General features: G+C 40.3%; 2 protein-coding genes across 2 annotated transcripts; both read right to left on the bottom strand.

The window, feature by feature from the left end:
- Positions 1 to 231: 231 nt before the first annotated feature.
- On the bottom strand, positions 232 to 16,028 carry LOC124291806 (heterogeneous nuclear ribonucleoprotein U-like). Its single transcript, XM_046728879.1, is given in 12 exon segments — positions 232 to 5,440; positions 7,332 to 7,401; positions 8,123 to 8,255; positions 8,923 to 8,951; positions 8,953 to 9,085; positions 9,907 to 10,123; positions 10,578 to 10,701; positions 11,260 to 11,509; positions 12,135 to 12,343; positions 12,845 to 12,976; positions 13,718 to 14,030; positions 15,977 to 16,028. Coding segments are annotated over 11 exon segments (2,808 nt in total). The 5' UTR covers positions 13,996 to 14,030; positions 15,977 to 16,028; the 3' UTR covers positions 232 to 4,207.
- A 3,627-nt stretch (positions 16,029 to 19,655) lies between these two features.
- LOC124291720 (calpain-A-like) lies at positions 19,656 to 70,036 on the bottom strand. The gene is made up of 20 exons (XM_046728791.1): positions 69,512 to 70,036; positions 61,674 to 61,743; positions 54,530 to 54,634; positions 52,317 to 52,470; positions 51,322 to 51,499; positions 50,590 to 50,676; positions 49,872 to 49,957; positions 49,546 to 49,623; positions 48,978 to 49,071; positions 48,491 to 48,578; positions 47,583 to 47,725; positions 26,266 to 26,486; positions 26,006 to 26,036; positions 24,619 to 24,736; positions 24,065 to 24,126; positions 22,642 to 22,710; positions 22,128 to 22,206; positions 21,541 to 21,657; positions 21,253 to 21,305; positions 19,656 to 20,798 (listed from the first exon to the last, which is right to left on the bottom strand). The coding sequence occupies exons 1-20, from the start codon at positions 69,647 to 69,649 to the stop codon at positions 20,772 to 20,774; spliced, it is 1,998 nt and encodes a 665-aa protein (XP_046584747.1). The 5' UTR covers positions 69,650 to 70,036; the 3' UTR covers positions 19,656 to 20,771.
- Positions 70,037 to 72,089: the final 2,053 nt, after the last annotated feature.

The raw sequence follows: 72,089 nt of genomic DNA, 5'->3' as shown, positions 1-72,089 counted from the left end.
TTGGTGTATTCATCAAAAGCTTTAACCATGAGATCCCGTTCCAATATTAACTCAGATTGGTATTAAGAGTTTGTTTAGTTACCATGGTTTCAGTCGGTTTCTCATGATGCTTGAATGTATATGCAACACAGCGGAGGAGGAATGACATAAGACTTCCTTGTATCACCACCAGAGGACAAGGCTGTGGATCCTTCACAGTGGTCTATCACGTACACAGAGACAAACTGCACGTCACTTTACATGGTTTATTACATCAAGATCCAAAATTATTTTCATCTCCTGTGCAAAACTGTATGAACAAGCAACACATGACTGGTACCTCTCTGTACAATGTGGCCAAGTGATGAGACAGTGCAACGTGTACATTCTTTGGTTCTCAACATTGGCCTAAGTCAGCTCACACTACCATTGCATGGTTAGTAACAGAACAATAAGGAGCATGTTGCTGAAAAAGTACTTATGCATAGTGAATGCCATGTTCAGAGATTCGTCAAGTTCACATCATCATGTTTATTTGTACAATCAGGCATGCTGTATATACTATTAAAGTTAAAGAACACTTGATTCTTTCTTTAATGTTTTACAGCTGGTCGGTCATGGCATGAAAGACTTACTAGTGTAATATGAAAGAAATCAAGGTTCCTTAACTTCTTTTGAACAGTGTAATTTGTCAGTAAAAACTACTTATTGATGTCTTCTTTTCAGTGAGAATTTTAATACATAGATATCAATCTACTTCCTGTAAGGAAAGCTATGTCATTCAACACCATGTCCTCTCCCCACCCTTCTCTCCAGGCTTATTGATCAGTGTTAAGTACTCCAGAATTTCAATCAATACATATGGCACAATACATGTCATGTCATTGTAATGGGACTTTTCATGATTTCTTCAATCATGCAAGTCAAAAGATGTGTTTGCAGAGTGTTGGATGTCTCAAAGCTATTGAGAAAATAGATTACAACTTTGTGTCCCATGTTGTGTTTGCACTTGTGTCTCCCATACACTTTTGATGATGTACGCTACTACCTGGCGTGGATGTCTCATGTTGTGCATCTTGTCTTCATCCCAAGAAAGTGTGCAAGGGACATGCTGCATGTAGTTGTCTCCCTTCAGATACATAATGGTCCTACACACATGTTGAGTCATAGAGAAGCATTCTACACACTTCATTCAGAAAATATTATCTCTGAGGTGACTACATCAGAAGAAAATAATCTTGAGAATATTTACAATTCTTTTTAAAGGTGGCACAAATCAATCATTAGATAATCATCCATTTTGTTTTCAAACTGGTAATTTTATTCCTCATTTACTCCAAAAAAATGAACCAAAAGGAATAAATAAAAAAATAAATGAGGTATGATTGTTTGTTTCTCAAAGGGAAGATAACTGGGATGACATCTAATGATAAATCAATGTTTTCTATTAGTTTGTTAGTACTGTTCATACTTGTTTGGGTCATCGTAACTTTCATCTCACATCTGGAATCATACATGCATTCACATTAAAACATACTATGCAATATGTATTTATTGTTCAAACAGAATTCTGACTAAGATGTAAAGTGAAGGTGTACAGATAACAACAGATGAACTAACCTAACCTTATGGACTAGTGCATACTGCCTTTAGTTACTTAGCACCCAACGCAATCCTTCAACTGATAAATATTGTCATATTCAATCCCTTTGCAAAATATACAAACATGCAGGGCAATGTTCTGTCAAACATTTTTACATGAGGTCTGTTTCAAACTTCTTGTAACTGTTAACTTTAAACATTTTTCAGCTCAAATTCAACCATCTATCATTCTGAAAGAAGACAGACAAAGGAGTACAATAAATGTAAACTCACTCTTAAACCTTGAAATATCTATGTACTCTCAACCGGGCATCATATGGATAAATACAGACATATAGCAACCTGTGGCTGCAGATTATTTTGCGGAAAATGTCAAAATCACTCATACTGAGGCAATTTGGTTTGATCTGTTGAGATTTTAGTGAAATCCAATATATTATTATTATCTGGCCAAACGAAATCCTTGGTTCTGAACACATTCCTGGATGACAGCATGTCCTTTCTGGCCCCCCCAAATAATCACACTGGCCACTATACAGAACATAAAGGAAACCGATTTCCATGTCATCCCCAAGAATCTCTGGATCATCTAGCAAGCAGCAAATTGAGCAAGTAAGCCTCCTTCCTTACTAATACTGTTTATGAAATACTTATCATTAAAACCACAGGTTGAATTATTAGGATTATATTAGGATTCTTCATTTGAAGAAACATGTAGAACAACACACAGTGTGGAGCGGACATAGCCGAAGATCCACACCCTGGAGAACAGACGAGTGTTCCTTTGTTACCTTACCAGTTGTCAGTACTTGTAACGTCACTACAGTTCACTTAGGGACTGGTCATTTATTATAGGGATGGTGGGGGCAGTGAGATTAGTGAGGGGGATCCAGACAAACATTACAGAAAAAGGAGGGGATTTGGGAGAGCAAAATATTTTCAAGCATAAAATAATGACATGGGACTAGTATTTATTATGTGGAAATAATATGAAACTATATAAAAAATGTTACCTGGTACATGTATTGGGAGCAGGATGGCGGTCGGGAGACGGCATGAACAAATGTTCCATCTCACAATATTTTAGCATTATTCCAGCAATATTACGGCAGGGGACACCAGAAATGGGCTTCACACATTGTAATCATGTGGGGAATCGATCCTGGGTCTTCAGCGTGACACGACAATACGGCTACCCCACCATTTAGAAGGGAATGTCAGCAAAATATGATACAGTCACCACTACTTCCAAATAACATATCACCAGTCCCTTGGACTCTATTTTAATGAAACTGCTGCAAGTGTTTTCAGCATCTTGAAAGGGAATAGCCCTCCTGAATACTTCCTCAGTTATCTCCCTTCACGAATAATTCAAACCTTTACATTTTCACATTTTTACGTTTTCGCTGGCAAATCCCTATAGGAAGATTTATCAGTCCTATTAAAACAACAGTGATACTGATTCTACCAAAAACCGATTCAACAAATATTTAAAAAGCAACATTAATTAACAGTTCATGTTGTTTATGCTTTCAATGGTTTTATGAAGATTTCATATAAAGCTATGAAAAAAAATAACTTCAGATATCAGCTCCTATAGATAAAATATGTTTTTGTACATCCTCATGAATTAGGCAACTTAAAAACAAGTCAATCACAAAAAGCTTCATCTGAACATGGAACAATGAATTTGTACATATGCAAAATGTCTGGCAGCAGTACGATTCATTTCCTTGGTGTTTTCACGACATTAAAATGACTGCACTGTAAAACATTTGGATGAATATTCTACAAGTAAAATGTTATGGGATGTATTGAGGTGTCACTTCTCAAGGTCGCTGAAACCTTGGCTGACCAGGCGGACGGGGAAATCGCTGACCTCCATCGGGACCAAATCTGGGGTTGAATGGAGGACGGGAACAAGGACCGCGAGGACCGAACCGGGGACGATTCTGATTCCAGCCACCTGGAGGACCACCAAAATCTTGTGGATTTCTAGGCCTAAATGATCTGGGACCACCTTGGCCTAAGTTAGGCGGAGGGCCTCTATTTCCTCCCTGGGGAAATCTTGGTCCTCCTTGCTGGTGACGAGGCTCAAAGGGATGACGCATACCTTGGTTCCCATGGGAACCTGGCCCACCATGCTGATTTGAAGGATGGCCTCGACTTTGAGCTTCACCACCATAGTGATTGTCAGATCCGTACTGATTACTAGAGGATGTGCTCTCTCCTCTCATTTTGGGTCTCTCTCTCTCAAATTTGGAACTTTGGTTTGGAAACTGGTCTTGTTCGTATTGGCTGTTCTTCCATGAACTGTTAGGAGGTGGTCTATTAAAGTCCATTTGTGCAAATTTATTTGGAGAGTCATTAGCACTAGGGATGTTATTAATATGTTGCTCAATTTTCTCTTCTGAATACTGTTGCTGATCACTCAGATCACTACCTGGCTCAAGTTTGACCTCTGCTGAAAGGATATCAGGAGTTTCTATAAGAGAAGGTGTATCTGTGTTACCAGGAGGATCTATGCTTGGCGTATCCCATTTGCTCTTTCTCCGCCTGACTCTTTCTCCGTTTGCTCCACTCTTTGAGCCATCTTTACTTCTACCACCAGCTGCATCATATGGCTTCATTCCTGTAGCTGCCTTGTCTGAGGAGAAATCGTCAGGTCGGAAAGGCTGACCCCTCTCAAATCTGTCCCTCTCTGGTTCCTGAGGTGGTGGAGGTGGAGGGCCACTGAAGTGTTTGAAGTTTTCCCGACCCGAATCCCTACGAGAATCAGCACTATTTCCTCTATTGTATGAAGAACTATCTGATCGACTATCTCGATTTCTGTCTCCGGAGCCTGGGCCACCATATGAAGGAGGTCCGCCGAATCCACCAATTCTACCAAAATTATCTGAAGAACCTTCTTGCTGCCTACCAAAGCTGGATCCAGCATAGCCGCCTGAGTGTCCTGAATGGCCATAGTTCCTGTCCTGACCTGACTGGCCCTGCTGACTATAGTTCCTGGAATTCTGTTGGCTAAAGTTCTTTGACTCTTGGTGACTCTTTCGGGACTCATTTTGTCCACTCTGTCTTGATTCATGACTGCCATAGTTTCTGGACTCCTGTTGCCCTCCATAGCCTCCTTGGTGACTTCCATAACTACTCTGATGACCACCCAAGCCACTTTGTTGACCACCAAAACCTCCTGGTGCATTTTGCTGATTACCAAAACTTCTTCCACTTCCAGAACCACCAAATCCCCTTGCACTGTCTTGTGCATTGTTGCTTCTTGTCCGTACTGATCATCACCACTGTGTTGCCAAGGTTTCCTGTCAGCTGGTTCTCTATTCGGCCAGTTCTGTTGTCCATCACTGCCATACGGCGGCCAACCCTGAGAACCTCCTCTCCCTTCTGGTGGATAAGCACTGTTCTGACGTGGCTGATCTCCAGAAGGTGGGAACATCTCATTCAAGTCCTGAGGAGGCAATGTTGGTGTTCCTCTGGAGTCCCCAAACTGCTGCTGGGACCAGCCGTACTGTCCAGGGTCCCACTTGATTTCTTCTTTCACTGGAAGTTTGTCTGCCCAAGCTCCTGCTCCAACCCCTGCAGCAGCTGCTGCTGCTGCTGCTTGTGCAGTAGGATCCTCCTCTCCTCCTCCATACTGCTTAATGAAATCAAGGGCACTGCCAGATTCCTGCTTGCTTCTCTTGTTGGGGGGTTCATCAAAGCCTCTCTGGTACCCTCCCCGTGACTTGTATGACCTGTCCTGTCTCCCACTGTCATACCCTTGGTGCTGCTGGTCTTGGTATCTGCCCTGTCCTTGCCGGGGTGAATGGTTTCGAGGGGGGGGATTATCTCCTGATCTGAAGTTGTGCTGCAAAAGATACATAATGCAAAATTCGAAATATGAAAGATGACTCATCATCAAATAGAGGAGTACAAAGTAAGGATAAGAGATATATGGTTGAACAATTACATTATTTACAATGAGGAGCGACAATACGATGAGCATTATCCTTACTCAGTACTGTAACTTTTAAAAGCCTCTGAAAGAAGTCATTCAAATAAAGACGTAATTTTACATTCATTCAAATAAGAATTCTAGCACGACATTGTGTGATACTCGATTCTGATTGGCTGAGAGCTCATCAAAGACCGTACTTAAATGGCAATTTAAGACTGCTAATTAAAGTGACCGATCCACCGCGGATGAATACAATGAACTCGTTGACCCTATTGTTTGTAAACATACATGTCGGACATCGGCAATTCTACTTTGGCAGCATCTTTGGTATTTTTGAAGTAAAAAGCGAATGGTTTGAAGAAGAATTTCTTGACCCTAATCCCAGTGAAGAAACTACGAAGCTGGATAATCTGTCAACAGTGCAAAAGCGGCGGTATATTCAAACCACGTCCTGATCTAGTGGGCATGACGTCGGCCCACACGTCCTAACCTGACCGCTTCTGTCCCGGCCGTAATGCCCAGTCCTTCCAGTCTTTTCCAAATTGGGAATAGTAGGGTGGTTATCAACAATTATTTCCGTGAATAAAACTAGCGGCGACTAAACTAAACGAGTTCACGGCTTGAATTGGGGCATGTCGATTGTCATACAGTGGGGGAGATCAATAATTCGCTTGAGAAAAATCAAATAATTGTACTTGCTCAAAGTATAAACTGTATTTTTTTTAAATATCTATGCTACTTGTTACAAATACAAGCATACTGGTTCCTGAAATAAAGCATTTATGTTGTTGAAAATGTCTATCTTGTTCATTATACAACCTGTCCCTCAACGGGACAATTCCAAGCGATTTCCAGGAAAAAGGCCAACTCATGCCTTGTGTTCTTGCGCGCCAAACAGTTCGGTTTTAAAACGCTTATAAGTCGTGCTAGAATGAAGATAAAGGTACTCTGTTTTCAATTTTGTTGCACTTTATCGTTGATTTAAGACAGCTAAATGTTTCATTTAAACCCTCACGCGTTAAGTCAACCATAAATTGAAAACAGAGTACCTTTATCTTCTAAGTATCATCAGGGAACATATCACTGACTGACTGAGTTTGGTTTTACACCGCTTTTAGCAATATTCCAGCAATATCACGGTGCGGGACACCAGAAATGGGCTTCACTCATTGTACCCACGTGGGGATTCGAACCCGGGTCTTCGGCGTGACGAGCCAACGCTTTAACCACTAGACTACCCCACCGCCCCCGGGAACATATCAAATATGTACTGTGCTCATTACTGCAGACCGAATCTGGCTCTCAGCATACTTTTCAGTAGATTTTAGGGTTATTGGGTGAACTATTTTTCTATACAAAGAGATCTTAATAGACTGAGGCTCTGGACTGGTGTTTTAACTGGTCTAAAGTGTGGGGACTCTGGGGTATACATGGCTGTATGATCCATAGTTTATCATAAGAGCCTACTAAACAGAATCAGTCATAATATGGGCCCAGGCTGGTGCATTGCACTTTTCCAGAATGAGGGGTTATTTTTCAAGCTAAAATCTGGTTTCTCTAGCTCAGGTTTTATGGCAGGTGGTGTCAGTTCCTGATCTGTATAATGATACACGATGTCAAAGAATGATGGCACCAGTGAGCTCAGCTGATCCTCATCCCATGCAAATGGGCCTACGCAGCAGTGATAGTAAACCCAATATATACACAACAATAACAACAAGCATGGATAAAAATCGTCCATGAAACAAGCCCTATCTTTGTTATCACCTAATGATCTGCTGTAGAAAGTCCATATGCCTACCTGATTCCTGCTGTCATGTCTGAATACAGCCTCTCTGGGTGGACGCTTCTCCTGCCCCTCCTTGTTATACCTAGAAATGAATTACAAAATTGAAAACAATATTCAGAAGTAAGTTCGCCAGACATTTTTATCATCCTGTTGTGGGAGTCAATTAGTGCTGGTTATCACTCAATATGCAGATCAATAGTCCGAGCTCAGAAATAGATCAATAATCAATTGTAATTGTAAACCCCACCCCAAGACTCATTGGAATAACGGGACACAATCATAACATTGTACAAACGAAACAGGCACTGATTAAAACTATGATCAAGACGGTCGAGGATACTTCCTGTCGAGATGCATGCCAGTATGTTGTTTACATTGCATTTTCACGAGTCGGGAAACTGCATCAGTTGTTTATGTCTTGATTTAACAAACATAACAAAAAGAAACATACTTCCTAAAGTTTAATTTGCTGTTTAACTTTTTAAGAAGATCGACAAGACTCACGAGCCCATTGATAATTGCTGACTCAAGCCAATTTGATAGACTGACCAATTATTCTATCAACTGCTCCAGTACTAGAGTCAATTAACTTCAGGACAGGAACAGACAGTTTGACGGTAAAGGCATCATAATTGATGGCATTTGCAAGGAACAAGTTCACAAAGAGATCACAACTCTACTACTTTCGTAACTCTTGATAGTTTAACAATGACAGAGAACCATACAATAGATTCATGAATTCACAGTTGTCTGCCCTTTATATTGTTATCTAATGTTGTTGAATCTAAAAATATACTACTCACTGGTGAACGAGATTCACTATCTGGTCCTTGTTCAACTCCACAAAGTCAATCCTGTCAAACAGATTATCTCTGTCTTCAGGCAAGGTGAAGTTGGCTTTCATCTCCAGAACTGCCTCCTCAGGGACCACTTTGCCTGCAACCCAAGAGTGAGTGATTGAGTGAGTGGTTGAATGAGTAAGTGAAGGAGGGAGCAAACGAGTGAGACTTTTCTGTGTCTCATTGGGAATTATGAGAATTCTGAGAAATACTTCATTAAGGTCTCAGGCATGAATCAAGCCTATAGACAAGCAATCGCCTGTACCAATAGAAAGGGTTGCAAATTTTCAAAACACTGTGAATTGGTATATTTCTCTTATTCCATACTTATCCTGACAAACATTATGCCATACTATTTCTTGGTTATATCGTCAAATAGTGAAGAACATGTAGAAACACCCACCCACGTGTTCCGGTTACCCGTCATCTTTTCTTACAATCAATAGCTGGGCTAATACAGGCTACTGAATCAAGGTGGATGTTCTAAGTGGATGGTGGATGATGCTCCATCAGATACATTTTGAATTAACTCTGCAATCTCTGTGTATATAACTGAGCATCTTTCACTTCCATGATTTCACAAAGAAGAGTCAGAAATGATTTCACAATTTATGAAGTTCCTTGGTGACTTGAAGAAATGACTTCACACAACAGAGCCATGTAAGTCAAAGCATGGCTACAAAAACTCTGATTAACTGATCAATGATTAAACCTCAATATGGGAATAAAATGACAACATGGTCAGGATATAAACATAATATTACCATCTTCCACAGTCCTCTTGTGCGACCTGCAACAGTTCTGCATCATCTGGCTGAAGGACTGCAGATATTCTGTAGAATCCATTGAAATTTCTCATCTTCTTTTTCCTGGCAGATGGATACACATTTGTCTGGTCTAAGATGTAGTTCCTCTTTCTCTTCCCAGCTGAAAGAGCAGAAGCAAAACTGTAAGCAACACTCAGTTATCAAAGTGAGAACCTTTCAACATGATTTTAGCTGTAGCAATGATTGATGCCAGGTGAGTTACTGAGTCTCAAAACCTGATCAATATAGTCGCCTCACACGACCAGAGTAGGCTGCTCTATCTATCTATGAACGAATAAACAGACAACTGGAGCTGCATCAAGCCCAGACAACAGAAACGAACATCTGATTGTCTGAACAAGCCATCCTAGTACAGGTATGATGGCCAGATGACAATACATTACAGTTGATGTAAGTTATTATTGCAATTCTCTCCAAGCTCTGTGTCCCTATTGTGGTCACAGACTTGAAAGCACGGCATATATGCCATATACTAGACTAAAATAAGACTGAGGTGAGGTGAGGTGAAATTGGGTTTAACGTCATGCTTGCGAATATTTCGCTCATATGACGACGTGCATGTGTGTGTGTGTATGTGTAGCTGCTTGTACTAGCCCAGACTTAAGCGTGTTTTATAGTGCTAACCCACTGAGATACCATGCCGCAGTGAAGCATGAATACCCCACTCAGACACATTATACTGACTCCGAGCCGACCAGTCCTTGTTGTACCCATTAATGCCGAGCGCCAGGCAGGGACCAACAAGTACCATATTTTAACGTCTTTTGGTATGACACAGTCGGGGAGCAAACACACGACCTTCCGCTCTCCGGGCGGACGCTCTAACCACTACACCACAGAGGCAGTCCAATAAGACTGAGCATCAGTGACAGTAACCTAATGTCTGCTGATACTTTAAATCCAAGTCAATGTAAACCTCACCTATGGTGAAGAGTTTGTTGAGACATTGCGAGGCCTTGTTGATGAGGACTTCCCAGCGTCCATGATAGTTCCGCTTCCTTGGCAGGCCCATGACTCTCATCTTCTCTATCAGGGTATCTGTACCAATAATGTTGTATCGCTTCTCAGGATGGTTCTTGTACATGTTCAAGCCCCATGTTGTCTTCCCTGCACCTGGCAGTCCCACAATCATTATCATCTGAAAACAAACCATTTATAATCTGATTACAAGAATGTTCACATATATACATCACTGACATTTTACAACAGTTTCTGGAAACGCAGACAAACAATGTGCATTACATACAACTCCTATTGCAGTTCTGGATTATTTCAAATGGTTGCAAAGAACAAAGACACCATCATCAATAGCTGAACTTGTTGAAAAGCACTGTCTAAATCCAGCACTCATTTACACTGTATATTGTGACTTTTGTTATGTATCATTGTTTCCACTGATGAGCACTGAACCTACCAGAGCAAATCCTGCATGTCCAATATGCATCTCATTATTAATGAGAGCAAGAGACACTGATTTTGTTTTGCATAATTTCATGCTCACCTTAATTTCACTATTTACAGTATCACAGTATAAATTTATACATGTGCCTGAAGGATGTCTTGTATCTAGAAATGACTTTGTTGACCCTCACCTCACAATCAGAGATTTTCTCTGGTTCTTTCATACCCCTAACTCTATCAGCAATCTGCCCCATGTATTGATACAATGGAGGTGGTGGAAACCAAGGGTCAATCTGACCTAGATTCACTCGGAATCTGAAATAAAAGGGCATAAGAAACTAAGACATTACACACATCATATGGTTAACTTCTCATGATCAAGTTAAAGGATATTGCAGGTAGTTTGATGCTTAACACCACACACAGAACTATTCCAGCAACTAATATAGGTGTATGAAGTATGTAGTAATGAAGTCTAAACATGTTGTACCCATGCAAGGATTCGAACCCGAGTTGTCGGCATGACGAGCAAACACCTTACACACAAGGCTAGCCCATCGCCCTGACATGTAATTTGTAAACAATGAGGTCAGCAAGCCTCACCATCAGGTCCTTTAAGTTGCCTCTTAAATGCACAAAGATTTTCTAGGGATCTATTCTCAACATAGTAGCCATTGGGTGAACAAAGCAGGTAAATGTTTAAAATCACTGTTTTCTACCCAATGATTCCCCATATTAATAGTACATACTGAGTTATCTGAGGATTCAGATCTATGCAATTATTCAATCATATTGACATTACTCTTCTGGTGAAATGAATCCTGTATACACCAATTCTGAGAATAATGAATAAGGAAATATTTTGGTACTTACCGACAGTTTTTGGACAGAATGTGCGGGAACAGTGCCATGTCCTTATTGCCCACTGGATAGCTGTGAAGTGGGATAGCTACCCCAAAATATCGGCCATTCTTCATGTAGGAGATTTTTGCGGGACGATCATCTAAATCCAACATGGCACCAAGGACATCTCCAACCTCAAACTTTTCCCCATAATTTGAGAATTTATTATTTGTAGAAAATTTGCCAGTACCACCATAACCATATGACCAAGGTTCTTCTCCTAAAACAAACATATTAAAAATCATTGACATTGACAGTGAGTGAGTGAGTGAGTATGGTTTTACACTGTTTTTGCAGTATTTCAGCAACATCACAGCGGGGGACACCAGAAATGGGCGTCACATATTAAACTCATGAGGTGAATCGAACCTAGGTCTTCGGCGTGACGAGCAAATGCTTAAACCACTAGGCTAATCCACCGCCCCAACATGACTAACAAGGAAAGCACAGGCACATTAAGGTGTGACAGCCTTCAAATGTTGATTGTGAGCAATTATAACAGTAAGTTATTATTAAATTATGAACATTGTACTACATGAAAGTATATGGCTTTCATTGTTTCATGCCACAGTCAGTACAACCAGTAGTTAACATGTGCAATGATCCACGCTGTGGAGTACAATGACACACAATCAGTAAGGTCTCATATTGTAAACACTGAGTCTTCACCAGAGAACAAGCATGAAGTACATTGGGTCTGTTCTGACAAGGATGCCCAGAAGATCAGCAATGTCGGTAACATATTTAAACAGATGCATCATCACCCAAGGAGTGTAACCGGGGGTCATACCAAGTGGGCATAAACACTAAACACTGAATTGATATGTAACATCAGTTGAACTTACCTAACTGGAATGATGATGAATCTATTGACCAGCCAACTCGGACAATGTGAGGGTCAGTTTCATTGTGTTCTTCACCGAAGTCCACTGGCAGGTGCTCTGTAATGTGGACCTCAAAGAAACCTTTCCCCTTGCAGATACCGTGTGTTGCTCTTACCCCTGCCCAAGTGAAGCAAAAGCCACTGGGCTGGTTCAGTGTGTGGGCACCGTATCTGCAGACAAATGTTTTAAAAGATGAAGAATTCATGACTGGGACCATGCACCATTGGCTGATTTCCTAGCTTTAGAAGTTATTACAGGACTGTGTTTATGCGGCATGAAAGGTCCTTGCTTTGAGTGCCATTTGCCTGAGCAAATGCCAATAAAACGTTTTTCCTACATTCAGCACTTGTTCAGCCAATAATTTATTAAAAATATTCAAGTTAATATGGTCACAAACATTTTTATATCTAATTGCAATGCCAAAAAAATATTCCAGAAAGGATATCAGAGAATTTATGAATTCCCAAACTAGTAACCTCATCATTGCTTGTTATACCCACTTATTAAAACAGCAAATGAAATTGGGACACCTCACAAAGGAGGCCTTAGCAACAGATGATTACTGATGAACAGCTGCTCACACCTTTTCGTTACACTATTTAGTTAACATGCTTAGAGCCAATCAGGCTTAATGAGTTGTTCCAGGTTGTGCCATACAGAGCAATTCTTACCCATCATTGTCCATGACTATGTTGAGATCTGAGTTGAAGTCATCCAACACTGTGACAGATTCTGCTGAGACGGGTTGCTCCTCCTCTACAATGTCCTCAACAGGCATCGCAGGAACTGCCAGACCAGGGAAACTGTAACCATGGATACATTTAATAAGGTTATAGCAATGCAGGCTAAACCAAATCCATGAGACCTCTGCTGTGTAAATAAAGGTAAATGATTGCTATGTCGAAATTTGTGTGTGATTTTTTTTTTTTTGTGTGGGGTTTTTCATGGCATAAGTAACTTCCTATGAATGTACACGCTCCAACCAACAAACTTGACAGAACACTGACAGACAAACCTACAATGAACATGGTAACACAAGGGAATAGTATATTAACATGATTTTAAGTATGATCATGTTGATGCTTAGTATGACAAAATGAAGCTGGTAATGAGACTTGACGTCACATGTTATATTACTCTTCAGCAAAACATCTTCAAGAGGAAATAGCCTCCCCTGAGGTAATGTGACTTACAGAAGCATGAGGATTAATATAAATCCTAACAAAATAATGTTGCAGTTTCTATTAAACTTTAATTTCAAAATGGGGTATGTAGGCTATCATTCCCTTTTCTGTTTTCAAAAACATGAAAATATGTTAAAGAACAACAACATACTGTGAACTTAGTACTGATTGGCATATATATTCAGGTGCACTTTGTCTTTTGTCACAATATAGGGAGTACAACTGATACATTTTTCAAGAGCTAGAAGTAGAATGCTTTAATTACCATTGGTGAGACTAACAGATCCACCCCACTTCTTTTTGGCCTATAGAATTCATTCGCAGTTAGTAATACATGGTTTATTTCTTCTTGATTCTTACCCATGGTTAGCTCTGGCATCAACAAACTGTCTCTGGTCTGGTAAGGCAGCGAGAGCATTGAGACCTGGTGGTGCTTGTCTGGCTGCAAGGGGGATGCCCTGAGCCATGGTAGTAGACACTGGCGCCATGCCCCCTGCATGGGCGACAGCAACACCAGGAGGTATCATCTGTGGGATACCAGGATGTGGGGTCTGGATACCCTGGAGGGGCATCCCTGGCATCGCCACCATGAAGTGCTGAGGCATCATCATGGGGACAAACCCAGGATACTGATTCATACTTAAGTATCTGCTTCTTCTACAACATCACTACACTGAAAAAAAGTAGAATATCATTAACATTGAACCATCAATTAGTCTAAATTGGTCATTTCATTTACAAAATGAAAAACGTCCATGTGTAAATATATTAAGTTTAAATTAAACAGGTTTGAGAGACAAGATAATTAAAAATTTTAATATAAATTGTGTATTTATATACTTATCCTATCTCATGCGAGATAGTTTAAAAATAATTTCATTTGCCTCTTTTGATTTTAAATTAGTAAAATTGTCAGGTGTTTTTTTTATACAGACTGGTTGTATATTGATTCATAATCCTAATCACTGTTGTGAATGCAAAGTGGAATTCGTCTTATTCTTACTATTTATGAAAATAACTAGATCCAACAAAGCACATTCTTTAGTCATGTACTTGACTAAAGAAAAACCTAAGACGTAGCCAGGTCTTGCTTTGTATACCAGTCTATGAATAAAGTGAAGTCAATAATATGTGGGAACTAATGAAATAAATATGACAAATGCATCACTAAATTTATATGAGCATCGACCAACATCTTACACATGACACTGCATTACTACATTTATGCAATTATTGACATGATGCATAACAAAGGTAGAGTAGGCACCTTCTCTGGAAAGCAATATAACTGTGCCAGGGTTTTACATGACGTGTGATTCCTGCGTATTTGATGCACCAATTTTGTAAAAGACTCTCAAAATATTATCATACGAGTCAAGCTTGACGCAAGTTTTATGAGTTACCCTCACAATTCAGTTCAGAGTCAATAAAATCGATCTGATATGCAAACAATGATAGTTTTCGTGAGGTCTTCATTAATTTAGATATTTCTTTCAATTCATGTTAATAACTATGTTACAGTGAATATATCACAAGCCTGATTATTTGTTCAGTATAATGGAGTTTGTTATGACTGAACTGAACAGTGAAAAATATACTGTTTATTAACTAACATATGAATGAAAATACAACACAAAACAATAAAATCTTTGCCTTTTGATATACACACATAAATATTACGCAAAAATTTTAATGACTCCCAAATATTGAAACATGACTCCCAAAAATAAATACTGTGGGTCACCATGACTCTCTTTTTTCAAAGTAAAACCCTGACTGCTGGAGTTTGTAGAGAGAGCAATTTCTCTTGTTACTTTAAGTGCTGAATTTTTGCTTTGATCAAGTGTCAAGAAGTGAATTATAATCCAATGTTTGCTGTATGTAAACTACATTCATACACATTTCCATTCTGCATGACGACAAACTGTAAGCTCACACGATGCAGTGGTTAATCTAACATTCCAAACAATTAACACTTCGACTTTTATAGGGTCTTCCAGTTTGTTTTAGGTACATACGCGAGAAAAAGAGACAGAGCACTTATTACCTTGTGACACTGGGTAAATTTAATGGCACAATCCCTGATTTGGGATAAGTAAGATGAGTACATTTGGGAAGTAAACACTTTGCATTTAACGTTTATATGTGCAGATAGTTAAAGGAAATGGACATGATCTCAAAGTATGTATTTTGACCTTCCCAAAATAGGTTATACCGAGTAATAATGTTTATATGCAGAACAAAACCCATGTTAGTGATTCCGATCGAACAATTCTTAGTGAATAACATTCATCTTGTACCAGTTTCTCTCAAACTTGTGGCATTTTCCTTTCCGTAAGATGCAAGTAAAAGTTTTGTTTCTTCAAGCAATATATATCTTACGTTGCCCTGTCCGAATGGGATATCGGTTTCACATGCCGCATGGTCACAATGATTTTTTTGTAATTTCCATGTAATTGCAGAATGTAAGTATAAAAATACAACGTATTTCGCTATGCCCTTATTTAAGATATCGTTATTTTGTAAGGACAAAACAGGCTGGTTTTTAGGCATGGTGCGTATGAAACAAAACATCAACAGAAATAGAAAAATACATCAATAATCTCGAAAACATCTCACTAGTTTGAACAGGTTCCCCGTCAACAAAATGGCGTATGTACTTATTCTTACCGTTTCAGACTAGAGAGTTGGAAAGAACGATAACTCTGGTTTCGAGCGTCGTCTTCTTTTTCAAAGAAATTCAATCAGCGTTACGGTTCAAGCCCATTCTATTTCAAAAGCATGGCGTAAATAAATCTGAACACGAAATCATATTGTTTACGCGAGTTTTACTGGATATTTACATTATTTCATATTTCACATGTCTAAATCCATTGTCCTTTGCAGGGTGAAGAATGAGACTATCACGCCCTAATTGTCATCTACTTACGACCTAGGCTCTCTTCAGTTCCACCCTATTTGGAATCTGACATACTTGTAATAAAATACGGAAAATCTTTTGTTTGAAATTGTTGAGTTTTCTTTTACGCTTCACACATTCAGTCACATAACAACACAGTAGATTGCACAGTATAATCGAAATTCCTTTTTGTGTCAATACTATAATTGGTGCTTAATGAGAGTCTTCTGACATAATTACTAAGACCAATCTCATGGCGATGACTCAAAAACACAAGAATGTTGTTATTGTCTGTTTCTGTGTTTTAACTCGTTTTCTTAACGTTGTCAACAACTTATATCCAGACTATCAAGTGACTGATAACATGAGCAAAGATCTACAGTTCTAGTCTAGGATGTAATCCTTGAATACCATGTATGGTTTCTCCGCGGCAACATTGCTAGAAATACTGCTAAACATGGGCATAAAACACTACTCATTCTCAACATAGTGAAGGTCGTGGGTTCGATCCCCGACCGCGTCATAACAAAAGAAGTTAAAATATGGTACTTGTTGGTTCCTGCCTGGCGCTCGGCATTAATGGGTACAACAAGGACTGGTCGGCTCGGAGTCAGTATAAAGTGTCTGAGTGGGGTATTCATGCTTCACTGTGGCATGGTATCTCACTGAGCTAGCACTATAAAACCAGCTTAAGTCTGGGCTAGTACAAGCAGCCGCACATACACATACACACGCATGCACGTCGTCATATGAGCGAAATATTCTCAAGCACGACGTTAAACCCAATTTCACCTCACCTCACCTCAACATAGTGATGCTGCAATTCACAATAATGAGGACTTTGTAGAACATGTTATAACAAAAATAATTTGTATATACTTATAATGTACATAATACTCTTTAATTAGTGCTCGAATATTAGTCAGTATATTTGAAAATAACACTTAACGGCAAAATGTACGCAAACACAGAGAGCTGATGCGTTGTCGACGCATTCAGATACAACAGTTCTTTTAACAATGGATGTTTTGGTCAGATCAGGGTTTTTTCAAAGTAGCCGATATATAATGTTAAAAAATATGTTGTTTTTTAAATAAATGACCAGAATAGACCTGGTGTGTACATTTTTTTGCACGACAGTTTATATGAAGTACAATAACCTGTTTCCCTAAGTAAGACCTTATATGAAACCAGGGAGACTATATGTAGAGTATCCCTGATGAAACGTATGTATCAACATCTAAGTGAGCTAAGTACAAAGCGTGAGCTTTTGCATGATTTCACAATACTTGTGTAACCAAATTTCAGGTACCTATAATAGAATATGTGCAATTCTAACAGGCAAGCACGATATGAAATTATTCGTCTTGAATAATTTGTAAATTTTCATATTTGCTTAGATGCTTGTAGAGCTACTTGTTGGACATAGACCACACTAATCTGTTGGAACAAACAATCCTAGATAGACTGACGCAGACAAGAAAATATAGTTTGGCATGAAATGCATGTGGACCCGTTTTTTGTAAATATCTCTTCATCCAATGACCCAATCGATCTCAAACTGTGCAAGTGGATGTTTTGTCAGACAACCTAATCACATTGTAAATCACCGATTTTATGCATTTGTATTAAAGAATCTGTCTATGTAACTGTCAACAAAATCAACAGCAGAACGCAGAATGCTTGCAGAGGGAGGGAGCCAATGACCTGTAACAGCGGCAGTGTTGGGTCATAAAGGTCAACGTTCGTCAATGTAGGTCAGCTATGCACGTGACAGGTATGAAGAGGTGTTCATTTCTAGAAAATAGCCGGCGAATGACATCTCTGATGACCCTGATGTCAAAAGAATCTAACTTTGGATGCCTACCTTTTTGTACAAGGTTTTGTTTATTGGTTGTTGGTTTATTTTTCACAATTTTTAGCACGATGTTCTTTTTCATGCCAAGAGCAAAAGTTGTACGTTTCATGTAATCCGACACCTTATAAATCGGTTTGCTACGTTTGCTCTCTTTTTTAACAAAATTCAACACATTTCTAATTAAACGTTTAGCATCATCTGAATAAGCTTTCATGATGACAGCTAGAAGTAGTCAATGTGAATGATCCAAACGGTCTATCACTGTGCAGTGCACAGGTAACTATCATGAACTGCACGTGCATTGACCTTTATGACCCAACACTGCCGCTGTTACAGGTCATTGGCTCCCTCCCTCTGCAAGCATTCTGCGTTCTGCTGTTGATTTTGTTGACAGTTACATAGACAGATTCTTTAATACAAATGCATAAAATCGGTGATTTACAATGTGATTAGGTTGTCTGACAAAACATCCACTTGCACAGTTTGAGATCGATTGGGTCATTGGATGAAGAGATATTTACAAAAAACCGGGTCCACATGCATTTCATGCCAAACTATACATTCACTAAACTAAATCCACACCATCAGAGTTCGAACCAATAACAAAGCCAGGCTGACTCCAGCACATCTAACTCTCCCAGCTGCTTCCAGCCTGACGGCACACCTGACACAGGTATTTCATACTTAGGTCGCGATCCATAAAGCGTTCGTAACGTTGCGACCTGTCGTAATTCTATACGTTTATGGATGTCGTCGCGCTACGAACGCTTTGTGGATCGGGTCCCAGGTCTTACATGTCGACTGTTATCATTGTTTAAAAAAAACAAACAACACGTTTCAACTCAAATTTTACATGTTCTTGACTATCTAACTAAAATGAATACATCTTACAGATGGCGTCCTAGTTTAAAAATATCTGGTATTTGAATGTAGTCTGTTTGATAGTTGAGTGCGTGTTCTACGCCACTATTAGCCATATTCCAGCAACATACGGCAGGGGCCACTGAAATGGGCTTCACCTATTGTACCCGGTGGAATCCCATTAGACAAGCTCAGACCTAATATTTATCTGCTACATGCACAATATACCGATTTTGTAATGAAACCTGTTTTGCTCTTCATTAATGGAATGGTTATATGATAGTAAAAACATTACAAGTTGTTGTACTCCTGATGATCCTGGTTAGAATTTCTTTTCAGCAACCCATGCTTGTCGTAAGAAGCGACTAACGGGATCTGGTGGTCAGGCTCGCTGATTTGGTTGGCACATGGCATTGTATCTCAGTTGTGTAGATCGATGCTCATGTTGTTGATCACTGGATTGTCTCGTCCAGAGTTGATTATTTCCAGGTCGCAGCCATATAGCTGGGATATTGCTGAGAACGCCGATAAACAACAGCTAAACAAGTTGTGGCAGGTCGCCATAGCCTGAATCGGCTCATACAGTAACTCCATCAAAGGTGTCACGACACAGTTCGACATCTATAAACCATACTTCAATCCTTGGTTGACATCTTGTGGAAAGGATAACATAGTAAGCGTTTTGTGGAAAATAGATTTTATTTTGTATAGAAAATACAAACATACATTTAAACTTTCAAAATTAACACGATTCTTAAAGACAGCGGTGGCTTTTGGATTTCAGGAGTCAGTTTTCTTCTTCCATACTGCAGCTTCTAGAACACTACTTAATTATAACCCCAATATTGGTAGGCCGAATCACTGCACTGACGTTCTTTTTAACACACGAATATACAATATTTACTGTACATATGTTGCACAGTAAGTTCATTTTCAGTTGATTTAGCGGTTCCATTTGAGGCTGACTTGTGAAAACATTCATTGCTTGACACACATGTTTTAGGTACATGCCAGCTGCCCAACAAATACATGTTAAAATGCATGACAAAGAGACGGACGAAATATATGTCAATATATTACGCACTCAAAAATAATTAAATGCATTATTATTCAAAGTGTATAGTGCTATATATAAAGTATTTAAGCTAAAAAGGTGACATCTAACATTATGACAGAAAGTGACACCACCCATTTGTACACAATCATACTGATATGTTTTTAAGAGAGGCATGCATATTTGATACTTTGATATACATGTATAATCATACGGGGCACTTGGAATGGTAAAAGAATATGGTGGCTTTACAGAGACAGATTTAGTGTTAAGTAACCCACTTGCCGTGCACCGAGCAGTGAACATTTCCATCCCTAGATTTTGATATTATTACACTATCACTAAACTCAACTATTTAACAGATTTACTCTGAAATTAGCAACGTTGTAAGTTTTTTTATACAAAAATAACCATAAACCAAAACGTCTAGTTCATGCTCAGCAGTGTTACACAAGGGATCTTTCCCCTTGAATTCAATACCAATAATAACAAGTACCACAGCCATGTCCCCTATATTAGGAATGGAAATAAAAACGTGATTTATTGCTAGATATAATGAAAGACAACCGTTTAGAAATACTGAGGAAATAAAGCAGAATTAATATTGGAAATGAAAAGGAAATGAATTATGCAACTGACATTTTCATAAAACCATTGAAGAGAACATACACTCTGCATCTACATGTCACACAAAGCACTTGTTGACGGCGTTAGTACCCCTGTGACCAACCGCACTTTGAAGTTAGGTGTACAGTGTGCTCGTCAGCCACTGAAATGCAGAAATAAAGAAACATGTAAAGAAATAAACTACACATTAGTAGCTATATATAATTCATTTAATAGTCCGATATGTTGCTCTCTGGGCCATGTGGCCTTTGCCTTCAATAATAAATATAATTTCTGATGGGTTTTTGTTCCACAAACCTCTGTTATGGGTTATATTATTGGCTGCCACCTTAAGGACGATGTACTCTTGCCTGGAACTGATGCATACACATATCATGATGTCTCTATTCATAATGTGGTAAGGGGCGGTGGGGTAGCCTAATGGTTAAAGCGTTGGCTCGTCACGCCGAAGACCCGGGTTCGAATCCCCACATGGGCACAATGTGTGAAGCCCATTTCTGGTGTCCCCCGCCGTGATGTTGCTGGAATATTGCTGAAAGTGGCGTAAAACCAAACTCAGGCAGTCAGTCAGTCATAATGTGGTAATCTCACAGTACCTGGTTTAAGTCCATTGTAACTTTCTGATCCTTTGCATTGTCCTTGAATATATCTGAAAACAAATCACACAATATGTGAAGTTTTTACAAAATGCATCAGCATGTAATATCTTGATTCGAAAGAAGTTTTGAAGCCATCTTTCAGTTAAATATAATATAAAAACAGCAATACGTGATTTTGCATATGAAGCTATTCACAGTATAGTGGCAAGGTTTGTGGTGTATGTATATAGGAGGTAACTCAAAGAACAGTGACATAAACGTGACCACGTATAGCATGCTACTCACAGTACAGTGTCATGATTTTACAGAGGCTCTGGATGAAGTCATCCTCCCTGATAAGGCCATCACGCCCTCCGTATCTCCGCACCACCGCCTTCAGCACCTCAGACCGCACAACGAACCCTGGTGATACAAGAATCTCCTCAGACCACTGACCAAACACAATTAGATGAACATACAGAAACAACATCTGGATGATTACCCATCGTTAAAAACACAATACGCCAAATATCTGTTATTTAAAAGACAATAGATAGTTTAAAAGCAAAAGACGTTTATTCGATAATTAACTAAGTAACGACAAAAGAAAACAAAATTTCAAAAATAGACAACGGCTGTGCTAGATAAGAGTGCATGCTTCAATGTTACAACTTTCACGTACAAGAAACCCAAACTCCTACCACGAAAGATGCCAAACAAGCATAATAAACATCCAACAGTAACGCATCAGGAATTCAAATGATAAAAGGACACTAGGATATCAAGAAAGTAAACGAATTTGAAGTGAGTACCTACTAATTAAGTAAGAAACATTTATGTTCTCGTTACAAGGGCTTTCTTGTTCAGCATTTACTGATATGTTTTCTACTTACCGACTTTCTTGTAAAGCTCTCCCAACTCGTAAGAGTCTATTGACTTCGTGTTATCCACATCAAAGGATTTAAAGGCTCTCTGAAATGGAGGTGACAGTATCTTCATCAAACGTAATAGCTTCCAGCCTGCATTTAAATAAACTGTTATAACAATATACACTGACTAGGTGATATGAAACGCCGTTTGTAATATTTACTGACATTATTACATAGTCAATAATTCAGATACTATTGCTACTTGATAGTTTGTGGGTAGAGTTGAATTATATGAATCATATTCTAAAATACTTATCGTCTAACAGATACAGTATATCATGTACAATGAATCCCCATGAACTTTAAAGTACACATGATTAAACAGAATTCTTCTCGGCAAGCCGCAACTGTGGTCAGTTATCGACAATAGACTCGAACTCTACAGACCTTCATATACATGTATTTTCAATCGCCTTCGGAACTTCGAGTTCGGGTTTCAATGTTTCAGTTTCAAAAGTTTTGTTACACATCGACTTACCGTCCATAGTTTGACAGTGTCCCAGGACTTTCTTGCCTTTGCCAGATCCAACATCCCCTCAACTTCAAACTGACCACGTTAAGGAAAAGTGAAACGTTCAGTCTTATAGAATAATACTCTAATGCCTTTTCAGGAGAGTGTACCATAAATGTACATCGTGGTAAGGTCTTGGCTGTTATAGTGTGAAAATTACAACTGAAATGCTGGTAGTTACAAATAGTGGTTTATCAAGCAAACAAGAAACCAGTGTCTGCAACCTGTGTACATTAAACTGCTTCATGGTGCAGTGTTTGCATGATAGTAAACAGTAGTGTTGGGAATTGGTTGGAATTTCACAATTGATGATTGCTTTATTACCAACGAACAATCATCGGATAAAATTGGTTAGTGTCATTTTTCTGATTTTCCTATCCAGGTTGTTATTGTAGATATGCTACTTTAAAGTGATGACTAATGTATCATGAACATAAACTTCCCGGAGTCTTCAAGAAATATTCAGTCATGATATATATTTCAGTTAGTGAAGTGAGTTTGCGAAGAATTAAACAGGTTTTCAGGCTCTGACAACTTCGAAGATATGTTACATAGTCAAGTATTTTAAAGACTAAAACAGTAGTTCCAAAATCGTTTGTGTTCGATTATGAGAAAATGTGATCGATTCTTGGTCGTTTGGTCACTGCGACCAATCTTCGATTATTTCAATTAATCGGAACACCACTAGTAAACAGTCAGTGCAGGGAAGGGTGGGCACGACCCCAGTTTTCCAATGAACCATATATGCAAGTGTTTATCCAAAACAGGAAACTGAGTTTAGGAACAACCAATGGAATGTAACAGGACAAATAAAGATGTTATGTTGCGTACATTGGCGTGCCTACAGTTAGATCAGGTGTACATTCAGACAATTCCAACGAATCTGTGTTTGTTAAACTTAATATGATTATGTTAACAACTTCCGCCACATTCGGTAGAGCCATTTCTTCAGAGTATTATCTGTTTCACAGTGACCAACGTTGAGTGTCGTCTAAAATTAATCTTACAAAGAAAATGCAGAAAATGATGTTTGGAGAAATTGAAAGTTAAGGAACGTAGCAAGCAAGATTTGTAACCCCTGTTTCATTTCTACAGTATTAGTTGCGATGTATTTATTGTATCGGTGCAAACGTAATTGGAAACCAACCTAAATGAGTTTTACATTTTCAAAGAAGTCACTTTAAACCATTGGTCATTCGTTTTAGACAGAAGCATTACTTGAGACCGCCAGTCCTTACATTCAGCGTGTGTATTCAATATGAATTTAATATGGGCTGTTTAATATAAGTTAAGAATAGCAATATTTAAACTAGTGTATCTGTTTCACGCAAAAATACCTAAACCCATCTTCAGTCATAGTCAAAGCTTTATCGTTTGTTCACAAGGATACATCGTGTAAGGCGATGAGGCAGCGACATGTCTCTAGGCTGTAGCCGTCGCTGGCTCCATACTCTGAAATATAACAAGCGTTCATTCATATAGTCTGTCTCACAGTACCTCAAATACCTCAAACACATCTTTACCCTTAACATAAAAAATTTCTGCAACGTAAAAAAACGCAAAAACAAAACAAATGAAGCAAATCTAGGTTTCCTCGGGTGCGGAATCTCTTACTTCACCGAGATTCCTTTTTAAATTAAATGGAGTTAACTGTTTGCATCGAGATTATAATATTTTCAGTGACTAAGCGTTAGTCTGACAATCATTCTGCATGGCATTAAGTGAGGGTTGGCATTCCCCACGCCGTCCTATGGAACGAGCCGTGCTGCCAAAACATACACTACTTTCTTGTTCAAATTGTCTGAGTGATGGGCGCTACAGGTAGGATGTGACATACTTCACCTTTTCTCTAACACCTGGTGTCATCATTGATTTTCAGTGACCCATTCATACAAACGTTCACCATTATATTACCAGTGGAGTTTGTTGACGCTACATATTTACCGTCTTTCCTTGTGTCACTGAGGATGTTCCGGAGTGAAGAAGCATCTACTCTCCCATCAGATCCGGCGTGTTTCTTGAAGGACGTCTCCATTGTGTCTGCCGTCAAGTCATGGTCATCCTGTCGCCCAACATACAGAGATACTACAGGCTCCAAATGTTTATGATGAAAATATATTACCACCTTCCTGGACAAAAATAGATTCACTGCAATCTACTGCATGTCATAAGAAAGGACTCGACGTTGATCTGGTCGTCAGGCTCCATGACTATGAATGACTACAATGAATTATATAACACCAATGCCACTATTTCTGGTCTTCTGTGTATTACGAACTGTGCAGTATGTGAAATGCAAGCTGCCAACAAACGAAACTATATTAATCCAGAGCTACAGATAACGTTTTGGGTCATTGAGTTATGTACGCGCTTGTGTTCATCTCAATTGGGTACTAGTATACTGATTTTTCTTTGAGTAACCAAATAAATTGTACCCACCTCACTCAAACTCAGTTGGGTGTTTTGTCATTTTACATTAATCGTAAAAATATAACATAGTTTAAATGTTGGTTTAAGTGTTTGTTGTTTATATTTGATCAGTAATATGAGAAACGATAAGAAAGACTGCAAGTTGCCGAGTTCAAGTGCTGAAATAGAACCTCTCAATATACCTTAACATTTTTGTGTGTACGCATGTAAGATCAAATATATTGAGTATTTACAAAAAATCAAGCGTACATGTACGCAATAGACGTAATAGGAATTGAGTTTTCACATGAATTTTTGCGTAATTTACGCAGATACGCAGCTTATCTGTTCCTCTGTAATCTAAATATTCCATCATCTCGAGCAATAAAGTAATGCTATTTTTTGCTTTGGCCAGAGCAGGTGCCAAGTAAATATTGTGACAAACCATATATTCTACCGGACCATGTAAACACCTGATCCTCTCTCATGCAATGGCAGATTAAGCTATAGTAATATGAAACATGTATGGTATAGTAATATACACGATTTAGTTGTTCCTTAACCTCATTTGTGTAGTGTACTTACAGATACCAGCTAAGGGCTTAGGCGGGCAGTTTACTATAACGGCTGGGGTATTACAAATGGGGGCCAAACTAATTGGTACGTACCAGTTTAATTCTTTGATGCTGAACAGAAGCTGGATTATCAACACCATTTATTATTTATTTTTAGTAACGAAATAAGGGTATTTGTTCAGTATTCAAAGCACCTGCTTCTTTATTCGTTGTCATGTGCAGAATTGTCACAACTATACATGATGATGTACTACACTGTACTGTAGTGTACTGTACACTGTACTACATGTACTGTGCGCCAGTCTGAAAAACTGTAAAATTTAACGATTTAGAAACTGAATACTTACTCCAATTGGACCAGTAGGTTCTTCTATTGGACTGAAACAAAAAGATTGTTCGTTTATTGACTAATCGTAGTGGATGTCGTACATTTAAGAATGATCACTAACCGCGATTATATAGTCATCTACATCAATAGTCATCAACACCGAAGATAGACTCATTTGAATGATGATGATATATTTTCGTTGATTACATTATAAAGCTAAAATTTCATTCTTCTGAAAATTTGTGAGTATTTAATGTATTGGCTTTTCCAAAGACTCGCCTTGCATTCGGGGCAACTTCCGCCATGACCCTGAGATAGAACTTGGCTTCACTAGACGACTTGAAGGTAGATGGAACAATGACGTATGTTGCTGGTTCCAACTCAAACCGCAGCGTCCTCTCACGGTAAGGCCAAAACTTCCCCGACGTCTCTTCCAACTGTGGGGTGTACTCGTAGAAGTTCTCACCAGAAAGTCGGTTGGGTTGTCTCCCTTCTTTCAGCTGAAAATTCAATCATTCATTCAGCAGACGACAGAATCATTTAGAGATCTCGACAGAAATCGTGTGCTTTGGTACGTTAGATCATCTTAGTATCAATATCAGGCCTTTCTTGCCCGGAATACCACCGGAGTATCCGTCATTGTGTTCGGCAACTTAGATTACCGTTACACTGAACTCATGTCATAGTAACACCAAATAAATCGAAAGGTTGAAATGGATGTTACAGATTCTATTTGAGTTTAGGACATTGGGAGAATACATTGTATTCAAAAGACATTACATATACATAAAGCGTCCGCTCGTCACGTCGAAGACCAGAGTTCGATTTCCAAACAAACACACACACACACACACACACACACACACACACACACACACACACACACACACACGTAATATTGCTGGAATATTGCTAAAAGCAGTCTAAATGCCAAATGAATTCACATAGATTGGGGTGGGTGACTTGAAATTTTACGATGGCTCGGCATTATTTTATCCATATAGCGACACACTCAGATCAGGACGCAGAAAGGAGCAAAGTATCTGAATTTACTGAGACTGAACGGCCGAATATCTGTAACATTTCCGTTATGAGTAGGCCAAGATGTTCTACGTGGCTGTGAATGACATTATTACCACACACACCTGGCGCTGCCCGTGTTTTGTAAGTACAACCTTGTTAGAAACGGATATTTACGTTCTATATAGTTTGAAAGCGCCCCCACCCACAAGCACTACACCTGGCAGCCATTACGTCTGGAGAGGTAAAATAGGCCACGCAATAACAACCACTTACGCACGCACTGTTACAGGCTTCATATTGACATGTATATTTCGTGAGTCCTTTCATGACCATATATCATTTCTAGAAAATCTGTCCTGAAATGTCATATTTGCATCAATATCTATGTAATCCATATCTTGAGTATAAAACAACAAACAATGAATTGAAATGAAGAATGGACCTCACATTTGTACCCACTTGTAAAATAGAACCCATCCATTCTATATATTGCGCCATATTCTTCTATTCATTCTCTTGTGAAAATGATCACGCAAACGATACATTTGTTCAATTTGTGAAGGAAGACTTGCCGTCAGAAATGCCCTCATAAGAATTACACTATAACTGTGTTACCAAAACGTCACAAGCATCCAAAATAATATATCTACCTACCTACCTACATTTCAAACTGTCGGGCGTAACAAAGTGTCTTACTCGCCAAGCACAGATATCTCTACAGTGGCCGTCTTAAAACAGGTTCCTAAAACAGGCTGTGTGTATTTTCATCCATGCACATGTCAACTAAACGGGTTACCCTACAGTTTCAATGGAAACCACCTGGAGGGTTGTTGCCCTTTAGTTTACAGTGTTTTCCACCAGATGGCGATGCACTCTCTCATCGCATGAAGCGGTGCCAGTACACAATGGTCCTGATATCCATATTATACAATACACTCCATGAACCTGGTGATGAACTCACACCTGTGTGGATGTTGAGAGCGATGAGTCATGGTATGCTTTGGGCACTCGTCTCATGAAGGTACATGTCTTTGTGATGGCTGAGGCTCCCTTACTAAATATGTCTGTTTGGTGTTTAATGCCGCTCCAATATTCCAGCTCCATGACGGCTGTGTGTACATAGTGACGCCTAGATCAGACAATCCAGTGATTGACACCATAAGCATTGATCTACTCAATTGCGTCTCGATGACATGTGTCAACCAAGTCAGAGTACCAGAGTAATACTTCCACTTCAGCATAGTAGGTGCCAGATAAATACTTCCACTTCAGCATAGTAGGTGCCAGATAAATACTTCAACTTCAGCACAGTAGGTGCCAGAGCAATACTTCAACTTCAGCATGGTAGGTGCCAGAGCAATACTTCAACTTCAGCCATAAGTACTTCCACTTCAGCAGTAGGTGCCAGATAACTTCAACTTCAGCATGGTAGGTGCCAGATGAATACTTCAACTTCAGCAGTAGGTGTAGGCGCTTCAACTTGAGCATGGTAGGTGCCAGATGAATACTTCAACTTCAGCATGGTAGGCGCCAGAGTAATACTTCATCTTCAGCAAGGCAGGTACCAAAGTACTGAGTGAGTGAGTTTAGTTTTACGCCATTTTAGCAATATTCCAAAAACATCATGGCAGGGGACGCCAGAAATGGGTTTCACTTATTTTATCTATGTGGGGAATCGAACCCCGGGTTCTCAGTGTGACAAGCGAACGCTTAACTACTAGGCTACCCCACCGCCCCAGGTGCCAGAGTAATACTAGTACTTCATATTCAGCATAGTAGGTGCCAGAGTAATACTTCAAATGGTAGGTGCCAGACTAATACGTCATCTTCAGCATGGTAGGTGCCACATGAAGACTTCAACTTCAGCATGGTAGGTGCCAGAGTAATACTTCATCTGCAGCATGGTAGGTGCAAGAGACATACTTTATCTGCAGCATGGTAGGTGCCAGAGTAATACTTCATCTGCAGCATGGTAGGTGCCTGAGTAATACTTCATCTTCAGCATGGTAGGTGCCAGAGTAATACTTTATCGGTAGCATGGTAGGTGCCAGAGTAATACCTTATATACAGCATGGTAGGTGCCAAAGTAATACTTTATCCACAGCATGGTAGGTGCCAGAGTAATACTTTATCTGCAGCATGGTAGGTGCCAGAGTAATACTTTATCTGCAGCATGGTAGGTGCCAGGGTAATACTTCATTTGCAGCATGGAAGGTGCCTGAGTAATACTTCATCTTCAGCATGGTAGGTGCCAGAGTAATACTTCATCTGCAGCATGGTAGGTGCCAGAGTAATACTTCAACTGCATCATGGTAGGTGCCAGAGTAATACTTTATCTGCAGCATGGTAGGAGGCTGAGTAATACTTCATCTGCAGCATGGTAGGTGCCAGATTAATACTTCAACTTCAGCATGGTAGGTGCCAGAGTAATACTTTATCTTCAGCATGGTAGGTGCCAGAGTAATACTTCAACTTCAGCACAGCATGGTAGGTGCCAGAGTAATACTTTATCTGCAGCATGGTAGGAGCCAGAGTAATACTTCATCTGCAGCAGCATGGTAGGTGCCACAGTAATACTTCATCTGCAGCATGGTAGGTGCCTGAGTAATACTTCATCTGCAGCATGGTAGGTGCCAGAGTAATACTTCAACTTCAGCATGGTAGGTGCCAGATTAAAACTTCAACTTCAGCATGGTAGGTGCCACAGTAATACTTTATCTACAGCATGGTAGATGCCAGAGTAATACTTCATATTCAGCATGGTAGATGCCAGAGTAATACTTTATCTACAGCATGGTAGATGCCAGAGTAATACTTTATCTGCAGCATGGTAGGTGCCAGAGTAATAGGTGCCGGAATCTTCATCTGCAGCATGGTAGATGCCAGAGTAATACTTTATCTGCAGCATGGTAGGTGCCAGAGTAATACTTTATCTACAGCATGGTAGGTGCCAGAGTAATACTTCATCTGCAGCATGGTAGGTGCCAGAGTAATACTTCATCTGCAGCATGGTAGGTGCCAGAGTAATACTTTATCTGCAGCATGGTAGGTGCCAGACTAATACTTTATCTGCAGCATGGTAGATGCCAGAGTAATACTTTATCTTCAGCATGGTAGGTGCCAGAGTAATACTTTATCTACAGCATGGTAGGTGCCAGAGTAATACTTCATATTCAGCATGGTAGGTGCCAGAGTAATATTTTATCTGCAGCATGGTAGGTGCCAGTGTAATGCTTCATCTGCAGCACGGTAGGTGCCAGAGTAATACTTTATCGGCAGCATGGTAGGTGCCAGAGTAATACTTTATCTGCAGCATGGTAGGTGCCAGAGTAATACTTCATCTGCAGCATGGTAGATGCCAGAGTAATACTTTATCTGCAGCATGGTAGGTGCCAGAGTAATACTTCATCTGCAGCATGGTAGATGCCAGAGTAATATTTTATCTGCAGCATGGTAGGTGCCAGTGTAATGCTTCATCTGCAGCACGGTAGGTGCCAGAGTAATACTTTATCGGCAGCATGGTAGGTGCCAGAGTAATACTTTATCTGCAGCATGGTAGGTGCCAGAATAATACTTCATCTGCAGCATGGTAGATGCCAGAGTAATACTTTATCTACAGCATGGTAGATGCCAGAGTAATACTTTATCTGCAGCATGGTAGGTGCCAGAGTAATACTTCATCTGCAGCATGGTAGGTGCCACAGTAATACTTCATCTTCAGCATGGTAGGTGCCAGAGTAATACTTTATCTGCAGCATGGTAGATGCCAAAGTAATACTTCATATTCAGCATGGTAGATGCCAGAGTAATACTTTATCTACAGCATGGTAGATGCCAGAGTAATACTTTATCTGCAGCATGGTAGGTGCCAGAGTAATACTTTATCTGCAGCATGGTAGGATGCCAGAGTAATACTTCATCTGCAGCAGAGTAATACTTCATCTGCAGCATGGTAGATGCCAGAGTAATACTTTATCTACAGCATGGTAGATGCCAAAGTAATACTTCATATTCAGCATGGTAGATGCCAGAGTAATACTTTATCTACAGCATGGTAGATGCCAGAGTAATACTTTATCTGCAGCATGGTAGGTGCCAGAGTAATACTTCATCTGCAGCATGGTAGGTGCCACAGTAATACTTTATCTGCAGCATGGTAGATGCCAGAGTAATACTTCATCTGCAGCATGGTAGATGCCAGAGTAATACTTTATCTACAGCATGGTAGATGCCACAGTAAGACTTCATATTCAGCATGGTAGGTGCCAGAGTAATACTTTATCCACAGCATGGTAGGTGCCAGAGTAATACTTCAACTTCAGCATGGTAGATGCCACAGTAATACTTTATCTGCAGCATTGTAGATGCCAGAGTAATACTTTATCTGCAGCATGGTAGGTGCCAGAGTAATACTTTATCTACAGCATGGTAGGTGCCAGAGTAATACTTCATCTGCAGCATGGTAGGTGCCAGAGTAATACTTCATATTCAGCATGGTAGGTGCCAGAGTACAACTTCAACTTCAGCATGGTAGGTGCCAGAGTAATACTTCATCTTCAGCATGGTAGGTGCCAGAGTAATACTTTATCTGCAGCATGGTAGATGCCAAAGTAATACTTCATATTCAGCATGGTAGATGCCAGAGTAATACTTTATCTACAGCATGGTAGATGCCAGAGTAATACTTTATCTGCAGCATGGTAGGTGCCAGAGTAATACTTCATCTGCAGCATGGTAGGTGCCACAGTAATACTTCATCTTCAGCATGGTAGGTGCCAGAGTAATACTTTATCTGCAGCATGGTAGATGCCAAAGTAATACTTCATATTCAGCATGGTAGATGCCAGAGTAATACTTTATCTACAGCATGGTAGATGCCAGAGTAATACTTTATCTGCAGCATGGTAGGTGCCAGAGTAATACTTTATCTGCAGCATGGTAGATGCCAGAGTAATACTTCATCTGCAGCATGGTAGATGCCAGAGTAATACTTTATCTACAGCATGGTAGATGCCACAGTAAGACTTCATATTCAGCATGGTAGGTGCCAGAGTAATACTTTATCCACAGCATGGTAGGTGCCAGAGTAATACTTCAACTTCAGCATGGTAGATGCCACAGTAATACTTTATCTGCAGCATTGTAGATGCCAGAGTAATACTTTATCTGCAGCATGGTAGGTGCCAGAGTAATACTTTATCTACAGCATGGTAGGTGCCAGAGTAATACTTCATCTGCAGCATGGTAGGTGCCAGAGTAATACTTCATATTCAGCATGGTAGGTGCCAGAGTACAACTTCAACTTCAGCATGGTAGGTGCCAGAGTAATACTTCATCTTCAGCATGGTAGGTGCCAGAGTAATACGTCATCTTCAGCATGGTAGGTGCCAGAGTAATACTTTATCCACAGCATGGTAGGTGCCAGAGTAATACTTTATCTGCAGCATGGTAGGTGCCAGAGTAATACTTCAACTTCAGCATGGTAGGTGCCAGAGTAATACTTTATCTGCAGCATGGTAGGTGCCTGAATAATACTTCATCTGCAGCATGATAGGTGCCACAGTAATACATCAACTTCAGCATGGTAGGTGCCAGATTAAAACTTCAACTTCAGCATGGTAGGTGCCACAGTAATACTTTATCTACACCATGGTAGATGCCAAAGTAATACTTCATATTCAGCATGGTAGATGCCAGAGTAATACTTTATCTGCAGCATGGTAGGTGCCAGAGTAATACTTCATCTGCAGCATGGTAGGTGCCAGAGTAATACTTCATCTTCAGCATGGTAGGTGCCAGAGTAATACTTTATCTGCAGCATGGTAGATGCCAAAGTAATACTTCATATTCAGCATGGTAGATGCCAGAGTAATACTTTATCTACAGCATGGTAGATGCCAGAGTAATACTTTATCTGCAGCATGGTAGGTGCCAGAGTAATACTTTATCTGCAGCATGGTAGATGCCAGAGTAATACTTCATCTGCAGCATGGTAGATGCCAGAGTAATACTTTATCTACAGCATGGTAGATGCCACAGTAAGACTTCATATTCAGCATGGTAGGTGCCAGAGTAATACTTTATCCACAGCATGGTAGGTGCCAGAGTAATACTTCAACTTCAGCATGGTAGATGCCACAGTAATACTTTATCTGCAGCATTGTAGATGCCAGAGTAATACTTTATCTGCAGCATGGTAGGTGCCAGAGTAATACTTTATCTACAGCATGGTAGGTGCCAGAGTAATACTTCATCTGCAGCATGGAAGGTGCCTGAGTAATACTTCATATTCAGCATGGTAGGTGCCAGAGTACAACTTCAACTTCAGCATGGTAGGTGCCAGAGTAATACTTCATCTTCAGCATGGTAGGTGCCAGAGTAATACGTCATCTTCAGCATGGTAGGTGCCAGAGTAATACTTTATCCACAGCATGGTAGGTGCCAGAGTAATACTTTATCTGCAGCATGGTAGGTGCCAGAGTAATACTTCAACTTCAGCATGGTAGGTGCCAGAGTAATACTTTATCTGCAGCATGGTAGGTGCCTGAATAATACTTCATCTGCAGCATGATAGGTGCCACAGTAATACATCAACTTCAGCATGGTAGGTGCCAGATTAAAACTTCAACTTCAGCATGGTAGGTGCCACAGTAATACTTTATCTACACCATGGTAGATGCCAAAGTAATACTTCATATTCAGCATGGTAGATGCCAGAGTAATACTTTATCTACAGCATGGTAGATGCCAGAGTAATACTTTATCTGCAGCATGGTAGGTGCCAGAGTAATGCTTCATCTGCAGCATGGTAGATGCCTGAGTAATACTTTATCTGCAGCATGGTAGGTGCCAGACTAATACTTTATCTACAGCATGGTAGGTGCCAGAGTAATACTTCATCTGCAGCATGGTAGGTGCCAGAGTAATACTTCATCTGCAGCATGGTAGGTGCCAGACTAATACTTTATCTGCAGCATGGTAGGTGCCAGACTAATACTTTATCTGCAGCATGGTAGATGCCAGAGTAATACTTTATATTCAGCATGGTAGGTGCCACAGTAATACTTTATCTACAGCCTGGTAGGTGCCAGAGTAATACTTCATATTCAGCATGGTAGGTGCCAGAGTAATATTTTATCTGCAGCATGGTAGGTGCCAGTGTAATGCTTCATCTGCAGCACGGTAGGTGCCAGAGTAATACTTTATCGGCAGCATGGTAGGTGCCAGAGTAATACTTTATCTGCAGCATGGTAGGTGCCAGAGTAATACTTCATCTGCAGCATGGTAGATGCTAGAGTAATACTTTATCTGCAGCATGGTAGGTGCCAGAGTAATACTTCATCTGCAGCATGGTAGATGCCAGAGTAATATTTTATCTGCAGCATGGTAGGTGCCAGTGTAATGCTTCATCTGCAGCACGGTAGGTGCCAGAGTAATACTTTATCGGCAGCATGGTAGGTGCCAGAGTAATACTTTATCTGCAGCATGGTAGGTGCCAGAGTAATACTTCATCTGCAGCATGGTAGATGCCAGAGTAATACTTTATCTGCAGCATGGTAGGTGCCAGAGTAATACTTCATCTGCAGCATGGTAGATGCCAGAGTAATATTTTATCTGCAGCATGGTAGGTGCCAGTGTAATGCTTCATCTGCAGCACGGTAGGTGCCAGAGTAATACTTTATCGGCAGCATGGTAGGTGCCAGAGTAATACTTTATCTGCAGCATGGTAGGTGCCAGAGTAATACTTCATCTGCAGCATGGTAGATGCCAGAGTAATACTTCATCTGCAGCATGGTAGGTGCCAGAGTAATACTTCATCTGCAGCATGGTAGGTGTCAGAGTAATACTTCAACTTCAGCATGATAGGTGCCAGAGTAATACTTCATCTGCAGCATGGTAGGTGTCAGAGTAATACTTCAACTTCAGCATGGTAGGTGCCAGAGTAATACTTCATCTGCAGCATGGTAGGTGCCAGAGTAATACTTCAACCTCAGCATGGTAGGTGCCAGAGTAATACTTCATCTTCAGCATGGTAGGTGCCAGAGTAATACTTTATCTGCAGCATGGTAGATGCCAAAGTAATACTTCATATTCAGTATGGTAGATGCCAGAGTAATACTTTATCTACAGCATGGTAGGTGCCAGAGTAATACTTTATCTGCAGCATGGTAGGTGCCAGAGTAATACTTCATCTGCAGCATGGTAGGTGCCACAGTAATACTTCATCTTCAGCATGGTAGGTGCCAGAGTAATACTTTATCTGCAGCATGGTAGATGCCAAAGTAATACTTCATCTGCAGCATGGTAGATGCCAGAGTAATACTTCATCTGCAGCATGGTAGGTGCCAGGTAATACTTCATCTGCAGCATGGTAGGTGTCAGAGTAATACTTCAACTTCAGCATGATAGGTGCCAGAGTAATACTTCATCTGCAGGATGGTAGGTGTCAGAGTAATACTTCAACTTCAGCATGGTAGGTGCCAGAGTAATACTTCATCTGCAGCATGGTAGGTGCCAGAGTAATACTTCAACCTCAGCATGGTAGGTGCCAGAGTAATACTTCATCTTCAGCATGGTAGGTGCCACAGTAATACTTTATCTGCAGCATGGTAGACGCCAAAGTAATACTTCATATTCAGCATGGTAGATGCCAGAGTAATACTTTATCTACAGCATGGTAGATGCCAGAGTAATACTTTATCTGCAGCATGGTAGGTGCCAGAGTAATACTTCATCTGCAGCATGGTAGGTGCCACAGTAATACTTCATCTTCAGCATGGTAGGTGCCAGAGTAATACTTTATCTGCAGCATGGTAGATGCCAAAGTAATACTTCATATTCAGCATGGTAGATGCCAGAGTAATACTTTATCTACAGCATGGTAGATGCCAGAGTAATACTTTATCTGCAGCATGGTAGGTGCCAGAGTAATACGTCATCTGCAGCATGGTAGATGCCAGAGTAATACTTCATCTGCAGCATGGTAGATGCCAGAGTAATACTTTATCTACAGCACGGTAGATGCCACAGTAAGACTTCATATTCAGCATGGTAGGTGCCAGAGTAATACTTTATCCACAGCATGGTAGGTGCCAGAGTAATACTTCAACTTCAGCATGGTAGATGCCAGAGTAATACTTTATCTGCAGCATTGTAGATGCCAGAGTAATACTTCATCTGCAGCATGGTAGATGCCAGAGTAATACTTCATCTGCAGCATGGTAGGTGCCAGAGTAATACTTCATCTGCAGCATGGTAGGTGTCAGAGTAATACTTCAACTTCAGCATGATAGGTGCCAGAGTAATACTTCATCTGCAGCATGGTAGGTGTCAGAGTAATACTTCAACTTCAGCATGGTAGGTGCCAGAGTAATACTTCATCTGCAGCATGGTAGGTGCCAGAGTAATACTTCAACCTCAGCATGGTAGGTGCCAGAGTAATACTTCATCTTCAGCATGGTAGGTGCCAGAGTAATACTTTATCTGCAGCATGGTAGATGCCAAAGTAATACTTCATATTCAGTATGGTAGATGCCAGAGTAATACTTTATCTACAGCATGGTAGGTGCCAGAGTAATACTTTATCTGCAGCATGGTAGGTGCCAGAGTAATACTTCATCTGCAGCATGGTAGGTGCCACAGTAATACTTCATCTTCAGCATGGTAGGTGCCAGAGTAATACTTTATCTGCAGCATGGTAGATGCCAAAGTAATACTTCATCTGCAGCATGGTAGATGCCAGAGTAATACTTCATCTGCAGCATGGTAGGTGCCAGAGTAATACTTCATCTGCAGCATGGTAGGTGTCAGAGTAATACTTCAACTTCAGCATGATAGGTGCCAGAGTAATACTTCATCTGCAGGATGGTAGGTGTCAGAGTAATACTTCAACTTCAGCATGGTAGGTGCCAGAGTAATACTTCATCTGCAGCATGGTAGGTGCCAGGTAATACTTCAACCTCAGCATGGTAGGTGCCAGAGTAATACTTCATCTTCAGCATGGTAGGTGCCACAGTAATACTTTATCTGCAGCATGGTAGACGCCAAAGTAATACTTCATATTCAGCATGGTAGATGCCAGAGTAATACTTTATCTACAGCATGGTAGATGCCAGAGTAATACTTTATCTGCAGCATGGTAGGTGCCAGAGTAATACTTCATCTGCAGCATGGTAGGTGCCACAGTAATACTTCATCTTCAGCATGGTAGGTGCCAGAGTAATACTTTATCTGCAGCATGGTAGATGCCAAAGTAATACTTCATATTCAGCATGGTAGATGCCAGAGTAATACTTTATCTACAGCATGGTAGATGCCAGAGTAATACTTTATCTGCAGCATGGTAGGTGCCAGAGTAATACGTCATCTGCAGCATGGTAGATGCCAGAGTAATACTTCATCTGCAGCATGGTAGATGCCAGAGTAATACTTTATCTACAGCACGGTAGATGCCACAGTAAGACTTCATATTCAGCATGGTAGGTGCCAGAGTAATACTTTATCCACAGCATGGTAGGTGCCAGAGTAATACTTCAACTTCAGCATGGTAGATGCCAGAGTAATACTTTATCTGCAGCATTGTAGATGCCAGAGTAATACTTTATCCACAGCATGGTAGGTGTCAGAGTAATACTTCAACTTCAGCATGGTAGGTGCCAGAGTAATACTTCATCTGCAGCATGGTAGGTGCCAGAGTAATACTTCAACCTCAGCATGGTAGGTGCCAGAGTAATACTTCATCTTCAGCATGGTAGGTGCCACAGTAATACTTTATCTGCAGCATGGTAGACGCCAAAGTAATACTTCATATTCAGCATGGTAGATGCCAGAGTAATACTTTATCTACAGCATGGTAGATGCCAGAGTAATACTTTATCTGCAGCATGGTAGGTGCCAGAGTAATACTTCATCTGCAGCATGGTAGGTGCCACAGTAATACTTCATCTTCAGCATGGTAGGTGCCAGAGTAATACTTTATCTGCAGCATGGTAGATGCCAAAGTAATACTTCATATTCAGCATGGTAGATGCCAGAGTAATACTTTATCTACAGCATGGTAGATGCCAGAGTAATACTTTATCTGCAGCATGGTAGGTGCCAGAGTAATACGTCATCTGCAGCATGGTAGATGCCAGAGTAATACTTCATCTGCAGCATGGTAGATGCCAGAGTAATACTTTATCTACAGCACGGTAGATGCCACAGTAAGACTTCATATTCAGCATGGTAGGTGCCAGAGTAATACTTTATCCACAGCATGGTAGGTGCCAGAGTAATACTTCAACTTCAGCATGGTAGATGCCAGAGTAATACTTTATCTGCAGCATTGTAGATGCCAGAGTAATACTTCATCTGCAGCATGGTAGATGCCAGGTAATACTTCATCTGCAGCATGGTAGGTGCCAGAGTAATACTTCATCTGCAGCATGGTAGGTGTCAGAGTAATACTTCAACTTCAGCATGATAGGTGCCAGAGTAATACTTCATCTGCAGCATGGTAGGTGTCAGAGTAATACTTCAACTTCAGCATGGTAGGTGCCAGAGTAATACTTCATCTGCAGCATGGTAGGTGCCAGAGTAATACTTCAACCTCAGCATGGTAGGTGCCAGAGTAATACTTCATCTTCAGCATGGTAGGTGCCAGAGTAATACTTTATCTGCAGCATGGTAGATGCCAAAGTAATACTTCATATTCAGTATGGTAGATGCCAGAGTAATACTTTATCTACAGCATGGTAGGTGCCAGAGTAATACTTTATCTGCAGCATGGTAGGTGCCAGAGTAATACTTCATCTGCAGCATGGTAGGTGCCACAGTAATACTTCATCTTCAGCATGGTAGGTGCCAGAGTAATACTTTATCTGCAGCATGGTAGATGCCAAAGTAATACTTCATCTGCAGCATGGTAGATGCCAGAGTAATACTTCATCTGCAGCATGGTAGGTGCCAGAGTAATACTTCATCTGCAGCATGGTAGGTGTCAGAGTAATACTTCAACTTCAGCATGATAGGTGCCAGAGTAATACTTCATCTGCAGGATGGTAGGTGTCAGAGTAATACTTCAACTTCAGCATGGTAGGTGCCAGAGTAATACTTCATCTGCAGCATGGTAGGTGCCAGAGTAATACTTCAACCTCAGCATGGTAGGTGCCAGAGTAATACTTCATCTTCAGCATGGTAGGTGCCACAGTAATACTTTATCTGCAGCATGGTAGACGCCAAAGTAATACTTCATATTCAGCATGGTAGATGCCAGAGTAATACTTTATCTACAGCATGGTAGATGCCAGAGTAATACTTTATCTGCAGCATGGTAGGTGCCAGAGTAATACTTCATCTGCAGCATGGTAGGTGCCACAGTAATACTTCATCTTCAGCATGGTAGGTGCCAGAGTAATACTTTATCTGCAGCATGGTAGATGCCAAAGTAATACTTCATATTCAGCATGGTAGATGCCAGAGTAATACTTTATCTACAGCATGGTAGATGCCAGAGTAATACTTTATCTGCAGCATGGTAGGTGCCAGAGTAATACGTCATCTGCAGCATGGTAGATGCCAGAGTAATACTTCATCTGCAGCATGGTAGATGCCAGAGTAATACTTTATCTACAGCACGGTAGATGCCACAGTAAGACTTCATATTCAGCATGGTAGGTGCCAGAGTAATACTTTATCCACAGCATGGTAGGTGCCAGAGTAATACTTCAACTTCAGCATGGTAGATGCCAGAGTAATACTTTATCTGCAGCATTGTAGATGCCAGAGTAATACTTTATCTGCAGCATGGTAGGTGCCAGAGTAATACTTTATCTACAGCATGGTAGGTGCCAGAGTAATACTTCATCTGCAGCATGGTAGGTGCCAGAGTAATACTTCATCTGCAGCATGGTAGGTGTCAGAGTAATACTTCAACTTCAGCATGATAGGTGCCAGAGTAATACTTCATCTGCAGGATGGTAGGTGTCAGAGTAATACTTCAACTTCAGCATGGTAGGTGCCAGAGTAATACTTCATCTGCAGCATGGTAGGTGCCAGAGTAATACTTCAACCTCAGCATGGTAGGTGCCAGAGTAATACTTCATCTTCAGCATGGTAGGTGCCACAGTAATACTTTATCTGCAGCATGGTAGACGCCAAAGTAATACTTCATATTCAGCATGGTAGATGCCAGAGTAATACTTTATCTACAGCATGGTAGATGCCAGAGTAATACTTTATCTGCAGCATGGTAGGTGCCAGAGTAATACTTCATCTGCAGCATGGTAGGTGCCACAGTAATACTTCATCTTCAGCATGGTAGGTGCCAGAGTAATACTTTATCTGCAGCATGGTAGATGCCAAAGTAATACTTCATATTCAGCATGGTAGATGCCAGAGTAATACTTTATCTACAGCATGGTAGATGCCAGAGTAATACTTTATCTGCAGCATGGTAGGTGCCAGAGTAATACGTCATCTGCAGCATGGTAGATGCCAGAGTAATACTTCATCTGCAGCATGGTAGATGCCAGAGTAATACTTTATCTACAGCACGGTAGATGCCACAGTAAGACTTCATATTCAGCATGGTAGGTGCCAGAGTAATACTTTATCCACAGCATGGTAGGTGCCAGAGTAATACTTCAACTTCAGCATGGTAGATGCCAGAGTAATACTTTATCTGCAGCATTGTAGATGCCAGAGTAATACTTCATCTGCAGCATGGTAGATGCCAGAGTAATACTTCATCTGCAGCATGGTAGGTGCCAGGTAATACTTCATCTGCAGCATGGTAGGTGTCAGAGTAATACTTCAACTTCAGCATGATGGGTGCCAGAGTAATACTTCATCTGCAGCATGGTAGGTGTCAGAGTAATACTTCAACTTCAGCATGGTAGGTGCCAGAGTAATACTTCATCTGCAGCATGGTAGGTGCCAGAGTAATACTTCAACCTCAGCATGGTAGGTGCCAGAGTAATACTTCATCTTCAGCATGGTAGGTGCCAGAGTAATGCTTTATCTGCAGCATGGTAGATGCCAAAGTAATACTTCATATTCAGTATGGTAGATGCCAGAGTAATACTTTATCTACAGCATGGTAGGTGCCAGAGTAATACTTTATCTGCAGCATGGTAGGTGCCAGAGTAATACTTCATCTGCAGCATGGTAGGTGCCACAGTAATACTTCATCTTCAGCATGGTAGGTGCCAGGTAATACTTTATCTGCAGCATGGTAGATGCCAAAGTAATACTTCATCTGCAGCATGGTAGATGCCAGGTAATACTTCATCTGCAGCATGGTAGGTGCCAGAGTAATACTTCATCTGCAGCATGGTAGGTGTCAGAGTAATACTTCAACTTCAGCATGATAGGTGCCAGGTAATACTTCATCTGCGGGATGGTAGGTGTCAGTAATACTTCAACTTCAGCATGGTAGGTGCCAGGTAATACTTCATCTGCAGCATGGTAGGTGCCAGGTAATACTTCAACCTCAGCATGGTAGGTGCCAGGTAATACTTCATCTTCAGCATGGTAGGTGCCACAGTAATACTTTATCTGCAGCATGGTAGACGCCAAAGTAATACTTCATATTCAGCATGGTAGATGCCAGGTAATACTTTATCTACAGCATGGTAGATGCCAGAGTAATACTTTATCTGCAGCATGGTAGGTGCCAGAGTAATACTTCATCTGCAGCATGGTAGGTGCCACAGTAATACTTCATCTTCAGCATGGTAGGTGCCAGAGTAATACTTTATCTGCAGCATGGTAGATGCCAAAGTAATACTTCATATTCAGCATGGTAGATGCCAGAGTAATACTTTATCTACAGCATGGTAGATGCCAGAGTAATACTTTATCTGCAGCATGGTAGGTGCCAGAGTAATACGTCATCTGCAGCATGGTAGATGCCAGAGTAATACTTCATCTGCAGCATGGTAGATGCCAGAGTAATACTTTATCTACAGCACGGTAGATGCCACAGTAAGACTTCATATTCAGCATGGTAGGTGCCAGAGTAATACTTTATCCACAGCATGGTAGGTGCCAGAGTAATACTTCAACTTCAGCATGGTAGATGCCAGAGTAATACTTTATCTGCAGCATTGTAGATGCCAGAGTAATACTTTATCTGCAGCATGGTAGGTGCCAGAGTAATACTTTATCTACAGCATGGTAGGTGCCAGGTAATACTTCATCTGCAGCATGGTAGGTGCCAGAGTAATACTTCATATTCAGCATGGTAGGTGCCAGGTACAACTTCAACTTCAGCATGGTAGGTGCCAGAGTAATACTTCATCTTCAGCATGGTAGGTGCCAGAGTAATACGTCATCTTCAGCATGGTAGGTGCCAGAGTAATTCTTTATCCACAGCATGGTAGGTGCCAGAGTAATACTTTATCTGCAGCATGGTAGGTGCCAGAGTAATACTTCAACTTCAGCATGGTAGGTGCCAGAGTAATACTTTATCTGCAGCATGGTAGGTGCCTGAAAAATACTTCATCTGCAGCATGATAGGTGCCACAGTAATACATCAACTTCAGCATGGTAGGTGCCAGATTACAACTTCAACTTCAGCATGGTAGGTGCCACAGTAATACTTTATCTACAGCATGGTAGATGCCAAAGTAATACTTCATATTCAGCATGGTAGGTGCCAGAGTAATACTTCATCTGCAGCATGGTAGATGCCAGAGTAATATTTTATCTGCAGCATGGTAGGTGCCAGTGTAATGCTTCATCTGCAGCACGGTAGGTGCCAGAGTAATACTTTATCGGCAGCATGGTAGGTGCCAGAGTAATACTTTATCTGCAGCATGGTAGGTGCCAGAGTAATACTTAATCTGCAGCATGGTAGATGCCAGAGTAATACTTCATCTGCAGCATGGTAGGTGCCAGAGTAATACTTCATCTGCAGCATGGTAGGTGTCAGAGTAATACTTCAACTTCAGCATGATAGGTGCCAGAGTAATACTTCATCTGCAGCATGGTAGGTGTCAGGTAATACTTCAACTTCAGCATGGTAGGTGCCAGAGTAATACTTCATCTGCAGCATGGTAGGTGCCAGAGTAATACTTCAACCTCAGCATGGTAGGTGCCAGAGTAATACTTCATCTTCAGCATGGTAGGTGCCAGAGTAATACTTTATCTGCAGCATGGTAGATGCCAAAGTAATACTTCATATTCAGTATGGTAGATGCCAGAGTAATACTTTATCTACAGCATGGTAGGTGCCAGAGTAATACTTTATCTGCAGCATGGTAGGTGCCAGAGTAATACTTCATCTGCAGCATGGTAGGTGCCACAGTAATACTTCATCTTCAGCATGGTAGGTGCCAGAGTAATACTTTATCTGCAGCATGGTAGATGCCAAAGTAATACTTCATCTGCAGCATGGTAGATGCCAGAGTAATACTTCATCTGCAGCATGGTAGGTGCCAGAGTAATACTTTATCTGCAGCATGGTAGGTGCCTGAATAATACTTCATCTGCAGCATGATAGGTGCCACAGTAATACATCAACTTCAGCATGGTAGGTGCCAGATTACAACTTCAACTTCAGCATGGTAGGTGCCACAGTAATACTTTATCTACAGCATGGTAGATGCCAAAGTAATACTTCATATTCAGCATGGTAGATGCCAGAGTAATACTTTATCTACAGCATGGTAGATGCCAGAGTAATACTTCATCTGCAGCATGGTAGGTGCCAGAGTAATGCTTCATCTGCAGCATGGTAGATGCCTGAGTAATACTTTATCTGCAGCATGGTAGGTGCCAGACTAATACTTTATCTACAGCATGGTAGATGCCAGAGTAATACTTCATCTTCAGCATGGTAGGTGCCACAGTAATACTTTATCTGCAGCATGGTAGACGCCAAAGTAATACTTCATATTCAGCATGGAAGATGCCAGAGTAATACTTTATCTACAGCATGGTAGATGCCAGAGTAATACTTTATCTGCAGCATGGTAGGTGCCAGAGTAATACTTCATCTGCAGCATGGTAGGTGCCAGAGTAATACTTCATCTTCAGCATGGTAGGTGCCAGAGTAATACTTTATCTGCAGCATGGTAGATGCCAAAGTAATACTTCATATTCAGCATGGTAGATGCTAGAGTAATACTTTATCTACAGCATGGTAGATGCCAGAGTAATACTTCATCTGCAGCATGGTAGGTGCCAGAGTAATACGTCATCTGCAGCATGGTAGATGCCAGAGTAATACTTCATCTGCAGCATGGTAGATGCCAGAGTAATACTTTATCTACAGCACGGTAGATGCCACAGAAAGACTTCATATTCAGCATGGTAGGTGCCAGAGTAATACTTTATCCACAGCATGGTAGGTGCCAGAGTAATACTTCAACTTCAGCATGGTAGATGCCAGAGTAATACTTTATCTGCAGCATTGTAGATGCCAGAGTAATACTTTATCTGCAGCATGGTAGGTGCCAGAGTAATACTTCATCTGCAGCATGGTAGGTGCCAGAGTAATACTTCATATTCAGCATGGTAGGTGCCAGAGTACAACTTCAACTTCAGCATGGTAGGTGCCAGAGTAATACTTCATCTTCAGCATGGTAGGTGCCAGAGTAATACGTCATCTTCAGCATGGTAGGTGCCAGAGTAATTCTTTATCCACAGCATGGTAGGTGCCAGAGTAATACTTTATCTGCAGCATGGTAGGTGCCAGAGTAATACTTCAACTTCAGCATGGTAGGTGCCAGAGTAATACTTTATCTGCAGCATGGTAGGTGCCTGAATAATACTTCATCTGCAGCATGATAGGTGCCACAGTAATACATCAACTTCAGCATGGTAGGTGCCAGATTACAACTTCAACTTCAGCATGGTAGGTGCCACAGTAATACTTTATCTACAGCATGGTAGATGCCAAAGTAATACTTCATATTCAGCATGGTAGATGCCAGAGTAATACTTTATCTACAGCATGGTAGATGCCAGAGTAATACTTCATCTGCAGCATGGTAGGTGCCAGAGTAATGCTTCATCTGCAGCATGGTAGATGCCTGAGTAATACTTTATCTGCAGCATGGTAGGTGCCAGACTAATACTTTATCTACAGCATGGTAGATGCCAGAGTAATACTTTATCTGCAGCATGGTAGATGCCTGAGTAATACTTTATCTGCAGCATGGTAGATGCCAGAGTAATACTTTATCTACAGCATGGTAGATGCCAGAGTAATACTTTATCTGCAGCATGGTAGGTGCCAGAGTAATACTTCATCTGCAGCATGGTAGGTGCCAGACTAATACTTTATCTACAGCATGGTAGGTGCCAGAGTAATACTTCATCTGCAGCATGGTAGGTGGCAGACTAATACTTTATCTGCAGCATGGTAGGTGCCAGAGTAATACTTTATCTTCAGCATGGTAGATGCCAGAGTAATACTTTATATTCAGCATCGTAGGTGCCACAGTAATACTTTATCTACAGCATGGTAGGTGCCAGAGTAATACTTCATCTGCAGCATGGTAGGTGCCAGAGTAATACTTCATATTCAGCATGGTAGGTGCCAGAGTAATATTTTATCTGCAGCATGGTAGGTGCCAGAGTAATACTTCATCTGCAGCATGGTAGGTGCCAGAGTAATACTTCATATTCAGCATGGTAGGTGCCAGAGTAATACTTTATCTGCAGCATGGTAGGTGCCAGAGTAATACTTCATCTGCAGCATGGTAGATGCCAGAGTAATACTTTATCTGCAGCATGGTAGGTGCCAGAGTAATACTTTATCTGCAGCATGGTAGGTGCCAGAGTAATACTTCATCTGCAGCATGGTAGATGCCAGAGTAATGCTTCATCTGCATCATGGTAGGTGCCAGAGTAATACTTCATCTGCAGCATGGTAGGTGTCAGAGTAATACTTCAACTTCAGCATGGTAGGTGCCAGAGTAATACTTCATCTGCAGCATGGTAGGTGCCAGAGTAATACTTCAACCTCAGCATGGTAGGTGCCAGAGTAATACTTCATCTTCAGCATGGTAGGTGCCAGAGTAATACTTTATCTGCAGCATGGTAGATGCCAAAGTAATACTTCATATTCAGCATGGTAGATGCCAGAGTAATACTTTATCTACAGCATGGTAGATGCCAGAGTAATACTTTATCTGCAGCATGGTAGGTGCCAGAGTAATACTTCATCTGCAGCATGGTAGGTGCCACAGTAATACTTCATCTTCAGCATGGTAGGTGCCAGAGTAATACTTTATCTGCAGCATGGTAGATGCCAAAGTAATACTTCATCTGCAGGATGGTAGATGCCAGAGTAATACTTCATCTGCAGCATGGTAGGTGCCAGAGTAATACTTCATCTGCAGCATGGTAGGTGTCAGAGTAATACTTCAACTTCAGCATGATAGGTGCCAGAGTAATACTTCATCTGCAGCATGGTAGGTGTCAGAGTAATACTTCAACTTCAGCATGGTAGGTGCCAGAGTAATACTTCATCTGCAGCATGGTAGGTGCCAGAGTAATACTTCAACCTCAGCATGGTAGGTGCCAGAGTAATACTTCATCTTCAGCATGGTAGGTGCCAGAGTAATACTTTATCTGCAGCATGGTAGATGCCAAAGTAATACTTCATATTCAGCATGGTAGATGCCAGAGTAATACTTTATCTACAGCATGGTAGATGCCAGAGTAATACTTTATCTGCAGCATGGTAGGTGCCAGAGTAATACTTCATCTGCAGCATGGTAGGTGCCAGAGTAATACTTCATCTTCAGCATGGTAGGTGCCAGAGTAATACTTTATCTGCAGCATGGTAGATGCCAAAGTAATACTTCATATTCAGCATGGTAGATGCCAGAGTAATACTTTATCTACAGCATGGTAGATGCCAGAGTAATACTTCATCTGCAGCATGGTAGGTGCCAGAGCAATACGTCATCTGCAGCATGGTAGATGCCAGAGTAATACTTCATCTGCAGCATGGTAGATGCCAGAGTAATACTTCAACTTCCGCATGGTAGGTGCCACAGTACAACTTAAACTTCAGCATGGTAGATGCCACAGTAATACTTCAACTTCAGCATGGTAGGTGCCAGAGTAATACTTTATATTCAGCATGGTAGGTGCCAGAGTAATACTTTATCTACAGCGTGGTAGGTGCCAGAGTAATACTTTATATTCAGCATGGTAGGTGCCAAAGTAATACTTTATATTCAGCATGGTAGGTGCCAGAGTAATACTTTATATTCAGCATGGTAGGTACCAGAGTAATACTTTATATTCAGCATGGTAGGTGCCTGAGTAATACTTTATATTCAGCATGGTAGGTGTCAGAGTAATACTTTATCTGCAGCATGGTAGGTGCCAGAGTAATACTTTATATTCAGCAAGGTGTCAGAATAATACTTCAACTTCAGCATGGTAGATGCCAGAGTAATCCTTTTCCTCAATATACTCAATAAGCTGAGGTGACATAAACCAACATTCAATCACAGGAACATTTTCGAAACTAGAGCTAATAATGTGAACCTCCATTTGTAACGCTGACTAAGATGTGGAACACATATTACACCGAGAAGATTACATTACATTGAGAAGCGTCGTACCTTGAAAATTACAAATCCTATAGCAACATCAGCCACATCCCTGATAAGTTTGTTGCTGACCTCCATGAGAGACACAACGACGCTGGCCTTGGTGTCCATCTTGTCAAGCCTCAGCTTGTATTGGGGGTTCTTCCAGAACAACCCTGCGAACAGACGCTGTGTTAGAGGTGGGTATTGAGAACCTATTCAGAGCACTGCTTAATCGTTCGTTTTTGTTATTGGCTTTCCTATACAGAAGGGTGAGTGAGTTTAGTTTTGCGCCACACTAAGCAGTATTCCAGCTATATGGCGCCGGTCTGTACTAGACAATCCAGTGATCGACAGCATCGATCTACGCAACTGGGATATAATCACATGTGTCGACCAAGTCAGCGACCCTAACCCTATACAGAAGAGATAGTTATAACATTGGTGCACGAATTGTACAACAACGGAATTCATCGTGACGCATTTAGATCAGGTATTAATTCTTCTAGCCTAAGGGAATCACTCGACTGGTGCCTTTTATTACTCAGAAACATTTAGACTCGCATCTTAACACACCATGACGTAATAAACTAGCGCAAACGTGGCCAGTACAAATGTCATTACAGATGAATCACTGTAATAACAGGAATAACAGACAATTTGTCATCAGAGTCAGATACTGGTATGGACAAGGCTCTCATTTCCTAATTACATAATATTTCCTTGAATTAGACTCAACTAAGACATGTGCTGAACCAATACAATCAACTATTGTAATCAGTGTGGTGTAGGTCCCTAAAGTCACTTCTATTTCGCTTGTAGTTTATATTTAAGTTGCCATCGTGAAGATTCATCTTGAAAATTGTATGCATACCACATGGACAAAGACTACAGAAGCTTTCTGTGCACTGCCCTGTAAGAAAGACATAACGAATCCTCACTTGACGTGAAACTTTTCAGGGGTCCTCCGGCTGTGACGCCTCGGATCCAGGCGCCGTGAAACTCCTTCAGTTCCCACTGCTTCTTCTTCTGCAACAACGACAACGACGGATTTGTCAGGCACTCATACACCCACTTGGCCATACTAATACTTCAGAATTACATATGTGCCTCACATCCGAAGTATCGCCATTACATAGTATTATTGTTGCTGATTATCCACAGACGAAGACAGCTAGGTTCCTTTTCAACCTCTAAATAAAAACGCCATATTGTGCAAATATCAAATGTATGCTGATTAGCCATTAGTGTTTACATGTTAGTCGTCTATCTAACACGCTGGGTGTTCTGACAAATACTGGGTTGTGGGTCCTGAACACATCGTTTAGCCTCATTCATAGAAACCAATGGCATTTCTTGAAATACTGACTGAAAGGACCATTCCGAATATGACAGTGTTGGTCTTTATGACGAAAGGAGAAGCCTTACCGTGTCCACTGCAATCTCCTGAGTCAGGGCGTCAGGGTAAAGGTGGCACATCTCGATTTCGTCAATGTTCCTGAGGAAATCTTCAATACTGATCCTGATGTTATAAAGTACACTGTTGAAATGTGCAATCTCACCATATATACCTCCTTCGTAATTGCGATGGACAGTTCTGCCTGAAATCTGTTTGCCGAATATTTAGACTAAGACTTAGCCTTGGAAAATCTTTACATGAAAGTAAACCAACATTTAAATTGAAAAGGAAACAGACTGAGATGGGAGCTTAGAATATGAGGACAATCTTGATTAGCTTTATTTAAGGTGGAAGGAAAATATATTTATGGTTCAAGGACAGGGTATACTCTAAACCTAAACTCTTTCATGTATTATTAAGACCCGACCTATTAATCTCAAAGTTCAAATTCAGTTTTGGTTTGGGGAAGTCAGCAGTACATGACTTTCTGTTGTGGAAAGACTTAGATGTCTGCATATATGAGCCGTATATAGGGGTGCTCCTCTTTAAAATCCTTTCCTTGAGAAGTTCGAGCATTGAATGATACTGTTCTCTTACCAGAACTCTCCGTCTGCCTTCTTGTGGTAGTCGATCTCCGACCTATTCTTTGGACTAATAAGCTTCCAGTTCAGGTCGCTGAAATGAAGAAAATACTGGATACATTTCGCAATACACATGTTACTCTGTAATATTAAAAACGAAGTAACATAGTTAGATTTTGCGAAACACTAAGATATATATTTCCAAAATACACACAGTTATCCGTAACCACCTACACCCTCTGTCTTATATACTTGCAATATATATATATATTGAAGGACTATACGATTGTAACATTGCCGGGGTGGTATAAAACGTTTATACTCAAACGTATATTGACTTACCCGTCCGACCAATCACCATTCCACTCGCCCCTGCCCCAAGGATTCCGCAGGCGCAACAATAACACCTCCTTCCCGTGTAACTCTACCTGTAAAATCACAATATGACAAAACGGGTGTACAGCGATATGCAATAAGTTGTTATGCCTTCCCAAGACACAATTACATTTACTACTTATCCAATCTGGCTGATACGCTTTCTCTGCAACGGCTGAGGTTTAAAACACCCAGCCAAAATATGCTGTCACCATTTCCCTACACTTTCGATTTGGCCGATGATTGGTGATACCGCAATACGTACAGTATTGTGGATAGGGAAACCGTCGTGTACCGTGCGGTGACGTTCTGTATCACTGGAACTTTAAATAAACGGCCAGGCAAAAGAAAGTATACACCCGTGTTAGAGTGGGTGAGTTTAGTCTTACGCCGTTTTAGCAATATTCCAGCAATATCACGGCCGGGAACACCAGAAATGGGCTTCACACATTGCACCCATGTTGAGGATCCAACTCAGGTCTTTGGCGTGACAAGTGAACGCTTGAACAAGGCTACCCCACCACCCCCATGGTAGATGGTTGACTAGAATGAAACAAACATGTAATGGCTATTCGATGGTGATGCATGTGATACTGGTAGATCTGCCATGACCTAGTAAGGTATTGATAAGGTTTTTAATCAAACTACGATATTCCGACACAAGTAGAAACAGGTTGTAACGCACTGTGACCATGTCGACGATGCTGTAGGCGTGGCCTTCATACAAGCCGTTGGGACGTCGGGTCTCACGACGGAAGGAATTGATTTTTTTCTGAAAGGTAAATTGTCAAGTGATAAAACAGAACGGAACACTTGCGGGTGGTACTCAAGTCCTCAGAATCAAAATAATGCGTATTCAACATTTTGACTTTAACATGTATAGTTTGACTCTCCATCAAACAAGCTGCAACATTTTCTTAATAAAGATGGCATGATAAAAGTCAGTAGAAAAGAAATAGGTGAAAAACACTCTTTCAAACACAGCATCGCTACATTTACATCCAATATTGATGCGCAGATTCGAATATACAATACAATATTTATTCCCGAAACTGAGACATATTCATTAGATGCATTTGGAAATACACTGCATAACAGTATATGAACTTCGTGTACGGGATATATAGTTTCACGAAAATTGTCGAACCAAAAATGACAATCAGAAGAGGAAAAAGGAAATTATAGAAACATAGTCGGTAGCGTTGTTATTATGATTAAACCAAAAACATGCTCTTGTTGGGACGTTTTCTGGCTAGAAAAGAAACTTGCCTTGTGCAGATAGGATTTATCGTGCATTGTCGGTATACTTTGCACTCTATAAAATGTATTAACACACATAGGGGACCATAAAAGAATCAGATCCAAAACCCAAGTAATATGAAAAAACGCTTTACACAGAAAGTTTGGTGTTACCTACAAATATAGCCCCTCCAATCAAGGTGTTCATTTGGCTGCAGTCCTGCAAGGCACGTGCAAGCGAGTCCCGCGGCTGGACGTGTTCAACGAGGTCGATAAGCTCGGATATACCACCCGTCATGTCTACCATAGCATCATGGATCCGGCCTCCGTCGATGGCCTCATAACTGCCATACAGCCTGTGGAGTGAGTGAGTAATGCTTTATGCCACTTTCAGCAATATTCTCCCAATATCACAAAGGGACACCGATTGAATTACACATTTTGTTCTCACGTACAAAATTATAAAGAAATTTCCCGTCACTGAGCTACAGCCATATATGGATGCCCCGTGTGTTAGTCGTAATAATATACACTTCGAAATAGCATTATGAAACCTTAGCTTACAAATGATCTTCAAGGATAAATAAAGACCAGTACTAGTTCTACTTCAAATTCATTCCGTTAAATGGAATATATACAATGAACTGTTATATTGATTTATGAAGCTTTCTGCATATGTTTCTGTGTAGATCTCTTGTTGCAATATTTTGTTTAGATGGTTTTCCTTTTAATCTTAATACATCTTAATCCTTTGTGATATTTTTCTCGAAACAGTGACACTAGTTTTATCTGCATGTTTTATGACACATATCACCCCAAATTATTTCCACCCCTATATCCACATTCATAAAGTTATTATGTATTGTAACATCGTATCTATAGACAGCACGCGAGTATTGTTGCATTCAGCAGTCAGCAATGTAGCAGTTGTGTAACGTCTACCTGCAACAATCGAGTCTACAAGTGGTGTCGGCGCACGATGCCCCAAATCTCGTTCAACAAAGCCATCTTCTGGTCCTCTCCGTCCCCGGATTGTACACGGAACAAACAGAACAATTAGACGTCATTTCTGTGGTCTTAACGTCAAGATAAATATTGTATTGTTATTGCTTATTAACGACTCTTCACTATCCCGACGGTCATTCCGACCAGAACCAATCCTAGTTGACCTACTTGGCATAAGCCTTCTCAAGGAGCGGACACCAGAACTCATTGGGCTCCTTCTCATTGCTGCAGAAAATAAGATGGCCGCTCCTTGTGGGCAGACGATCATCAATCACGACTTCCCGCCACTCGCCGTACTGCCAGAAATAGAACCGGAAAATCCCTGGCAACAATAAGAACATTTGTCACAATGTGATTAGGAACATACGATAAGTGGACAGTGACAAATAGCTGCATGAATGTCCTTGAACTCTTCGGACGTAAAGTATTAGGTGAGAGGGTTCAATTCAACGTCGCTTCCACTATCTCTGAGGACATGATCGTTGGTTGCAGCAATAAACAATGTAACAAAACCCTATGCATGTGCATTCTAGATTAAAACAGGGTTCCAGGACGTAAGAGGCGGGTATTCTTAACAGGGAGGTCACACTCGATGACATTCATTGATTGGTTATAGCACATAACGTCGATCACTGGATTGTCGGTTCCAGACTCGAATATTTACTGGTTGCTGCTATACACCTGGAATATTGCTGAGTGAGGCGTTAAACAATACACAAGTAACCCAATACAACCTCTGGAACATTGGTAAAGAGAAAAGATGTTATACGGCACAAGGTTCACAAAGCATGTTTTGAATATCTATTTTTACAGATTAATGAATTACATAACTGATCTATATTGTTCTGGAATCTGGAAATTAAAAAGGTAAGCATCGCACAAAAACACTATGGAATCGTGGTGGGTAGCTATATAAGACTGTGTTTTGTTGTTGACAGGCGATTAAGTCCCATAACCAAGCAGACAAATACAAACATCTCACACAAACACATGGTTCTTCCAACAATTGTGTGAATCGATCGTAAAATATACTCATATCTTTAAGCGTCTATCGTAAAAGCAACTCAAAGATCTGACAGAGGAGTTATGGGGGCACACTGACGCTAAGGTATATTTTACTTTCATCTTATTGAGATTTATGCCCGTGTCTCACTTGGCGTAGGTACGCAACTGATCTTAAATCTTGCATTGTACTTATATTTTTCCGCATGCCCATTACTAAACTAGTTGGGAAAAGAAAGTCTACACCTATGTTTGAAGGCGGCTAAAATGAAACGGTAATTCGATGGTGACGCATTTGACACGGTATCATAGACGATGTTCCATGTATATAACAATGTGCATCTCACAACAGTTGGCGTGCACATGGCCTCTGTAACAGCATGTGAAGTGTTAATTTCGAAGTATATATTTTCATTTGACCACCGGCATTTGGTTTGACAGTACTGAGCTTTTCATATGTCCATGATGCATACATAATTGACAGTTCTGATAAACAATGTCAACTAGTGACATGCCCGGTTCATCTCCAGCTACGTACCACGACATACTTCCGGAATCTCTCACACTATCTAGGTCTGAAGTTTTTTAATATTGTACTGATTTCTTTAACGTTGTCTCAATAATGTCATAGTCACATATTAACCACACAGTAACTGTTTTCTGAAATACTTGTGTTTCAAGTGTAAATAGCAAGCTGAGCGATTCAGATGAGAGATTGGAACCTTATAAGTCCCACCTGTAACTGTTTTATGTGCATCATATAGCAATGTTCATAACATCCATCACCAAGATTGATATTAAATATTTTCAAGCCCTACACTCAAAACACATGTGAGGTTGCCGATCCCACCATTAGTTAACACTCATCAGTACAAATTACAGGGACACTACGGGACACCTTTTCTGATGTTATGAAGTGCTCTTTGCTATGTACAATTGCCGAACAGAATACCTTCGATCCATCTTCAAATTCTGAGGTCATCTCACCATAAGCGAGATAAGAAGCAGGTGTATTTAGATAGTCCACCAGGACCACCACTCCTTTTCAGAGAGATGATAACGCCCTTTTAAATGTCTGAATCACCAGGTTTAGCGTGTGAATCATACAGAGCATCAAGCCGAAGTATTGAAAAATATTTCTACAACTAAAGTGTTCACTAGCTTCATAAAAAAATTTATTTTGGGTCTGAAAATAGTATTTTTGAGTGCTATTTTACCGAGTCAATTACGATTTTACTTTGCCACTTGTAATGTTATGTTAGGCATTATGAAGCCAGATAATCTATCTGATGAAAGTCAATAGTAAATGTGAATTCATTCAGTGGGCGACGGGTGTTGGTTGCTAGCTGACAGGCTTTCATTGTACCAAACACACTTACCAGCGTAATCCTTGTCAAAGTCTTGGTCAGTGCGCACGACTCTGTTGAACAGCTTCCGGTTGTAACTCGCCAGGGAAACGGCTCCCGCCACAAACCAGCAGTTACCTGGAGAAGACATAACTATGTGTTAAAAGAAATGTTAAAAGATAAATTTAAAAAATATCTCTTTTTATACACGATCAGGATGTTATTTTTGATTTCGTCTTTAACCCATAGAGTGATAATACACGTGAACGAGAGTTTGTATAAACTATGATTGGGGTATTCAGCGATTATGAATAAATGGGAGTATGATCGTGTTTCTAAAGGACTGGCAGAACAAAAGAGAACGGAACTTTATTACTGTTCTGGATATGTACATAGCATGATGAGGGATCATATGAGTTCGATCATAATTCTTACTCATATGAATCCGCTATGACTTTACAATGTCGTTTTGGCTTTACAAGATGTCATCAATAACTTTACATTGAAAAGTCTGGATAACTATGATCATTGCTGGTTGGATGGTGACGTATACTGGCATGGGTCGCGTACCGATCCGTCGAATTTCTGATTTCAGAGTAGTAAAATGCATTCGAAGGATCGGCACTGTCATCTTAGCTATCAAAACATTGGATCATACCCAAAAAAAGAAAAAGACGCAAGGGGTGTTGGATGGTTTGACTCTATATATTTGTGTACTTTTGTACAGTATATATCTTTGCCTACTCATATGATACAAGTGCCATTCATTAACATTAACTTACGACTATCTTAGCGCTAAGAGAGCTTCGAAAATCTAGGTCCTGGTGCATTAAATATATCTTTGGACTCTCTATATTTTTTTACTTTTGTACAAAATTGAAATTGATGCATTAAATAAAATGCATTCATGAGGAGAAATATATAGTTCGTGATGTTCAAACTTCTCGAGTAGTAATTTAGACTTGGTGCATAAACCTGGGAGTATAATAATGTAAGGTATACAAAGCCGCACGGTAGGGATTAAACTTAGGGGTCTCTCTAATCTCAAATATCTGGTAAGTATGACAGCCCGGTCGAATTACAACCAGAAATTATTGAGAATTTAAGATTGTAATTTTTTATATTTTTTTCACTCATTACTCACGTAGTAAATGTGAATATAAGCAGAACATATCTCCAGATTCAAAGACAGGTGAACAGTTAGTATTTTGTCAAGTCACCATGGGCAGCAATGCAGGCTTCAATGCGGCGGGGCATACTACTGATAAAAGAAGTTAGAAAGTCATGTCCATGCTGTCCCAAAATCGGACCACCTCTTCTTTCATTTCAGCAATATTTGTCACATTTTTCTTATTGACACTTTCCTTCATAAGTCCCCAAACGTTTTCTATTGGATTTAGGTCAGGGCTATAGCTTTGCCAATCTAATAATGTCATATTTGGGGTCCGAAACCAGGCCTGTGAATGCTTTGAACGATGTTTTGGGTCGTTGTCCTGCTGGAAAATATTTGTCTATAGAACACTTGAGCAGGAAGTAAAAAATATCTGTGTACCGCTCACTGTTCATATTCCCTTCAAATACACAGAAGGGCGTTGCCCCTTACACACATATGCCACCCCACACGTTAAATTTCGGACTGTACTTTGGGCGCTGATACAAAGGTTTTTCATTTTGTTTCGTCCAGAATTTCCTTTTGCTCAGGTTTCATGATCGGTGATGGAATTCCCCGGCTTTTCTGCCAACCCATTGCATGCACCTCAATTCTAATTGTCTCCTTACAGACCTCCTCTATCAATCATATCGAGCCTTAAGTTTTGTAAATTCCTTCGATTGTTTTTAGAAACAAGAATACCAAGCCGCCTCCTGTCACAGACAGTCAATTTTCTGGGCCTACCTGCGCCTCCCTGGTGCTCAGTGCCATATCCATTTGTAATATTTTCCAAAACACGATAAAGAGTGGACAAAGGGATGCCTGTTCTACTTGAAATCACGTTAGCTGATCTGATGTCCTTGTTATAATACTCTAAAATCAACTTCCGCTTCTCTAAATCATCCATACTGAGGATCACTGAAAATGTCGTCTGCTAGCAAGTAAACAAAGGGTGATAACTCTTCACAAACTAATGAAAAAGGATTAACGGAGTTGTCTCTCTTGAATGAAACCAAGCACCTGATAGCTGGTCAAGGTTGTTTATACTAGAAATCAAATTAAACATATTCCTAAAATTCTCAATAATTTCTGGTCATACTATATCCTCCCGTCAAAACTTGGTGCCAATGGACCATAATGGATTAGGGGCTGGTCACGTGCCCCCTTTTGGACACCATGTCATGTGCTTGTATGAGCTCTTGCAAATGTCCAAGTATAAATCAAAACTGCCCAAATAATGAATATATAAAGTATGAAGAATCAAACGTTTCGGTGACTCCTAACTGGCTATCAATTACCCATTATACTGGAAGACAAATGTCGAAAACTTCTCCGGAAAGAACAGACCCTGTGAAGTACGCCTGCATACATTTATGCTGGCTGAAGTGTGCAGAAAGTTTGCCCAGGTTGAAAACACGAGATCCTCAGGGTATTACCTCCATGACTGCATAGAAACCAGTAACTTGAATTGTATCACATCCGATATGACCCTAATTAAAATAAAATATATTGCAACCCCCGGCTGTACTGAGGATAAAATGAAATTTGTCACCAATATCCTGACAAGTACATTAAGTGTTTTTGCTATACACTAAGAGTATTCCGTCTTCAGAAACACGTGAAAGCAAGTCGGAGAACGTGCGTTGTCATGGTGACATGAAATACTCTGACAGTGATATATGTCATGGTAGTCTCCGTCTTTGTGGTATTGAAATGATTTAACAGACACATCAAGGATATCTCCCTAAGACAAAATACTTCAAAGCTTTACATCCAACCCAAATACCAGGGTACGACAAGAGAAGAATCTTTTTCACATTGGTTGGCAAGGCGGTCCGTTACCAAGGGGAAATCAAAGTTGACACCGTGGTGACAGGTGACCAGCCTGTACATGTAAACATGATAATGTTAAGCTTTGTCACGGAACTAAACATAGCAATGTGGGACAGTCCGCCCTTTACCTGGACATGAAACTAGCAGTTTCGGCCTTTACTTACGCCAAGATTGCATCTCTACCTGATCATGACGGTTTTTTTCAATTATACTTTGGCCTCTGTCTAAAAGACTATACTTTTACCTGGACATGGGTCGGAGGCTTGTCATTATACTTACTCCTGTGTCTACATGACTGAAGCTTTGCTTGGACATGGGTCAGAGGCTTGTCATTATACTTACTCCTGTGTCTACATGACTGAATCTTTACCTGGACATGGGTCAGAGGCTTGTCATTATACTTACTCCTGTGTCTACATGACTGAATCTTTACCTGGACATGGGTCAGAGGCTTGTCATTATATACTCCTGTGTCTACACTCCTGTGTCTACATTATGACTCCTGTGTCTGCATGACTGAATCTTTACCTGGACATGGGTCAGAGGCTTGTCATTATACTTACTCCTGTGTCTACATGACTGAATCTTTACCTGGACATGGGTCAGAGGCTTGTCATTATACTTACTCCTGTGTCTACATGACTGAATCTTTACCTGGACATGGGTCAGAGGCTTGTCATTATACTTACTCCTGTGTCTACATGACTGTCTACATCTGAATCTTTACTGGACATGGGTCAGAGGCTTGTCATTATACTTACTCCTGTGTCTACATGACTGAATCTTTACCTGGACATGGGTCAGAGGCTTGTCATTATACTTACTCCTGTGTCTACATGAATGCATCTTTACCTGGACATGGGTCAGAGGCTTGTCATTATACTTACTCCTGTGTCTACATGAATGCATCTTTACCTTGACATGGGTCAGAGGCTTGTCATTATACTTACTCCAGTGTCTACATGAATGCATCTTTACCTGGAAATTAAACTAGCGGTTTCGTCCTTTACTTAAGCCTTTGTCTACATCTTCACCTGATCACGTATAAGGTCTTTTGCCATTATTCTTACTTCTACATCTTCACCTGATCACGTGATCTATGATTACATATGCGATTCTACGTTTACGGAGAAAAATGCTACATTGATACAGACAATGTCATCTCTCTCCAGATATCTAACGATAACATCAGGACGAGAACATAGATTCTGGATATTCGCCCTCGAGAGACCTCTGAGATTCCCTGACTTTGAGAGAAGTATAAAGTTAGATGCAACTTCTATAGAATCATAGGAATGTCAATGCAGAACAGTTGCTCACGAGACCATAAAACAAGTGTCTGTGTCATGCCAACGTAATCTGGGAAAGGAATTCTCTATTTGAGAGAGTCCGTGACATAAATGACGTTGTTGAAATGTTGATGGAAGACGATTCATGCTTGTCCTTCCTACGTGGAGGTATACCTGATCACTCTAAAGTTGCAGTACATTATAACATCTGGACAGACCTGATGGTAGTCATTAGCTCTTCAGTTCCAAGTTGGGAGAGTATACTGTATGTTCATCTCCAATTTGTTCCCAGTGGAAATTATTGCATAATCTAAATACTAATAGGTAGAACCTTTCCTATAACGTCAGTTGCTTTTTTAATCTAGCCTTCATTTTATGGAGGAAATATCGAAGATCTATTTATCAAAGACTTTTACTATTATAGTTGCCTACATGATCATGGTGTTTTCAAGTGGATTTACGTATGTCTTCATGTTTAATTCTTCAGTTAAACATCTTGAATTTCATCTTGCATCTACATGTCTGAATCTTTGTTTTGACATGTGACTTTATCGCTGTACCTTTACATAGAAATCTGACTTCACAGCTTATTCTGTACCTGGACACGTGACTAACTTTTGACCTACGCCTTGATACATGACTATAAGCCTGTCTTCTCACAATGATGGAATCCCTAGCAACAGTCGCTGCATCCACTCATTTAGTTTTCATATTCTACCACACGTCATTACGAAGGTCCCCATTGCACAAACAACCTTAGCCGTCTTACTTTTGTAAGTCTGTGTTGAGGTAACCGAGTTACGATAACCTTTGGGCTAAGGTCGCTTTGTGTAATGGCACCTGAGCTGAGCTGTTTTAAGTGTCCTAGAGTTTATTTGAAAAGAAAACTTATAACTTCCCTTTCAACAAACAAAGTAGACGCGTAATGGCGGCGAGATGATGAGGGGATGCTCTGAAAACGACTAAACGTGTAGTAACTTCTGTCATATATATTGGACTGCTAAGAACAATGTCTCAGATGGAGAGTCGTGTGCCATTCACAGGCATTTAACACGCGCTATTGTCGTTACATGACCTTTCAAATTTGTAAACACTTGATACGTGCGAGAGATGGGCTAGATTGCCTCTCGCATCTTTCAACAGAGCAACTACTGCATTTTGTGGGAAGTATTGTACAGAGGTTGCCCTGGGTGTGTGCAGTGTCAGATCTACTCTTCTGTTGTCATGTGTACATAATACAACACCAAGCCCTGAGTGATGATGTTGACATAACCTTGAAGTAGAACCAGCCTCTCTAGAGCTTTATGTATGTGCTGTGAGATGTGTGGGTGTGCAATTCCTTAGAAAACCTGATAAGAATAATATCTTTAATAAAACAAATTTATATCCTTTACCGAATGAATATAATATATTAGGTATGATAAAGGGAAAAATAAATAAATCTGAACAAATTACAACCAGGTGGGCATCTTTTGTTACTGAGGTTTCCTCCGTTGTTTAGCTCAGGTAAACACTCTTGTTGATGGAAAGTGTTAAGGGAAGATAATTGGTGTGAGCTCCTCCCTGATTCAAAGACGATGTTTAACAAGGGACTGTATCAGAGAAATGGCATGTTTGTCCAAGTCAAGTGCCACAGCTCAGAAAGTGTTACTGTAAATGTTAAAAAATAAGAAAAAAAAATCTTTTCTCGATGATACTCATAAATCAAACAGAGAAGCTGACTGTGTAGGAACACAGGGCATTCAACCTTGCTTTATGTTATGTGTGTTTAGGGAGACCTTCAAAAACTGTTTAGAGATAATTCACACTCTGATAGGATTGTTCAACCCAGTTCATAAAAGATGCAAGATGCATGGGATAGTATATATCTAATGATGTTTCCGCATAGCAACTAGTGGACTGAACCTTGAAAAAGCACCGAAGAGCATACAAATAAGACAAGGAAGGAAGCCATTAAAACATTTTGACACACTGTTTTTGTATGTATGTTATACTTAAGTAGGCAGATATGCGGTGTCACGTGATCAATGATCGATCCCATCATCTGGCATGATAACCTAAAACCTGCCACAGCACCAAATGAAGTTCAAAGAAATGTAAAACATTTGGCATTTATTTAAATCGTTTGTGATTATCAGTGCGTATCCATAGCAATCAGGGGCGGCTGGGTCGTCAGTTTGGTCGAGCGTTTACCCGTCAGTGAGACACCTGGTCCGATTCCCGGCACACTGTTTAGAGTCAATTTCATAACCATCCTGGAATATTGCTTATTTAATCATTTACCGTAGATAATAGGCATTTAACACAATGGACATAAAAAAACGAAAAATCTTTGTCGACAGCTTTCTACGGTTTAATACTTTTTTGTACCTTCCTGCTTAGTTCCATCGACAGTATCAGCGACTTCAGGTTGGTGGTATTGGCGAAATGATCGATGCAGCAAGGTCACGACCTATTTTGTATATTCAGCGTAGTGCCAGCGTATTAATACTCCATGCATTTTCTATGTTTCGCTTAACACCATTCTGGAAATGTGTTCATCTGCCCGATTTCCCTTACATACGATACCGTTATTGTTTATTCATAATTCCTCTGCAACCTTGTTCAAATCTGAATCTCTCATTCATAAATATAGCAGTGAGTGAGGTATAGATCAATGCGCAAGGTGCACAGTGCTATAGTAGATTTTCCAGCTTTTGGAATGACACGACGAACTCGCAATAGTGACAGAAAATGTGAAGACATACTAGTGCTTAACATTTGTGTTTTTTCAACTAGGACAAGCTACAAAGAGGCTTCCACGAGTCTGGAGTAGTCTAACTGTGTCTTGGACAAGGCTGACTGTGTCTTACAGGTCTACATTATGGTGACAACCATCCATGTTGCTAACAAACATTCTACATACCGAGTTCCCCCTGCTGCATATCATAGTACTTGGCTCCATGGACGATAAACTTGGGGTCCTTGGCGATTTCCTGAAAAAAAAATATATCGTTTTGAAAACGGTATTGATATGAACCGACTTTTACAATTAACCGCACCATATGGCATTAAAAGACCCTGGTTCACGTACATCAAATTAGTTTCTACTTTAAAGCATGGGTGAGGTTTGGTGAGTGAACACTTTAACACGTCGTCAAAAACAGACTGCAAGGCACAAATGCTGTCGTGAGAACTAGTGTGACCAATGGTAAGCTATACAGCAGCATGACTAGTGCCAGTTACTGGTTTTGCAACATCAGGCAATGGCATAGCTGAGGCATATAGTTGTTTCTCAGTCGCGTAGATCGATACTCGTAATGTCAGTCACTGGACTGTCTGGTCCAGACTCGATTATTTACATACCTGCGTCATATAGCTGGAGTATTGCTGAGTGCGGCGTTTAACAATAAACAAACTACTAAACTTTCACCCTCAAAATAACTAGAGACAGAAATGTGTCCTGACATACAGTCAATCAGGTCTGAGTGTACTTATTAGACATACAGTCAATCAGGTCTGAGTGTACTTATTAGACATACAGTCAATCAGGTCTGAGTGTACTTATTAGACATACAGTCAATCAGGTCTGAGTGTACTTATTAGACATACAGTCAGTCAGGTCTGAGTGTACTTATTAGACATTATTAGACATACAGTCAATCAGGTCTGAGTGTACTTATTAGACATACAGTCAGTCAATCAGTGTACTTATTAGACATACAGTCAGTCAGGTCTGAGTGTACTTATTAGACATACAGTCAATCAGGTCTGAGTGTACTTATTAGACATACAGTCAATCAGGTCTGAGTGTACTTATTAGACATACAGTCAATCAGGTCTGAGTGTACTTATTAGACATACAGTCAATCAGGTCTGAGTGTACTTATTAGACATACAGTCAATCAGGTCTGAGTGTACTTATTAGACATACAGTCAATCAGGTCTGAGTGTACTTATTAGACATACAGTCAGTCAGGTCTGAGTGTACTTATTAGACATACAGTCAATCAGGTCTGAGACATACAGTAGTGTACTTATTAGACATACAGTCAATCAGGTCTGAGTGTACTTATTAGACATACAGTCAATCAGGTCTGAGACATACAGTATTTATTAGACATACAGTCAATCAGGTCTGAGTCTGTACTTATTAGACATACAGTCAATCAGGTCTGAGTGTACTTATTATTAGACATACTTATTACAGTCAATCAGGTCTGAGTGTACTTATTAGACATACAGTCAATCAGGTCTGAGTGTACTTATTAGACATACAGTCAGTCAGGTCTGAGGTAATCAGGTCTGAGGTAGGTCTTATTAGACATACAGTCAATCAGGTCTGAGTGTACTTATTAGACATACAGTCAATCAGGTCTGAGGTACTTATTAGACATACAGTCAATCAGGTCTGAGTCAGGTACTTATTAGACATACAGTTCAGGTCTGAGTACTTATTAGACATACAGTCAGTCAGGTCTGAGTGTAACTTATTAGAGACATACAGTCAGTCAGGTCTGAGGTGAGTAACTTATTAGACATACAGTCAGGTGAGACATACAGTCAACAGGTCTATTAGACATACAGTCAGTCAGGTCTGAGTGTACTTATTAGACATACAGTCAGTCAGGTCTGAGTGTACTTATTAGACATACAGTCAGTCAGGTCTGAGTGTACTTATTAGACATACAGTCAATCAGGTCTGAGTGTACTTATTAGACATTACATGTCAGGTCCTGAGTCTTATTAGTCAGGTCTGAGTGTACTTATTATACAGTCAATCAGGTCTGAGTGTACTTATTAGACATACAGTCAGTCAGGTCTGTACAGTCATTCAGGTCTGAGTGTACTTATTTATTATTAGACATACAGTCATAGGTCTGAGTGTACTTATTAGAATACAGTCAATCAGGTCTGAGTGTACTTATTAGACATACAGTCAGTCAGTCTGAGTGTACATAGACATACAGTCAATCAGGTCTGAGTGTACTTATTAGACATACACAGTCAGGTCAGGTCTGAGTGTACTTATTAGACATACAGTCAATCAGGTCTGAGTGTACTTATTTATTAGACATACAGTCAATCAGGTCTGAGTGTACTTATTAGACATACAGTCAATCAGACAGTCAGTCAGGGTCTGAGTGTACTTATTAGACATACAGTCAATCAGGTCTGAGTGTACTTATTAGACATACAGTCAGTCAGGTCTGAGTGTACTTATTAGACATACAGTCAGTCAGGGTCTGAGTGTACTTATTGGGACATACATTAGACATACAGTCAGGTCTGAGTGTACTTATTGAACATAATCAGGTCTGAGTGTACATACAGTCCAGTTATTAGACATACAGTCAATCAGGTCAGTCAGAGGTGAGTGTACTTATTAGACATACAGTCAGTCAGGTCAGGTCTGAGTGTACTTATTAGACATACAGTCAATCAGGTCTGAGTGTACTTATTAGACATACAGTCAGTCAGGTCAATCAGTCAGTCAGGTCTGAGTGTACTTATTAGACATACAGTCAATCAGGTCTGAGTGTACTTATTAGACATACAGTCAATCAGGTCTGAGTGTACTTATTAGACATACAGTCAGTCAGGTCTGAGTGTACTTATTAGACATACAGTCAGTCAGGTCTGAGTGTACTTATTAGAGATGGAGGAAATCAGGTGCGGAGTCAGCGTTTTCTGAAAATATGTGTCTGACATTCCCGAGACTGTATTCAGTAATATGACCCATACCAAAACAATATGTCACTGACTGTTACTCAGTCTGTTTAGCTGCTTGTCTAGCTGGTATTACGTTCCGAATACATCTACCATTTCGTTCATAGCATATGCTTTCCTCATCTTGCCATTCCCTTATTTCTTCCCCTCAGTATATGTCTCTATTTCCTAATCGTCTGAAAACGTAGATGTGCGACTGCCATCAATGATGTATTACCTTTTTGTAATATTGTTATTTGTTAAAACTGACCGAGAAAAAGCTTGTCGTCAGATTTTTCCTAAAAAATATGTTACACACTTGACACGCTGAATGTCCTGAAACAATGTGTTGTGGAAAAAGGCACACAGGCTCCATCTCTCTGAGATATATTTGTGTAAGCAGTGACGAAAAACATACACTGTCTCTATCAAGAAAGTCCATCGTATTACATCGATGGTCCCTTCCACCATGTCAGTGCATTCACCAAATTGTAAGATCATCTTCACTTGTGAGCTTCCTTCTATAAATCTCATATGGTGATATTACCGTTATAGAGTATAAAGAGGCGTAACAGCCCCAACTCACTCGCTATGAACAAAACCTACATATTGTTATGATAATGACATGATGAAAGTCACCTATGTCAGTATTTACAATCGAAAACCTGCAGGTGACATTATCACCGACATTTTAAGGACCAGGCATAATAGATGAGGGTGAGTGCATCCGTATTGAAACCCACGCAAGGGCAGACTGTCGTCACGAAGCAGCCCCTTCGGCTTGTCTGGCGTCATGGTCGAGTAATTACTTTACATATATGGACTGCCCCAAGTAATGCCTTGTGACAAATACCGCTGCCCTGCCCCCAGGTTATGTAGCTATCCCGTAGAACAACTCTGTGTGCAAGTCCTGATGATACTGATACCGTTATTGTATAAAGGAGTGTTACATAATACCGCTCATCCGTACACCATGCCTCACGGAGCATCAAACAAATGCACTGGATGGTCATTTGGCCTCCCAAAACACCATTCGTCCGTTATTTGGTTATAGAGTTTTGTTTCCGTTTTACTGAGGTAGTTAAGTAATCTGTATAAAATGCCGGTTTTGTAATTTACATCATTTATTTATTGCAAGAAATATGACATAACACTGAAGTTTTGGGTTTCGAAACAGTGCAACCTGAGAAGCTGACAATCTTTATTATGCTCAGGGTGATGAGGTAGCCTTGTGGTTCATGTTCTAGTGACGCTGAAGCCCCGGGTTCGATTCTGCATAGATGCAAAGTGAGCGGCCCCTTTCCGTCATGATATTGTGTACGTAATGCAACAAGCGGCATTAGTCACAGTCACTCACATTTAATTTAATGGAAATGATTTAATGAAATGAGTCTATGACATACACTTGTTTGTAAAATGATGTGACAAAGTGTAAGTGTTTAACATTTAGATGCGTGTGTGTCAGCCATCGGAGATTATATGATATATTTTCAAGCCATAAGAATTTGAAACAAGATTTTACTGGTGTCAGCGAGTATTACATGAGTCATTGGTGTTGTCCAATATCAAGTGTATTACTGATTCACTGCAAGGGCGTACTGGTGGATTGGGAAATTTACTGTAATTGTACATTCTCGAATAAGTTGCCTGAAATAAGTAGATTAAGTCTACGTATTCCTGGGAATAAGTTACGACTCAAGAATGTATTGTGTACTTATTTTCCATAACAATGACACACATTCTTGAACGTGCTTGTCCCCTGTGTATATTGGCAATGACCATACTGCAAGATTTACCCGTAGATGGTTGCTAGTCGAGGACACGTGTGTTAAGACCATTCTAGCTTTAAGGTCATAACACACGTGCACTGGTTTACCCAGTACTCCAGTATTGTTGTTTTGTAACATGTTAGAGCATTTATGGTGGAATAAAACTTTTAATGAAAGGTTCTATATTGATCATAATCCCCTAGTAACTCAGTAGTAGGGAACAGAACAGGTTTCACAGGTCCGTGATGTTCCCACGTTAAGTGGAATACATTTCACTATAGTTACAAATGCTATTGGTAGGTATGCATTGTAATTCATTTGAACACCAATGATCCCACATCCTTTGCAAATCCGACTCAGCACTGAAACAAAATTGACTTACAGCACAATTTACGACCAGTATAATACTGTTTCGGTCCATTAACGCACTTATTTAGTCGATTAAGTTACAATCCCTGTATAGGGCAAAGACTACCTATATTGCCTGTGTTTAGTTGCCCTAGTTTAACTTGAATACACAATGCCTTTTAGAAAGTGGGATTACACTTACTCAGTAAATTACCGATGCTAGTACTTTTGAGGGCCCATCCAGGTTTCGCCACCACACTTTTAGAGTAAGGAACATAATCGACAGCACACAAAGTAAGCGATCCAGCTCACTTCCACAGAAAAGGGAATTTTGACAACTGTTAGCCTTGATCCTGTACTTCGTGTACCCCTCCGACAAGTGTAGATTGGCACGGCTTCCATCGCCGAAGCCATGATACACGTCTTCCAGAAAGTGGTCAGATGCAACACGTTATATTTGGGATTACACTTTCTCAGTAAAGTACACATTAGGTGCGTTGGGTTGACTTTGGTGCTGTGTTTGTCTCGCCCTCTCTCTTTGTACCTACATGTTATGTATGTATGTATGTATGTGTATGTACGTGTATGTGTGTATGTATGTATGTGTGTGTATGTACGTGTATGTATGTATGTGTATGCACGTGTATGTATGTATGTGTTTATTTATGTATGTATGTATGTATGTATGTATGTATGTATGTATGTATGTATGTATGTATGTGTGTATGTGTATGTCTGTCTGTTTCTGTTCCTATGTCTGTCTGCGTTTGAATGTGTGTGCTTGTATATGTGTGTCTGTATGTGTGTCTGTATATGTGTGACTGCGTATGTGTTTGCGTGTGTGTGGCTTTGAGGAGGTGTAAGGCAGCATTCACTGTATCCACTAATTCATGTCCAAATTACTCTAGAATTTCTTCTAAATCTCCGACTTCACATGGGTTCCATTTCAATATTGTAACTTCCTTTTACTTTAAACAATACCAGACAAAGTGGTTACGGAAGGGACACACTTCCTTGGTATAAAAATATTCATAACATAGCTGTCTCATCCTAGATAGAGTTTATTACGGCAAGCTGTGCACTAGGGTCACCGAGTCCAGCTGACGAGGCAACAGCTGCAGCTGTGCTGAATATAAGGTGAGACTTAATGGCAGATGCAGATGCTGTGTTGGACAGAGTGACAAAATTATAATAATTCAAACTTAACGATCGAAATATTAAACCCAACGTTAACACGTGTGCATTACACATGTCGATGAGGTAGAACAAAGGTGAGAAGACACTATGTTATGGTGCACAGTATTGTGAGTCACTCAGCCGATAGAAGTATAGTGTTACAGCCTGGTGTTGTCTACAGGGTTGTGAATGGGTGAATATAGAAGGAATAAACACATGGGTTTCAGGGAATAAACTATGTGTTAGCTCACAAAGAATTGTACCTTAGACTTTGAGAACCGAAGGAATGACTATGTTACTGGCACTTACTGCTACTGCCATGTTGGGAGTGGACGCTGTATCACCTATACATATATTATATTCTTTATCGTACTGAATTTTAGGAAGTCCCTCTCTCTGCACTTGTAATCGTTCCACACCTAGCGCGTTAATTCCCAGGGTCATGCTCAGATCATTGCCTACGATAACAGCATGCTCAGGTAATAAATGACATCACAAGTAAGGTAATGATCCCTTGGTGTCTACCGTGGGACTCGGGTCGACCTACAGGTGAACGACAATCGGTTTCTACACCTGTCCTTCCAGTCAGAGCGTCTCAACTCTCACACATTGTGCACGACATATGATACAACCGGCCAGGTCGCCCTTCCACAATATACAAGTAACTTGGTTTACCGGTTTACATATAATTACTTTCAACGCCTAGATGCAATAGCGTGTGAAGACATGTATAATTACCTGCTTACAAAATTATAGTTAATGAGTTACCGGGCAATGTTTGACATGCCTGTATTGTAGTCATGGTGGCTATACATGGTTTAAGCCAGTTTCTTATTGTACACATTCCCTCTATTACCATAAGCCTGTGCCATTTATGCACTAGCATATACACCTTTAGTGTGGTATACGATGGGATATTTCTGATTAACCTATTCATTTCTATATCAACCGTGATGCGCACTTCATATAAATACATGTGAAAATTTTGTCACCACTGAATGCTTCTAAATCAAAACAAATAGATGACTTCGGATCAATGCAACAGGATTACTTGCTGTGATCTCTCTATCAAAATTCCTACATGTTAAATGTCGGTTTTGATTTAATGATTTAAAATAAACATAAATGAAATTCTAAACGGATTATCAACATACTACAAGGAAGTAACATGGTAAGGAACCTCCGGCCCAACCGTGTACATTTCTGCGTAAGGGCGTGAGTCATCGTTGACTGCTGGAATGAACAGCACACTTTTGAAGTTTGATTATTTACTCAACGCATCACAATGCGTCTAAGCAAAGGTAATAACAGTTTCCCGCGTCAAGGCTGATTGACTAGGAAGAAGGTTGCACGTTGGATTAACACCTGTTAGTAAAGTGAACATTTTGCTCTCTCCGAAGTTGTAAAAATGGACATTTTAAGAAATATAACATTGACTTCGCTTTATAGAGAAAACACCGTTGGTTTTCGATATTTAAAGCATTCAGTACACAAGGTACAAAATCAATAACTTGAAAGTCGTCACTATGGATAAGTACTCATGCGCCAAGTGAAATTTAACACTTATTCTATGCTGTATGACAGAAACTGGGGTGTATTTATGTTCCTCGTTGTACCGTACAGCATCGCTATACAGAGATGTTAGTGGTCGGATGCTATGCTAAATGAATGTAGTGTATGAATAATTTCCTTATCCCATATGAAACAATAGACTTCACTGAATCATCGTCCCTGTTATCCGTTGGCTATAATACAACCTTACCTTAGGTCTCTTCCACTGTACGTATGGCGACCCTTCCCCTTTATAGTACAGCGACCTGGCATCAGCGGGGAAATCGTCATCTTCATACAGCCCCCCAATCCTCAGCTGTCTCTCCTTCAGTGTTTTATAGTCGGACATTTTGTTTTACCTGCCTATAGCGTATGTCCCGCGCAACCCTAGAGCGAGCAGACGACAGGCGGCGGTCAGGGAAGCAGACGATCGATATTTGTGACGTCAAGTACGTGTTATGAGGCGGCGTATATGAACATCCAGTGAAACGTTCCGAGTCCAGTCGACATCATTATAACACACTTGATAGGTGAATTTGTCAAATAATGGCCATTGTAGAGTGCAGGCCGACGCACTGGTCGGACTAGCTAGGAGTAGTTAAATATTTGCCGCTATCAAGCTTGGGCTGCTTCCTTCAAGGCAAAAAATGTAGCAGGTAAACAGAGCAAAATCCGCTGCTTCGTACAGCGAGACTCGTATCCGACTCCCCGTCACAGCTTATATCAAAGTTCAGCGTATATTTGCAACCGCTATATACGTCCCTCCCATTCATGTTTCCCATCACGGATGTGTTTCCCAGCAACCGGGTCATGGAATCAACAATTAATGACAAACGTTATACACAGCAGAAAGGCAGTAATAACTTTAATTTGTTTCAGATCTCATGATGACTTGGCTGAAGTAAACAGTTGCAGATTTCACACTGAGGAAATATTACGATAGTATCATATATTTTTTATCACATGTTGTAAGATTTAAAGCAATGATGAAAGAGATTCAGTGTTTGGTCTCTCCCCTCCCTAGCAACGTCAGTGTTATAAGGAGGCAGGCTGCTAAATACGTTTCGAGATCTGACGTCAGGTTTATAAACAAAGAAGTCAGTTTTCTGTTTCTGTAAGGCCATCCATATTTGGTATGTGTTTTTCCACAGCACCGCAGCGGGCAGGAAACCTCCCCTACCCATCCTCTAAAACAATTAAAAATATAAATCTGTTTTCACTAATTATGTAACTTAATTCAGGAAATGTAAGTATTTCGACGCTTTGATACAGTCAATAAATAACTAGAATTTTAGAATTTTGACGAGTCGCTTTGCTTTGTCAATGAACTTTTAACATATACATATAAAGGAATCCGACGTCTATGATTGTAACCCCCATATAGCCATTAAAATTCATATCATAATTATGTTTGTTTGTATGAATATTTTGATTTTAGGGTGCAACATGCATTGATTGCAGATAGACACTTGTTTAGATCAAAGGCGAGCATAACGTGCACCACGTGTACTCGTCATTAAGCCCAAATGTCCTTCCCATACAGCATGTTTGGGAACGTAATTTCATTTTTTTCAGATAATAACTTAGTGAGGTTATGATAATTTCATTTGTTATGGTTAAATTGTTAATGGTAACATATTGATAAAATATGAGGTGTTGCGATACTTTGTTCCATGTGTATATATAGCCGAAGAAAAACCAAGATGATCTTTGTTTTTTATATGACTGCAGAGGTAAGAGTATTTTTTTCATTCATCGGGCTATATATTTCCACGGCGCAGGGAAAATTGAGTTGAACTTTATTTCACCTCAGTCACCAATGACAATGAGATAGGTACCCACAATAAAAAACGGACAGTCTAATCGACTAAAACAGTAACACTTGTGGGTGCACAGGTCAGTACTCACGAGTCTCAGTCTCGAAAGTTGTGAATTAAGTAAAGTATATGCAAATACGCCGACGTATTATGCATATAATTTTTACAACATGTTCATTTTAACTTTAGCTTCACATAGTTTAACATAAAAATGCAGGTAAACTGTATTTGCAAACAAATAAAACATGTACAGACTACATTCTTTTTATGTTTGCCATTTGTTGCAGGTACTGGCGTTGTTTACTGTCTCACGTTTTGTGTGTGTTGACGGGTGTAGCGACCAGAACTGGGATAAACAGTCCACAATTTCGTAAAACCCCTTTTACTGCTGTACTGCTCCCGGTTAACTCTAAAACTTAAGGCGATCTATGCGCGGAATATGATTTAGTTTATGTTTTTGTGGGGAAACACTGAAAATTATCAGATACATATTTCCATATTCCTTTGCAAATATGTAGCTCACATTTAATTTTCCAATATAGGTTGGAAGCACCTTAAGAGTTTCTAATTATTTTTGTACTCGTCAGTTATTCAATCGTTTATATCGTGTGGCAATTCCCACTCAAGCAAATCTCTAATGGTGTACGACGTTTCATTTTTATTAACTGTGTTGTTTTAAAATGCAAGCATAATGTAATTTACATCACGTAATAAATATCATATAATCGGCCATGTTAATTGAAATAGTTCACACACTACTTTGTATTCTGAAATAATTTTGATTGTTGTCGTAATTAGCTATGTAACTGTGAACAATTTTCCTTATTCAGGTGTTCGTGACACAATTTGCTGCGTTTATACATGATCCTTTACTTTAAATTGATTGCATACATCAGCTGTATTGGGTACGGCTCAAAGCTGAAGCCAAACAAATCACATTTGGGACCGTTCATAATTTATGGCTGGGGGTGA

Source organism: Haliotis rubra, unplaced genomic scaffold (genome assembly GCF_003918875.1).
Source record: "Haliotis rubra isolate DU_JTF1 unplaced genomic scaffold, ASM391887v1 Scf5, whole genome shotgun sequence".
Classification (NCBI taxonomy): Eukaryota; Metazoa; Mollusca; class Gastropoda; order Lepetellida; family Haliotidae; genus Haliotis; species Haliotis rubra.
The sequence above is the reverse complement of the archived record's forward strand: the minus strand, read 5'-3'. Positions and strand labels throughout refer to the sequence as shown.

Bases quoted from the DNA above. Each gene is read 5' to 3' on its own strand.
- LOC124291720 (XM_046728791.1), bottom strand. From the start codon at position 69,649: ATGTCCGACTATAAAACACTGAAGGAGAGACAGCTGAGGATTGGGGGG. The intron at 61,744-69,511 runs GTAAGGTTGTAT...TTTTTTTTTCAG, and splicing joins TACAGTGGAAGAGACCTAAG to GAAATCGCCAAGGACCCCAA. The intron at 22,711-24,064 runs GTATCCTTGTGA...TAACGTGGTCAG, and splicing joins GCCTCATCGCCTTACACGAT to TTTGAAGTTGAGGGGATGTT.